This window comes from Dama dama, chromosome 13 (genome assembly GCF_033118175.1).
Source record: "Dama dama isolate Ldn47 chromosome 13, ASM3311817v1, whole genome shotgun sequence".
NCBI lineage: Eukaryota > Metazoa > Chordata > Mammalia > Artiodactyla > Cervidae > Dama > Dama dama.
In genome coordinates this window covers 76,866,669-76,938,757 of record NC_083693.1, presented here as the reverse complement: position 1 = coordinate 76,938,757, position 72,089 = coordinate 76,866,669, and the positions used below count along the sequence as shown (strand labels likewise).

The following is a 72,089-nucleotide window of genomic DNA, read 5'->3' as shown; positions in this document are numbered from 1 at the left end:
TTAACTCAAGTGTAATGTACCCAAGAATCTGTTCCTGGCACTTTGACAGCTGTGGGAGAAGAAAGAATAACCTAGTAAGTGCTTTCCCAGAGGGGCTCGAGGGATGGACCCCAGACCCCAATGATTTTATCAAGACCTCAGTTCCTGGCTCAAATAAGAAGCTTGCTTGACTCAGAGGCCTGGTCAGTAGTCATCTCCCAGAGTTCTGTTAATGCCTGTTGAAAATCTGAGAGCTGAGTTACATAATTAGTTAATTCCAAAGCTGCAGTGTCTATAACAATGTCTGTGCATAAGAAAGGCCTTCCATAAATACATTCAAAGGGGGACAGTCCCTCCTTTTTTGGGGCAGTTCGAGCCCGTTAAAGCTATGGATAGGACTTTTGTCCAACTGCCCTGTGTCTCTTGAGTTAATTTGCGCAGATGTCTTTTCATAATGTCATAGCCTTTTCCAACCTTTCCTGAGGATTGGGGGCTCCAGGAACAGTGTAAGTGATATTCTATTCCTAGAGCTTTAGATGCCCACTGAGTTACAGCAGCTTTAAAGGTGGAGCCATTGTCACTCTGAAGGCTCCGTGGCAGCCCAAACCTAGGGATAATTTCATGGATTAAAATCCTTACAACCTCTCTAGACTGTTCACTACGACAGGGAAAAGCCTCAATCCATCCACTAAAAGTAAACACCCAAGCTTGTAAGCAAGAATATCCATTAGCTTTTGGCATATAAGTAAAACCAAGTTCCCAGTCCTCTCCAGGATACTTTCCACTTTGTTGTAATCCAGATTTTGCTAGCTTTTCGGTCTTTGTGTTATTTTTCTGACAGGCCTCTCATCTTTTTATAATACTTTTTAAAGTTTTCTTTACATTTCTACCTTCAAACAAATGAGAAGCCATCTGGTAAGTACTCTCTGCACCTCAATGAAAACTCTGGTGTCAACCCTTAAGGATTCTCCATTGAGCATTCTCAGGAATTATTAAGCATCCATCCTCAGACTGTAACCATCCTTTATCAGTAACCTTTGCTCCTCTTTTCTCATAGCTTTCTCATTCTTTCTCAGTATATGATGATTTTTCCTGTTCCACAGGACCTGTGCAGATCAAAGGTGTCTGCAGTGAAGGGGTTTCATAAAGTGCCGCTTTTCTGGTTTGACAATCAGTCAACTGATTACCCTTGGCTACTTACTCTCATCCCTGCTGTGCCCTTTGCAACACATAACACCTACTTCTTTAGGACAATATATAGCAGTTAAAAGTCTCCTGATCTCTCTGAAATGCTTCATTGGTTCTCCTGCTGCTGTTTTAAACTCTATTTCTTTCCATATTGCAGCATGAGCACGTAAACTCAAACATGCATACCTAGAATCAGTGTAGATATTTACTCGCTGCCCTTTGCTTAACTCTACAGCTCAGATCAGAGCCACAAGCTCTGCTAACTGGGCACTGGTTCCCTGGGGGAGAGAGTTTGCTTCTGAAACCTGTTCAGCAGTCACCACGGTGTAACCTGCTTTATGCTTTCCATCCTGAACAAGAGAACTGCCATCAGTAAATATCTCCATGTCAGGATTGTCTAATGGGGTATCCCTCAGATCTTCCCGAGCTGCATAGTTTAAAGTTAGGGATTGGGAACAATCGTGATCAGGTGTTTCATTTTCCTTCTCAGGAAGGAAAGTGGCAGGATTTAAATTTCCACAAACTTTAAGCTTAGTTACTGCTCCTTTGAATAACAATGACTATTATTTATGAAGCCTACTCTCTGTCATCTAAATATCAACCTTAGAACTTAAGATCCCACTCAAATCATGAGAAGTCAGTATAGTAAGGTTTTGTTCATTACTTATTTTTAAAGCTTCAGGTGATAATAAAGCCACTGCCCCAATTACTCTTAGGCAGTGGGGCCACCCGCATGAAATCACATCTAATTCTTTGCATAGATCAGCAAAGGGTTGCTGGTGAAGCCCTCGGCACTGTGTCAAAACTCCCAAGGTCATGCCTTTTCTTTCAGTGACAAACAAATTAAATTCTGACCCTGTGGGCAAGCTCAGAGTGGGAGCTTGCAGGAGAGCAATCTGAAGAACCTTAAAAGCCTTTTGACCATCTGGAGACAAACTAGTTTGTCGGTTTGGGCCTGCTGAGTTTCAGCTCTAAATTTATATAAAGGCCGGGCAAGTTCCCCATAACAAAGAATCCAAATGCTACAGTAACCTGTGATTCCCAAAAGTCCTCTCAATCGTCTTAAAGTCAAAGATAGGGGATGATCTAGTACAAGTTTAATTCTCTCGGGGCCTAGGGCTCTATTCCCTTCTGATATGATTAGGCCAAGATATCTAACTGATTGTTGACAAAGCTGAGCCTCTTCTCTTGATGCCTTGTAACCACACCCTGCCAGAAAGTTTAAGAAGTCTTCTGAGGCTCATGAACAAGCTTCCTCTTTCTCAGCACTGAGCAAAACATTATCTGCATATGGAGATGCATATGCATCTCCACTGCTGTGGAGATATTAAAGTTTTGTAGGTCCTGTGACAAATTTTGTCCAAATCAGTGAGGACTGTCATGAAATCCCTGGGGCAAAACTGTCCAGGTTAACTGAGAAGCTGGCTGCATAGGGTCCTCAAAGGTGAATAGAAATTGACTTTCCTCCACCAAAGACACTGAATAGAAGGCATCTTTTAAATCAATGAATGAGAAATATCTGGCTCATTCAGGAATTTCAGAAAATGGAGTATAAGTATTAGGCACCATGGGTGTAAAGGAACTGCAGCCTCGTTTATTATTTGTAAATCTTGAACTAGTCTCCATTTACCATTTGATTTCTTTATACTCAAAATAGGAGTGCTGCATGGACTGTTACAGAAAATTAATAGTCCCTACTACTTTAAATTCTCAATGATGGGTTTTAACCCTTCCTTAACCTCAGGTTTCAGTGGATACTGCTTCTTATGTGGAAATAAGTGTGGGTCTTTGACCTTGACAACTATACGAATAGCATTTTGTGCTCGACCCACAGATTTTCCATCAGCTCATACTCTAGGATTTGCATTTTGTTCAATTAAAGGGAGAGAAAGGGAGGGTTCCATATTCATGAAAACAGAGGCATAGACCTTGCTCAGTATATCCCTCCCATAAAGGGGTGAGGGAGACACTGGCACAATCAGAAACTCCTGTGAAAATAGCTCAGAGTCCCAGTCACAACTTACAGAAAAACTGAAGTAATAACTTTTGGCTCGTCCAGACAGTCCCATTAAGGACGTGGATCAGGAAGAACGTGGTGAGGGGCTCAGTTCGCACAGAGTAAGTTGCCCTAGTGTCTAAATGGAAATCGACAGATTGGACCCCCACAGTTATTAATACCCTCAGGGGTTCCTCAGGTGTAATTAGGATGGGAGCTTGTGTGGGGACCCCTGTGCACCTTCAGTCCTGATTGTCTTGAGAGTCCTACTGCTGAGACCTACTCCTCTGCGTGCAGTCTCTCCTCCAGTGTGGTCCCTTGCAGACCAGACATGGAGCCGGGGTGGCCTAGATGCCTGAGGGCAATCCCGCTTGAGGCGGCCCTCCTTTCCACAGTAATAGCAAGCCCATCCCTTTCACCCGGGCCCCTCTGGGCAATTTTCTCAGGCTGTTTCAGAGCGGTTCTGACAGCCATTGCGAGGGCTTCCACCTGTTCCTTGGTCTTTTTCTGCCTTTCTTTCTTTCCCTCATGTTCCCTACCATAAGAGACTGTCTGAGCCAGCTGCAACAGATTATCTAAAGACTGATTTGGTCCATACATCTGACAAAATGACTCTGATTCCATGTTCCTCTGGCCGTGTTATGGTCCCAGTCTGGTTCTATAGTTGGCACCACCTGATTCCCAGTGGGGAGGGCATTTATCTCGTCCTCCCTCTTCCCTACTGATTCATTACCAAGCCATTTGTCTCCATAAGTAACTGCTTTTCCCAAAACTCGATTTTTTCAGTTGGGAGTCAGCGTTTGTCCCAAGATATACATCACATCCTTCCATGTAAGGTCATAAAGCAGAGTAACACCTTTAAAAGCTCTAATATATTTTTCTGCCTAAAATATTTAGACTATTTCTAAGTAGTCTCCCAGATCCTCCTTGATTCTTTGTATTTCTTGATAAGAAAAGGTCTTATTAACTCTCATAGACTGATTATGTCTCCCAGTGGGTGCTTCATGAAGAGGCAACAGCTTCTGTGGCTGTTCCTCAGTCTCTCTGGCTTCTCTGTGAATATGATCGTAGGTATAGATTGGAGAAACCTGCTTTTCTTTATCTCTTTGTCTCCTGTCCTCCATCTCATCTCTTACTTCGACGATCTGAGTTTCTATTGAAACAAGAGTAGTCTTAGGTCGTGTTGTTTGGACCTCTACTTGGGCAGTTTGAATCTCAGTTTGCATTTCTACTGAGACGAAGGCAACCCTCCTTGGGGGGGGGGGGGGGGCGGGGTGGGGTTGCTCTGACTTTCAGGTTGCTCAATTGGGAGCCCCGGGTATGGGGGCAAAGTAGGAGGACAGCAGGGAATTGAAGGCTTCACAACTAAATCTATAGCCTTAAGACAGAAGTATGGCATATTTAGCAGAGAGAAAAAGGGCAACACGTATGCTACTTCTACCCATTTCCCTTGTTTCCTACAGAACTGGTCTAATTGTAAAACAGTATTGTACTTAAGAGACCCTCCAACTGACCACCGTTTGCTATCCTCCAATGGATACTGTGGCCATTCATTATCACATAGAAAGACCAAGTGTGTCTTCTTTAAGCTCTGGGAATCAAATCTATCCCAGTTTTTCAGGATACAGTTCAAAGGAGTGAGGCTAGAATTGTTAGTTCCCATGTGTAAGAGAGAAAACAAGCTACCAGCGCCATCTTTCTACTGGAGGCGTCCCTCCCTGCTCCTGATGGGCGTGTAGACAGACTTTACACCAAAGCTTTCCTTCCCTGGTCAGACTTAGTCTGTCCCTTACCGAGGCAGATGCTGTACTCGTCCCTCCCGGTTCTACCGAGACGGGGTGGAGATGCTCCAGGGGCACACCTGATGGCATCCCAGACTGATGTCCAGCTCCTCACCATTAAAACCTTGCTTGCCTCTGATGCCACCCAGGGTGCAATCAGAGTAAACTTCCGGAATGCCTCCCAAGCTAAGACTGCTGGGGGAGACATTTGTCACCTGTGTCCCCGAGATAATTCCTGACCACAATAAGACTGGTACGAACATAAAGCTGAGAAGTTCCTTCCAAGCATCGCCACACCAGTATAAGCGATAGAAAAAGAGGAGGTGAAGGGCTGGCCAGTGAGGAAAAATTGATAGAGCCAGTATTTCCAGTTCATTCCCACAGATTCCACAGACAGACTATCTAAGGGGTTTGGACAAAAGCCACTGTAAAGTCTCCTCTGGTCCACTAAGAGCTAGCATTACCAAAGGAAGAAGACCATTGCACTTCCAATCTTAGTAACCTTTAACCTCAGAGATGCTCCTGGAGGTAGACCTCCATCTAGCTTCTGAATTTTCAACTCCCAGCGAGACTAGGCACTTCCTGATTACCAATCCAAGTTTGGGGCCTAAGTAACAGTACACAGTAACAGCATAGATCACAAGTCCCTTGAAAGTCTATGATCCGACAGATTAGGTTAGTAGTTCTAATTCCCAAAAGTTATGACATGGTCAAAGAGACCAGAAAGTTTGACCGAGAAAAGAGAGTTCGGTCCACACACTTTGTCCATTTCGGCTCAGTGCCTGAAGGGGACATTGGGTGTCACTTGCATTGGCAGGTTGGTATAAACCCCCGACAGGTTTCTGCCTTAAGCCCTATGAGGTCACCACGGAACCGCAGAGCAGGGCTCCTCACTTACTTCTGAAAAGGCGTGTCATTCATTCACACAAGCACACCATAGAGCTAGTATTGTACAGCAGAAAACGTGTTCGCTAGGAAAACAAAGAACTAGAGCTCCAAGCATCCTTACTTTGTCCTGAAGAATCCTGGACGAGCCCCCAAGATGAAAGGTTGTTGCTGAACCATGAAAAGATGCCAGGATTCTTGGCCTCTGGAGGAGAAGAATTCAATCCAGGGCCAGAGACAAGGCTTGATCGCTCAGAGCTTTTGTGTAATAAAGTTTTATTAAAGTATTAAAGAGATAGAGAAAGCTCCTGACATACATATCAGAAGGGGGCAGAGAGTACCCCCTTGCTAGTGTTAGCTATGGAGTTATATACCTTTTAATTAGTTATTACAGTGAATCAAAAGAATGTCTCATCTTTGTGAAAATTTTACCAGACCCACTCCCACCATTTACATTTTAGGATAGCAAGATTAGAATTTAACAGTAGAATGATCCTACGTGACCCACTCCCATAACGCATTCTGAGATAAGAGGATTAGTCAGAAGGTTTTCAGGAAGAAGAAACCATCCTCCAGCTAGATATATTGTTGCTGTAAAATCCCTAGTACAGAGTTTAAAGTGAATTGTGTAATTGACTAAGACTAAGGAATGTAAAGGGGAAAAAATGTTTATCCTTTTCTCCTTGAGAATTCCAGACCCCTATCTCCACTTCTTCCTGACCTGCATATAGGTTTCTCAAGAGGCAGGTCAGGTGGTCTGGTATTCCCATTTCTTTCAGAATTTTCCACAGTTTATTATGATCCACACAGTCGAAGGCCTTGGCGTAGTCAATAAAGCAGAAATAGATGTTTTTATGGAACTCTCTTGCTTTTTTGATGATCCAGTGGATATTGGCAATTTGATCTCTGGTTCCTCGGCCTTTTCTAAAACCAACTTGAACATCTGGGAGTTCACAGTTCACATATTGCTAAAGCCTGGCTTTGAGAAATTTGAGCATTACTAGCGTGTGAGATGAGTGCAATTGTGCAGTAGTTTGAGTATTCTTTGGGATTGCCTTCCTTAGGGATTGGAATGAAAACTGACCTTTTCCAGTCCTGTAGCCACTGCTGAGTTTTCCAAATTTGCTTGCATATTGAGTGCAGCACTTTCACACCATCATCTTTCAGGATTTGAAATAGCTCAACTGGAATTCCATCACCTCCACTAGCTTTGTTCATAGTGATGCTTTCTAAGGCCCACTTGACTTCACATTCCAGGATGTCTGGCTCTAGGTGAGTGATCACACCATTATGATTATCTGGGTCATGAAGATCTTTTTTGTACAGTTCTTCTGTGTATTCTTGCCACCTCTTCTTGATATCTTCTGCTTCTGTTAGGTCCATACCATTTCTATCCTTTATCGAACCCATCTTTGCGTGAAATGTTCCCTTGATATCTCTAATTTTCTTGAAGAGATCTCTAGTCTTTCCCATTCTGTTGTTTTCCTCTATTTCTTTGCACTGATCGCTGAGGAAGGCTTTCTTATCGCTCCTGACTATTCTTTGGAACTCTGCATTCAAATGGGAATATCTTTCCTTTTCTCCTTTGCTTTTAGCTTCTCTTCTTTTCACAGCTGTTTGAAAGGCCTTCTCAGACAACCATTTGGCCTTTTTGCATTTCTTTTCATGGAGATGGTCTTGATCCCTGTCTCCTGTACAATGTCATGAACCTCTGTCCATAGTTCATCAGGCTCTCTGTCTATCAGATCTAGTCCCTTAAATCTACTTCTCACTTCCACTGTATGGTCATAAGCGATTTGATTTAGGTCATACCTGAATGGTCTAGTGGTTTTCCCTACTTTCTTCAGTTTAAGTCTGAATTTGGCAATAAGGAGTTCATGATCTGAGCCACAGTCAGCTCCCCGTCTTGTTTTTGCTGACTGTATAGAGCTTCTCCATCTTTGGCTGCAAAGAATATAATCAATCTGATTTTGGTGTTGACCATCTGGTGATGTCCATGTGTAGAGTCTTCTCTTGTGTTGTTGGAAAAGTGTGTTTGCTATGACCCATGTGTTCTCTTGGCAAAACTCTGTTAGGCTTTGCTCTGCTTCATTCCATACTCCAAGGCCAAATTTGCCTGTTACTCCAGGTGTTTCTTGACTTCCTACCTTTGCATTCCAGTTCCCTGTAATGAAAAGGACATCTTATTTGGGTGTTAGTTCTAAAAGGTCTTATAGGTCTTCATAGAACCATTCAACTTCACCTTTTTTAGCGTTACTGGCTGGGACATAGGCTTGGATTACCATGATATTGAATGGTTTTCCTTGGAAACGAACAGAGATCATTCTGTCATTTTTGAGATTGCATCCAATACTGCATTTTGGACTCTCTTGTTGACCCTGATGGCTACTCCATTTCTTCTAAGGGATTCCTGCCCACAGTAGTAGATATAATGGTCATCTGAGTTAAATTCACCCATTCCAGTCCATTTTAGTTCGCTGATTCCTAGAATGTCAACATTCACTCTTGCCATCTCCTGTTTGACCACTTCCAATTTGCCTTGAGTCATGGACCTAACATTCCAGGTTCCTATGCAATATTGCTCTTTACAGCATCGGACCTTGCTTCTATCACCAGTCGCATCCACAACTGGGCATTGTTTTTGCTTTGGCTCCATCCCTTCATTCTTTCTGGAGTTATTTCTCCTCTGATCTCCAGTAGCATATTGGGCACCTACCGACCTGGGGAGTTCCTCTTTCAGTATCCTATCATTTTCCCTTCTCATACTGTTCATGGGATTGTCAAGGCAAGAATACTGAAATGGTTTGCCATTCTATTCTCCAGTGGACCACATTCAGTCAGACCTCTCCTCCATGACCCAACCGTCTTGGGTAGCCTCAACAGCATGGCTTAGTTTCATTGAGTTAAACACGACTGTGGTCCTGTGATCAGATTGGCTAGTTTTCTGTGATTATGGTTTTAGTGTGTCTGCCCTCTGATGCCCTCTTGCAACACCTACCATCTTACTTGGTTTTCTCTTACCTCGGACGTCGGGTATCTCTTCACGGCTGCTCCAGCATAGAGCAGCCGCTGCTCCTTACCTTGGATGAGGGGTATCTCTTCACGGCCGCCCCTCCTGACCTTGAATGTGGAGTAGCTCCTCTCAGCCCTTCTGCGCCCACGCAGCCACAGCTCCTTGGAGGTGAGGTAGCTTCTCTCGGCCACCGCCCCTGACCTCGGGCTTGTGGTAGCTCTTATTGGCCGCGGCTCCTGACCTTCAACGTGGGGTAGTTCCTCTCTGCTGTCACCCCTGACCTCGGACGTGGGGAAGCTCCTCTTGGCCACCGCTCCTGCACTGTCACAGCCTGGCGCTCTCGGTCGCTACCCCTGACCTTGGGCAAGGGGTAGCTCCTCACAGCCACGCTTCTGCGCGCGGACCTGCCTCTTGAGAAACCTGTATGCAGGTCAGGAAGCAACAGTTAGAACCAGACATGGAACAACAGACTGATTCCAAATAGGAAAAGTTGAACATCAAGGCTGTATATTGTCACCCTGCTTATTTAACTTATATGCAGAGTACATCATGAGAAACGCCGGGCTGGAAGAAGCACAAGCTGGAATCAAGATTGCTGGGAAAAATATCAGTAACTTCAGATATGCAGATGACACCACCCTTATGGCAGAAAGTGAAGAGGAACTAAAAAGCCTCTTGATGAAAGTGAAAGAGGAGAGTGAAAATGTTGGCTTAAAGCTTAACATTCAGAAAACTAAGATGATGGCATCTGGTCCATCACCTCATAGGAAATAGATGGGGAGACAGTGGAAACAGTGTCAGACTTTATTTTGGGGGGCTCCAAAATCACTGCAGATGGTGATTGCAGCCATGAAATTAAAAGACGCTTACTCCTTGGAAGGAAAGTTATGACCAACCTGTACAGCATATTCAAAGCAGAGACATTACTTTGCCAACAAAGGTCCATCTGGTCAAGGCTACGGTTCTTCCAGTGGTCAGGTATGGATGTGAGAGTTGGACTGTGAAGAAAGCTGAGCACTGAAAAATTCATACTTTTGAACTGTGGTGTTGGAGAAGACTCTTGAGAGTCCCTTGGACTGCAAGGAGATCCAACCAGTCCATCCTAAAGGAGATCAGTCCTGGGAGTTCATTGGAAGGACTGATGCTGAAGCTGAAACTCCAATACTTTGGCCACCTCATTCGAAGAGTTGACTCATTGGAAATGACCCTGATGCTGGGAAGGATTGAGGGCAGGAGGAGAAAGGGACGACAGAGGATGAGATGGCTGCATGGCATCACCAACTCGATGGGCATGAGTTTGAGTAAACTCTGGGAGTTAGTGATGGACAGGGAGGCCTAGTGTTCTGTGATTCATGGGGTCGCAAAGAGTCAGACAAGACTGAACGACTGAACTGGACTGAACTGATCTCCACTTCAAGAGTCCCAGGCCCCTTTCTCCTCCTTGGGGACCCTGGACTTCTTATCAATCTGCCTAGAAACTGACTCTCTCACAGGGAAGACACCAGGAATACTGAATTAGGGTCACCATGATCTCCTCACTTTAACTTAATTTTTGTCACCACCGAGACTCCATCTCTAAATGCAGCCATGTTCTGAGCAGCAGGGGTGAGCTTCAGCACATGAGCTTTGGGGAAACACATTCCATCCCATGACACATCCAAAGTGAGGTTTCATTTCTTTCACCCCCTCCAGGAAGGGAGGTTCCAGGACAACCTTCCTCCCATAATCAAGTGCAGACAGAGTTTCTCCAAATCTGGTGCAAGAAAACTGATGTGCAGAGCATATTCCAATGCAGATGTCTGGATCCTGAGAGCTAATTCTTAGGTAGGTTGATAAGGAGACCAGGGCCTTCAGAGAAGAAGGAAGCGACAACCTTTATTCAATATTCATTCGTCTCAGTCACATAAAATGTTTTTTCTTAAGCTCTTAGTTGTTATGGCAACAATCTACTTCTTCTAAGACTGCTGCTGCTGCTGCTGCTGCTAAGTTGCTTCAGTCATGTCTGACTCAGTGCGACCCCATAGATGGCAGACCACCAGGCTCCCCCGTCCCTGGGACTCTCCAGGCAAGAACACTGGAGTGGGTTGCCATTTCCTTCTCCAACACATGAAAGTGAAAAGTGAAAGTGAAGTCACTTAGTCGTGTCTGACTCTTAGCAACCCCATGTGACTGCAGCACACCAGGCTCATCTGTCCATGGGATTTTCCAGGCAAGAGTACTGGTCTTTGAAGGCTAACTTTCTTTAAGCCCAGAACTAATGATTACACAGCAAAACAGCTCATCTTGCTCAAGGTTATGTTTTTCCTTAGACTCTGAATAGTATGAAGAGGCAAAAAGATAGGACACTGAAAGATGAACTCCGCAGGTTGGTAGATGCCCAATATGCTGCTGGAGCTCAGTGGAGAAATAACTGCAAAAACAATGAAGAGAGGGAACCAAAGCGCAAACAACACCTAGCTGTGGATGTGACTGGTGATAGAAATAAAGTTCGATGTTCTCAAGAGCAATATTGCCCAGGAACCTGGAATGCTAGGTCCGTGAATCAAGGCAAATTGGAAGTGGTCAAACAGGAGATGGCAAGAGTGAACATCAACATTTTAGGAATCAGCAAACTAAAATGGACTGGAATGGGTGAATTTAATCCAGATGATCATTACATCTACTACTGTGGGCAAGAATCCCTTAGAAGAAATGCAGTAGCCATCATAGTCAACAAAATAGCCCAAAATACAGCACTTGGGTGAAATCTCAAAAATGACATAATAATCTCTGTTCCTTTCCAAGGCAAACCATTTGATATCAGAGTAATTCAAGTCTATGCCCTGACCAGTAATGCTGAAGAAGCTGAGGTTGAATGGTTCTATGGAGACCAACACGACCTTCTAGAATTAACACCCAATTAATGATATGCTTTTCATCATAGGAGACTGGAATGCCAAAGTAGGGAGTCAAGAGACACCTGGAAAAACAGGCAAATTTGGCCTTGGAGTACAAAATGAAGCAGGGCAGAGGCTAACAGAGCTTTGCCAAGAGAACGCACTGGTCATAGCAAACACACTCTTCCAACAACACAAGAGAAGACTCTGCACATGGACATTGTCAGATGGTCAATACCGAAATCAGACTGATTATATTCTTTGCAGCCAAAGATGGAGAATCTCTATACAGTCAGCAAAAACAAGACCAGGAGCTGACTGTGGCTCAGATCATGTATTCCTTATTGCTAAATTCAGACTTAAATTGAAGGAAGTAGGGAAAACCACTAGACCATTCAGGTATGACCTAAATCAAATCAAATCTCTTAGGATTATTCAGTGGAAGTGACAAACAGATTCAAGGGATCAGATCTGATAGACAGAGTGCCTGAAACTATAGACAGAGATTCAAGACATTGTACAGGAGGCAATGATCAAGACCATTCCCAAGAAAAAGAAGTGAAACAAGGCAAAATGGTTGTCTGAAGAGGCCTTACAAATAGCTGAGAAAAGAAGAGCCACTAAAGGCAAAGGAAAAAAAATGTAAAGATATACCCATTTGAATGCAGAGTTCCAAAGAATAGACAGGAGAAATAAGAAAGCCTTCCTTGGTGATCAATGCAAATAAATAGAGGAAAACAAAAGAATGGGTAAGACTAGATATCTCTTCAAGAAAATAAGAGATACCAAGGGAATATTTGATGCAAAGGTGGGCACAATAAAGGACAGAAATGGTATAGACCTAAGAGAAGCTGAAGATTTTAAGAAGAGGTAGCAACAATACACAGATGATCTATACAAAAAAGATCTTTATGACCCAGATAACAACCCAGATTATCACTCACTTAGAGCCAGACATCCTGGACTGCGAAGTCAGGTCAGCCTTAGGAAGCATCACTATGAACAAAGCTAGTGTAGGTGAAGGAATTCCAGTTCAGCTATTTCAAAGCCTAAAATATGATGCTGTGGAAGTGCTGCACTCAATGGGCCTGCAAATCTGGAGAAATCAGCAGGGGCCACAGGACTGAAAAAGGTCAGTTTTCATTCCAATCCCAAAGAAAGATGATGCAAAAGAATGGACAAACTTCTGCACAATTACACTCATCTCACATCCTAGCAAAGTAATGCTCAAAATTCTCCCAACCAGGCTTCAACAGTACATGAACCATGAACTTACAGATGGTCAAGCTGAATTTAGAAAAGGTAGAGGAACCAGAAATCAAATTGCCAACATTCATTGGATCATTGAAAAAGAAAGAGAGTTCCAGCAAAACATCTACTTCTGCTTCATTGACTACATTAAAAAGACTCTTACTGTGCAGATCACAAGGCACTCTGGAAATTCTCCAACAGATGGGAATACCAGACCACCTGAGCTGCCTCCTGAGAAATGTGTATGCAGGTCAGAAGCAACAGTTAGAACTGGACGTGGAAAAGCAGACAGATTCCACATTGGAAAAGGAGGTTATTAACACCCTGCTTATTTACCTTATATGCAGAGTACATCATGGGAAATGCTGGGCTGGATGAAGCACAAACTGGAATCAATATTGCCAGGAGAAATATCCATAACTGAGATGTGCAGATGACACCACCCTTATGACAGAAAGTGAAGATCTAAAGAGCCTCTTGATGAAAGTGAAAGTGAAAGAGGAGAGGGAAAATGTTGACTTAAAACTCAACATTCAGAAAACTACGATCATGGCATCCAGTCCCATCACTTCATGGCAAATAGATGGGGAAACAATGGAAACAGTGAGAGACTTTATTTTGGGGGTCTCCAAAATCGCTGCAATTGGGACTGCAGCTGTGAAATTTAAAGGCACTTGCTCCTTGGAAGGAAAGTTATAACCAACCTAGACAGCATACAAAAAGCAGAGACATGACTTAGCCAACAAATTTCCATCTAGTCAAAGCTATGGTTTTTCCAGTAGTCATGTATGGATGTGAGAGCTGGCATATAAAGAAAGCTGAGCACTATAGAATTGATGATTCTGGACTGTGTTATTGGAGAAAATTCTTGAGAGTCCCTTGGACTGCAGGAAGAATCAACCAGTCCATCCTAAAAGAAATCAGTCCTGACTATTCATCAGAAGGATTGATGTTGAAGCTGAAATTCCATAACTTTGTCCACCTGATATAAAGAACTGATTCCTTTGAAAAGACCCTGATGTTGGGAAATATTGAAAGCAGGAAGACAATGGGATGACAGAGGAAGAGATGGTTGGATGGCATTACTGACTCAATGTGCATGAGTTTAAGTAAGCTTTGGGAGTTGGTGATGCACAGGGAAGACTGGTGTGTTTCAGTCCATGGGGTCGCAAAGAGTCAGACATGACTGAGTGACTGAAGTGAACTGAATTCTATAGCAATGATTAAATAACAGCAGTGTGTCTTGCTCAAGGACATGTTTCTCCTTCTTTACAAGAACCTTCTTACTGATCCTGTTACCTTAAGATGCATGTTAAACAATTGAAAATTACATAAGGCCTTGATAAGTCTAGAGACTGGGGCCCTCTCTGCCCCCTTCTGATGTCTATGTCAGAAGCTTTCCCTACCCCTCTCCACTTGAGTAAAACTTTTGTCACATGAAGCTCTGAGTGACTGAAGCTGTGTCTTTGGTCCTGAAATGAGCTTCTCTCCTTCACAGATCATGAATCTAACACCATTCACCATAAGCTATCAGTACCCCACCCCCCAGAGATGCAGTCTCAGGGCAGCTGGGGGGGCCTGAGATTCTGCATGTGAACGAGGCTCCCAGGTGATGCCAGTGTGAGGACCACATGGCGAGAGACCCAGGACAGGGACCACAGTGCACACCAGCGAGGACACTTCTCACTCCAACGCTTCTGTGCAGCCGAGGGCCCTGGGGGCTCCCACCAGCTGTGGGCGTGCACTCTTGAAGGTCATCCTGATGCTCCAGGGAGATTCGGACAAGGACCTCTCCCTGCCCCGGGGGTTCCAGTTATGAATCCTTGGGAGTCTCCCTGGAGGGTAGGGTAGCAAATATGCAAACTTATGTGGAGAAACTGTCCTGATAAACCTGGGGCCCCCTCCATAGCAGAGTCTCCCTCACTGCCCAGCTGGGTCCTTGAGTGCTGACCTTCCTGTCCTCATCCAGGGTGGGCTCTCCCACTGTCTTCACCTCCTCCTGACTGTCCTCCCACATCAGTCAGGGGCCAGGTTTGGGGTCACAGAAGAGAGTGGGTAGGAGGCATGAGCCTCTGACCAGAGCCCTGCATCTCCCACAGAGGTGTCAGCACCCAGCTGCAGCTGCAGCAACCTTGGGCAGAGGTGAAGAGACCTGAGGAGACCCTAAAGATCTCCTGTAGTATTTCTGGATAGAGCTCTGCCAGCTACTGGGTCAGCTGGGTACCCCAGACCCCCGGGAAAGGCTAGGAGTGGATGAGGGCCATCAATCCAGGTGACTCAGACACTTGCTGCAGCCCATCCTTCCAAGGCCAGGCCAGCATCTCTGCACACAGCCCACCAGCACTGCCTGCCTGCAGTGGAACAGCCTGAAGGCCTCAGACATGGCCATGTATTACTGTGCAAGGGACACAGTGATGCAAAGCATGTCCTGAGAGTGACAGGATCCCTGCCCCAGCACACAGCTGCAGAAGAGACCCCGCCACCCTGCAAAGACACCCAAGGACTATTCAGATCCAGCACCGGAGGAAGTACCCTCTGCTGTGACCTCAGGAGAGAGAACAGGGAGAGAAAACAGTGGAAAGAGCCCATCCCTGAAGCGACAGGGTGGAGATCCACTCCAGGGGCCCTGATGTCTCCTGTGGGAACTTGATTTCTCTGGGAGACTCACACTGTGTCCTCCCCAAAGTCACCTCATAATCTCTGCTCCACAGTTACCACAAATGGGCTGACTGATCCAGCTTTTATGCAACAAACATCTCAATTAGTGCAAAGTCCTCACAGCACTCTGTCCCTGCCAGCCTCCCTCACTCCCTCCCTCCCTTCCTTCCTTCTTTCCTTATTTTCTCTCTTCTTCAACTCATTGGCACATAACTCCCCCTCTGGTTGTCCTGAACATGTATATATATATAGAGAGAGAGAGAGATAGATAGATAGATAGATTGATTCTTCTTTGTCAAGATGTGTACTTGTTTGCAGTGCTATAGTGGATTATTTTTAAATACTGTTCAGCATTCTCTTCCTTTGCTCTTCTATCTGTGTTTTAAAGTCTATCTCTGTGCTTGCAGCTCTAGGGGATTCATCCCATGAGGTCCCCTGGAAACGTGACACCAGGTGCTAATACCGTCCTGCTGTGCCTTGGGCTAGAGTTGGGGCAACTCACGGGATGTGTATACACAGCTGAAAGTGACCAGGCGCACGTGAGACAAGAGGATGCTCAGGCTCGAATCTGGAGTCCAGGTTCATCTCTTCTTCCATACATAGGAACACGTGTGTGAGTTTATCTGATGATCTTGCCATGACGGTGGGATGAAATACCTGGGGTGGACCTCCACAAGGATCAGGAATGTCGTGAGTGTCCTGCAATGCCATGTGGCCAGTGCCCTCATTTGAGGTTGTCATGACAACCAACTGTTCAAACCACACCTGTACTGTTGCACAGGACTCCCCACTCCTTCCCTGAGACAGCTCCCCTCACAGCCATCTGAGCAGCACTTCTGCCATGAACATGGTGCTGTGCTGTTTCCGTGCTGGTGCCCTTCTCCAGATGACGCAGGGCCGCCAGTGTAACAAGAAGCCTGAGTCACTTTTCTGCATCACAGAAATGAATACAACATTGTAAAGCAACTATACTCCAACTATATATATATGTACACACACACATATATGTACATATATTCTCAGGTTGTGTCTAGTCTTTTTACTCACTCAGCAGTGCCTTTGTAATAAAAAAGTATATAATTTGGATGATGTTGAATATAGCACATTATTTCATGGATCCTATATTTGATGTTTTGTCTAGGAATTATCGCTATATGCAAGGTCAAACTTGAAGTTCTCCCTTGTCCACAGTGAAGGCCACACTGCAGCTGAAATGTACACTTAGCATCCATGACAGTGAATAGATGTTTGTTCCGCTGAATTCTTACTGTGTATGTTCAAGTACAGTCATGGAGACCATTGAAAGAAGGGGTATCTACATAAGATTTTTAGAATTATTCTTTAAGTGAGACTTGCCACTTCATCTTACGTTATTGTTGTTGTTCATCCTCAAAGTCATGTCATACTTCCTGGTACACCATGGACTTTTTTATTCAAGCGTCAATTAACATCCGTATGGACTAAGTGTTTATTTATGTGGACCATCCCCTTGCGAGTGATGAGGACCACAGCATAGGAGAGATTATAGGAAGAGAAAGCAAGAAGGACGAGAGGACCGTGACCTCAGTCTGTCCCTACTTATAAGGACTGAGCTTGCCCACATGCAAATACTCATACCTTCTCTAGAGGAAAATCCACCCCTGGTCTGAGGGAGCCCACAGCTCTCTCCTCACACAGGCTGAGGTCGCAGGGAAGGCAGGGATGTGCGCTAGAAGAAGATGAGGCTGGAAGGTCTTCTCCTCTGCCTGCTGACAGCCCTACAAGGGGAGAGTCTCAGGTGTCAGACAGGGGTCTGTGGGGATGGCTGTGGCTGCAGGTGACTGACAGGGGCTGACTCTCCGTGTCCCCAGGGGTCCTGGCCCAGGTGCAGCTGCAGGAGGCGGGCCCAGAACTGCTGAAGCCTCGCAGACCCTCTCCCTCACGTGTGCTCTCTCTGGTTACTCCATCACCAGTGCTCACTCCTCCTGGGGCTGGATCCGCCAACGCTCAGGGAAGGGGCTGCAGTGGATGGGTTACATTAGCTACAGTGGAAGCACAAGCTACAGCCCAAGTCTCAAGAGCCGCACCTCCATCTCCAGAGACACATCCAAGAGCCAGTCCTCCCTGCAGCTGAGCGCTGTGACCACCGAGGACATGGCCATGTATTGTGCAAGAGACACAGTGACGGGAAGTCTGTGTGAGCCCAGACAAGAAGCTCCTGCAGGGAGACAGGAGGGCTACAGGGGAGCCCAGGTCCCACCAGGGGGCGCACAGTTCTCACAACTGTGTGATTCAGGATTCAGGAGGACATAAACACTCCTTGGAGGATACAGAACCCACAATTTGCCTTTTAGCAACAGGTCAGGTGCAGATGGAGGTTAAGCGGTTCATTTCCTGTCAGGGTTGGGCCTTCCTCTCCAAGTAACAGTTTTCTCTGGGAAACCTCTTTGGACACATGATTCTGAGCTTATACATTCAATCTCTGAATAAGAAGGTGTTCTGAAAATAGGAAGAAAAAGTGTCTCAAGTGTAAAAACTAGAGGCCCACTTACAGTTAGTCATACACATTTTCCCCTGCTTACATCTAGTCTAAACTGAACAGTTTGAAAAAGTTAACATTGGCCTTACCAAGATTTGAACATATTCTTCCATTCTCATTGTGAAATCTCAGCCCTGCTCTACTGGTAGACCAGCCGTCCCTCCCAGGATAGCGGCCCTTGGCTTGCCTGGTTGCCTCCTGCATGAGAAGCATAAATGAGCCAGGCAGCGCCACTGGATCCTCAGTGATTCCAGTTAGAGGGCGTGTAGATAGAGGTGTTGCTATATGTGCTCCTTGCTTCCAGGTCCAATAGGATCCCTACAGGCTTAGATCATACCCGCATCCTGTTCTACTGTGCAGTTTCCTTTATGTCCAATAACCATCACCAGAGCTATTACCAACAGACACACAGATAGGTGGGTGAGGAAAGATTATAGTCAGGTGGATGATAACATGAATTTTCAGAAACTGCTGAAAACAGATCTATACACTTTCTTCACCAGGGCTTCTTAAAATGCAGGGAAATAGCAAGTGTTCTCCTTCTAGGAAGAGTCCTGCAGCCTCATTGGGCATGTCCACCTCTGCCCAGGGTCCCCTTTGATGCGGCCGGGTCCAGCGTAAGAAGCCCACGCCTTGACAGGAGAGTTCACCGTCCCTGATGTGTGCTCTGCAGCACCTCAGCGACAAGTTCAGGCTCGTTTAGCTTCACATCTGTAACACGCAAGTAGACCAACCTGCTTCACACGCTTGCTGTGTATGTGTAGAAACAGACTAGTAAAGCAGGCAAGCAGCTGTGGGATCTAAACACCAGCCCAAGATTCTCTGTAGTGGAGCTAAGCCTCTGTGCACGCCCCTGAGCAGAGAAGAGAGAGAACATCTTAGAACTGTCCTGGATGAGCTTCCCTGCCCTCGATGTTTTGTTGCAAATGGCCAGTGGTCGTTCTGACCCAACACTTCTCATCAGTGTAGCCAACAGTGAACCAAAGAGGGAAAGCAAGGTCATGGAGCTCACACCTATGACACACAATCAATCTCACACCCAAATCCAGAGAGTCTCTTGTCTTCAGCAGGGCTGTCACCTGATTTCTCTCTCCACTTCAACACAGGATGGGGAGATCTAAATCCTTAGAGCAGTTGTGTGCCTGGAACCTGCAATGATGACTGAGTTGAGGATGATGATTTTGTGTGAAGCTCTCTATATAACCTTCAGAAATCCATGTCTCGCATTGTTATTGTTGTTCAGTCACTAAGTCATGTTGGACTCTTTGCAACCCCATGAACTGGAGCATACCGGTCTCCTTTGCCCTCCACTGTCCTCCAGAATTTGCTCAAATTCAACTCCATTGAGTCAGTGGTGCTGTCTAACCATCTCACTTCTGCTGCCCACTTCTTTTGCTTTCAACCTTTCCCAGCATCAGGGTGTTTTCCAGTGAGTCAGTTCTTCATATCAGGTGGCCAAAATGTTGGAGCTTCAGCTTCAGCATCAGTCCTTTCAATGAATATTTATGCTTGATTTCCTTTAAAATTAGAGGTGGACTTCCCTGGTAGCTCAGATGGTAAAGCGTCTGCCTAAAAGGCAGGAGACCCGGGTTTGATCCCTGGGTCAGGAAGATCCCCTGCAGAAGGAAATGGCAACCCTCTCCAGTATTCTTGCCTGGAAAATCCCATGGACTGAAGATCCTGGTAGGCTACAGTCCATGGGGTCGCAAAGAGTCAGACACGACTTAATGACTTCACTTCACTTCCTTTAAAATTGGCTGGATTGACCTCCTTTCGGTCCAAGGGATTCTCATGAGTCTTCTCCAGTATCACAAATCTAAAGATCAACCTTCTTTTTGATCCAGGTCTCACATTTGTATGTGAATCCTGGAAAAATCTTACTGTTGACTATATGGACTTCGGTTTCTGGTAACCACGGCTGGAGACGTGGCTCGGAGCACCTCACTGCTGGCCTCAGATCCGGTCTCTCTCCTGCCGGATCAATTGGCCAGAATTCCTCTCCTGCTGTTGTGTATCTGAGGTGCTCAGGAATGTTTATGAAGGTTCCATCAGAGACTCAGAACAGCGGGCAGAAGCGGGTTGGTCACAGGGTCCTGCTGGAGGAGCTGTATCTGTCTCAGCAGCAGGTCTGTCTCCCCAATGACGCCAGGTCCTGAGGTCCTCGGGCCGGTGGTCAGGAGGGACGGGGAGAAGCAGGATGGAGTCTGAGGATGGATGCACCCCGAGGCCGTCCTGGTGAAGAGATGTCCTGCCAGGGGACACGCACATGGCTGACCTAGCTTCTCTGCAGGGTGCTGTTGTGGCAACCCACTCCAGTGTTCCTGCCTGCACAATCCCATGGACAGAGGAGTCTGGTGGGCTACAGTCCGTAGGGCCTCAAAGGGTCAGACACGACTGAGGTGCCTGAGCATGCTCAACGCCCCCCGTCCCCCAAGTGAGCATTCCCTCAGGGAAGCATCTCCTGAGTCAGCTGACAAGGGTGCTGCCTCATCTTCTTCCGACTTCAGGTGTCTCCTCTCACGCAGGGGTGGGCACTAGAGACCCTCAGGCGTTTGTGCTGTGAGTTGTCAGAGGGCGACTGCACTGGTTTCTGACAAGGGGGCTAGTCTGGCACCTTCTTGTGGGGCCCCTGCAGGGTCCAGGTGCTGCAAGAACAGGGGAACCCAGGAGTGGAACGGTAGGTGGAGTGGGCATCGAGCCCCATGCTTCTGCATGCAGCTATCCTGTGACACAATGTTAGCCCACGGCGGGGTCCAGGAGGCAAAGGGACCCCAAGTCCTCGAGAGCCTCTAGACTCACTGTGAGTGTCAACTGCATCAGTGCAGCTGCAGACTCAGGGAGGTGACGTCCAGGTGTTCTCATAAATTTCTTCCTTGGGTCTCTCTCAAGAGAGTGTATGTTTATTGAAACTATCTCTAGAGACAACTTAAAAGCACATGCTGTGTCTAGAAGAATACTCTGAAGGTAGAACACAGCCATTTCATACCAGACTAGAAACACTGCTAGGATGCCCTGTGAGCCCAGGCAGGGGGTGCCCAGGACCCCACTGCAGGGCTGCTGCCCAGGAGCATGTGGGGAGGGGGCTGGGGAGACTCACAGAGGGAGTCTTCTCTTTTCACAGAAAACAATACCTAGCAGGACAAGGGCTGGTGAAGTTTAATATTGGGTCCTGTTGAGAATACACAAGTCAATGAGGCCATGAGAAGTACATGTGTATATGTCTGTGAGTGAGTGTATGAGTGTGTGAGTGTATGTAAGTGTGTATGTGAGTGTCTGAGTGTGTGGTGTGCATGTTTGTGTGTGAGTGTGTATGTGTGTGCATGTATGTGTATATGTGTGAGTGTGTGTGCATGTGTGAGTGAGTGTGTATGTGTGTGCCTGTGAGTGTGTGTGTGTGTGCATGTGAGTGTGTGTGTGTGCATGTGTGTGTGCATGTGTGCTTCTGTTTGCATATGTGTGTTTGTGTGTGTGAGTGTGCATGCCTGTGTGACAGGTGTGTGTGTGTGTGTGTGTGTGTGAATATCCAGTGGTGGCAGAGTTTGGGGAACACACTGATTAAGACGTGAAGATGTCTCTGTGACGTTAAAGGCTGGTTCACGGTGAGGACTGTGTCCTGTGGGGCTGGTCACTCACCGCAAGAGCTCTGAGTGCACAGAGGTCAGGGACATGGCAGGGACACACGTCCTCAAACAAAGATGAGGACACGGACACACAAATTCCCACTTAGCGTGGTCATGGGTCATAAGACTACTCCTTCGTAATATTGCCCGTGTAGTGACTGTGAAGTTTTCAGCCTCTAGAACATGCAGATGACCTGAGGTGTCCTAGGTTAAATTGGGATATTCTGAGCCCTGAGAACATCACCCACAACAACACCAGCTCTGCACAGCAGTCCTGGGAGCACAGCCCTCACCAGGGACGGGAGCTGGAGAGTCCTCCTCCTGGGGCCTTGGCTCCAGGTCAGGGTCATCCCGGTCTGGGGTGGAGGAAGGGACAGTTTCCAGTCAGGGGGGTTCATGCCCTTCTGTCTCCGGTCCACGGGTGTGCACACCCAGGTGCAGCTGGTGCAGTCGGGGCTGAGCTGAGGAAGCCTGGGGCATCAGTGAAGGTGTCCCACATGGCTTCTGGATACACCTTCAGCGACTATGACATGCACTGGGTGTGACCAGCCCCTCAACACGGGCTTGAGTGGATGGACGGATTGACAGCAAAGATGGTGGACAAAGTATGCACAGAAGCTCCAGGGCAGAGTCACGTTGGCCGCAGACACGTCCACCAGCACCGCCTACATGGAGTTGAGTAATCTGAGGTCTGAGGACACGGCTGTTTATTACTGTCCGAGACACACAGTGTGAACACCCACATCCTGAGGGTGTCAGAAACCCTGAGGGGCAGGGCGGCTGTGCTGGGAGTGGAGAGGAGAGAAATGATGGTTTTCCTGACTTCTCGTCACCAAGAGTCTGGAGTCTGAGAGATTAGATCATGTTCTCATGGGTCACTGGTGTTTTTGAGCAAGATCTCAAGATAACAAATATATGAAAGAAAGATGCGAGATAAAGATTTGCCTCCAAAGGTTTATGGATTTTTATTACTTTTTTATCGGGGGTATTGAGAGCCTCACTGTTCTTAGGAATGTTAGGTAAGGCATTATCTGGGATATTTGGTTAATATCAAGTTTGGGATTCTTGTTCTGTAGTGTCCTGGAAAGTCCTCTGGCTCATTCCTTCTCTTTAAAAGTGGTATCGTCCTTGGGGAACCCAAGGATGAATTGCTATTTCCCAGTCTCTGCCAAGCAGCCCACACGTGGCATCCAGTCAGATGCGACGAGCAAGGCTGCAGACTCAGGGCCGACATGTACACAGGTCCCGCTCAGTCTGTGGCAGCACATTGCTCCTTCCGGACCACGGCCTGCAGCGCCCTGTCCCCAGGGGCTGTGCTTGTGGTCCCCTCATAAGAGGGCGCCATGTGGGAGACACTGGGTAATGTGAGACTGACGTCCTGGCCTGTATTTCTCTGCTGACCATTGTGTCAGGTTCCCACACACATGCGGCTCAAATAAACACACACGTATTCCATTCCAGTCCACAGTCCAGAGTATGATAACGGTTTCACTGGATTGGAATCCAGGTGTGGCAGGACCGCAGTCCCAAGGCTCTCAGGGTCTGAATGCTTCTGTGCTCCCAGAATTCATGTTTGGAATTCCTAGGATAATGATGTTAGAATCGGGGTCCTAGGCGGGTGCTTAGGTCATGAGAGTGGAGTCCCTCATGAATGGGGTTGGAGTCTTTCTAAGAAGCCCCAGAGAACATGCCTGTCCCTGTCCACCAGGTGGGGACCCAGGAGGAAGGTGCCTGGTGTGAACCAGGAAGGGAGCCCTCACCAGAAGGCAGCCTCACTGGTGTCCTGACCTGGGGCTTCCAGCCTCCAGGAGTGTGGGAAATAAAGGCTTGTTTACAGACCACCCCACCTGAGCTCCTGTCATGCCCCCTGAATGGATAAAGTCAGGGACAATCTGCTTCATTGCTGTATCCTGTCTAGAGCTTCACTGCCTGCATCCCTGGCTCTCAGCCACTTCCTTCATCTGCATAGTCCAGCAAAGCACCCTCCATCAGTGGTCACCTCTCCCAGGGTCTGACGTCCTTGGCCTCCCTCTGAGGAACACAGTTGTGGTTTCAACTGGAGTCACATGATAATCCAGGAAAATCCAAAATTTCTAGACCTCTAAATTAGTCACATTTTCCAAAGCCCCATATGCCACATGAGATGACATTCATAGACTCAATGAATGATTCAGACAAACACAGTCCACCTTCAGCCCTGCAAATACATCCATCCCACAGGCCCATTACACTTAGCAAATCCCAGAAAGCCTCCAAAATGTCAACCTAAGAATTGACACTAAATTATAATGTCAATTATAATAAAGATTACAGAGCAATGGTGGTCTAAATACCATCAACCGGAAGTCCCAAATCTAGTCCTCTAACTCAGCTGTGCATGAGGATTTGTGTTCTAAAATACAACACTAAGACAGGCATATCTCAGCTACAAGGAGTTTCACTCCATAAAAAGGATGAATGTAAGTCAGAAGGGACCCCTGGTCCCAGTGTGCACGTGAGCTCAGTCCCTGCCGTTGTGTCTGACTCTTTGTGGCCCTATGGACTAGGCTGCCAGGCTGCTCTGTCCATGGGACTCTCCAGGCCAAGAATACTGGAGTGGGTTGGTATTTCCTCCTCCAGGGGATCTTCCCGACCCAGGGACTGAACCCAAGTCTCCTGCATTTCCTTCACGTCAAGCAGATTCTTCACTGCTGAACCACCAGGGAGGCCCCACTGACCCCGACAGTGTTTAAGTCCATCCATGCAAACCCTACCAAGTCCAAGGTCTGGGAATAATCTTCTTTGGCTCCTGTCCCAGCCTCTGGGCCTATTGATCTGGCCCCTTACTTTCCATTCCCTTTTTTGGAAGGTGGTGTATGTTTGAAGCTGAGCACTTTCACCAGCCTGTTTCCTGCTGCTGGAATCTTGAACCATTGCCATGACCCTCGAGTAAAAAATGATTGAGGATGGTGCATGATCCTTTCTGTTCAGTGTTGAATTTGATTTGTTAATAGTTACTGAGAAGTTTTGCATTAAATTCATCAAAGGTATGTTTTATAAAAGTCCCTAGAGAAGCTTTCTGTTCCTAGACTGTTGCTCCTTGGAAGATTTTTAAATTATTATTATAAAATTCAATTTAGACACAAATGATCAGTCTGTTCATGTTGTCTCCTTCATCTTGATTCAGTCCTGCAGGATTTATAGTTTAGGAATTTGTCCATTTCTTCTAGATTTCCAATTTGTTGGCATACAGCTGTTTGTAATAATAGCATATGATTTTTTGTATCTCTGTGGTATTAGCTTTATTTCTTTTCTATTTTTTATTTTTATTCCAGTAAATTTGTTTTCCTCCTCTGAAGACTGGCTAAAGATTTATGGTTTTGTTTGTCTTAGCAAAAATGACAACGACAACAACAAGAAGCCATCTGTTGATTTCACTGATCGTTTTCACTGTTTTGTCTGTGTGTATGTGTGTGTTCATCTCAGTATTATTAATTTCTGCACTTTTTTGTAATTTCCTTCCTTCCACTGCCTCTGGGCTCTTTTGCTGTTTGTTTTCTAGTTTCTGTAGGTAGTAAGTTTGACTGTTTAATTCCAGATTCTTGAAGAAGGCCGGTATCACTGTCAGCTTGCATTTCAGAAATGCTTGGCAGGCACAGAGTTTAGAGATAAGTGTGTGTTACTCGATCAGCTGTGTCTGACATTTTGTGACCCCATTGACTGTAGCCTGCCAGTCTTCTTTGTCCTTTCTAGGCAAGAATTCTGGTGTGGGTTGCCATTTCCTACTCCAGGGAATCGTTCACACCTGGGGATTGAACCCAGGTCTCCTACATTGCAAATAGATTCTTTACCACAAGAGGCAAATTTCTCATTATCTACAGAACACTGTAGATAGAAAACCCTGAAGACTCCGCACAAAACTACTAGACCACACTCATCCAGAGAGGACTGAACTCAACTGGTCAGAGTGGGTACCAGTGTCTGATTGCTCACGGCTTAGGAGTTGCTGGGGATTCTCTGGATCCCACTTCTGATGCCATAAACTAAACCCCATAATAGACCAAGGCAGTGGATTTGGGGATGAGGTCTGCAGTCCCCAGTACCTTGAGATGAGAAGCATATTTGGCTTTTACAGGTGGTCCAATGGGATCACAAGATCAGAGAAAGTGCAGGAAAGCAGAAAGCCTGTTAGGTGATGCACACAAGACCCCACTGGCTTTGATGATGGACGAAGGTGTTGAGCCGAGGGATGAGGACACATCTAGAAGCTCAGTGACCTGGATGCCAGAGGCCCACAGATCCAGGGTCACCCTCAGGGGTCCTGACACCATCTGGGACATTTGATCCCACAAACTGAGGCAGAGTGAGGAGGGACCTCTCCCCAGAGCACATTCAGGTGTCGGGAAACAGGATCTGGTACAGAAGGCATGCTGGTGAAGAAGTGTCATGGCCAAAGCCAGACCAGAAAGGGCTTTTCATAGACAGTAGGTTCTACCTCAGTCAGTGTTCAGGTGAGATCCCTGTGCCGAGGAAGAGCTGACCTGCGCCAGACGCGAAGGGGTGACGTCTCAGAGCAGGAGAGGGCCAGGGTCACATGGACAGGGTGTCAGTCAGAGATGGGGACTCACACCGGTCTCTTCTGGCTCCAGGAGAGATAACACCTCTGATGGCAGCACTCACCACCCCCGGAAAACCCACCTAAAGTCCAGACACGCGGTGACGGCCGTCATCCGCAGTCTACATGCTCACAGCCGGAATGCAGGTGCGAGGCCACAGCCTCAGGGCCACAGGGAGACGGGGGAGCTGAGCTCTGCTCTCCAGCACTGCTGACTCAGAGGACCTCAGGCTCAGTCCAGGACACCGAGACCCTGGGCTCGGGAAAGCTGCTCTCAGTGGGGTTTTCAAGGGAACCTGCTTCCTGAGGAGGGGCTTTCCTCTGACCATGCCGCCCTCACACTCTGCATGCCGTTCACTGTGAAGGTTTACCTCCAAGAACCATGCATGGCCTCTCACCACTGTGGTGGGGACTAAGTTCCCTGAGCTCCCATCTCACGGCAGGGACACAGAGAGGAAGAAATAAGCACTTGGAGGAGCAGGGAGTCTGTGCAGAGTGAGCAGGGCACCTGCCCAGCATGTTGGAGCACTGAGGAGCTCCCAGGCGCTGTCTGTCCTTAGTAATCGGTACCCTTGTGGTCCTTAGTGTCCACACTCAAGAAGCAGGTCCTGAGGTTCACAAGCTCCTGCAGACACTCAGTTGTGCACACGATCATGCAGGACAGCCCACTCGGCAAGCCAGCCATGCTGGGAAGATGAGCTTCTCAGCAGAAATGACTACTTTGTCCACAAAGTTAACTGCATGGTTAGTACTTATGAACACCCCACCTCCAGGGAAACTCTTGATTTCAAACTGCTTCAGATGAAGAAATGGTCTTGCCTGTTAAGGGAAATAAAAAATCCTTTGGAGTTATGATCAATTTAAATTGTACTGAGTTTTTTTTTTAACTGAATGCAATTATCACATAATCTCTCCCTCCTGTTTTAATATCCTGTTCATGAATATAAGCTAATGCAGAAAAGAACAGTGAATAAGAGTTTCTGACAAGTATGCAGACCTTGAATCTGAGCTGTTTAATTGACAAATGAAGAGATGACCCTCCATGGGATTACTCTCTTCCCAAAATCTGTGCTTGATATTTGACCACATCTTTTTTCCTGAGGAGCCCGTCCACATCCTTTCATTCCTGGACACAGAGGCCCGGGGGCATGGGGAGGGGGTCTTCGGCGGGGACTGAGTTCTCTGAGGGCACAGTCAGCACCTCCTCACAGGGGCAGCCTCATAGCCAGGACCTCCTTTCATTGTTTTCTGTTTTTATGCAGAGGCCCCTCCCACATGCAAAGATCCACTCAGGTCACAGGCTGGAAACAAAGCACCAGGTCACTTAAATTCAGGCTCCTCCTCAGGCTTGAAGAGATTTCAGGAGCGGTGACTCTCATCTGCTCGAAGATGAGCCCACTGTGGACCTTCCTCTTCGTGCTGTCAGCTCCCAGCGGTGAGTGTCTCTGGATCAGACATGGGCACGTGGGGAAGCGGCCTCTGAGCCCGTGAGTCACCGTGCTTCTCTCTGTCCACAGGGGTCCTGTCCCAGGTGCGGCTGCAGGAGTCGGGACCCAGCCTGGTGAAGCCCTCACAGACCCTCTCCCTCACCTGCGCTGTCTCTGGATTCTCATTAAGCAGCAATAGTATAGCCTGGATCCGTCAGGCTCCAGGGAAGGCGCTGGAGTGGGTTGGTGGAATAGGTTATAGTGGAAGCACAGGCTATAACCCAGCCCTGAAATCCCGGCTCAGCATCACCAGGGACACCTCCAAGAGCCAAGTCTCCCTCTCACTGAGCAGCGTGACACCAGAGGACACGGCCGTGTATTACTGTGCAAAGGACACAGTGAGGGGAAGTCAGAGAGAGCCCAGACAGAAACCTCCCTGCATGGGCGCCCAGGACCACCAGGGGGCGCTCAGGGCCACCACGTTCAGGACTGCTGGCAGGAGCAGGTGCCCCGGGGGCGCCGGGAGGGAACTCCTGTTTGAATCTGGTTTTCTCGTCCCGCCCAGCGATTCCCTGGAAACCTCTTCTGTGTCCTCACTGTTCCGTTATTGTGGCTTATACTGCTTTCATAAAACCATACATAGTCTTCATTTTTCGTTTAAGTATAGTTGTGCGTTTGTATGTATATGTCTGTGTGGAATATGTACCAACACTCCCGGGTAATCCAATAGTCAGAATTGTGTGTTTTCTCTGTTTTGTTTTTGTCTTGCCATAGACGCTGACTACAACTCTGAGGCTCACCATCATTTTCCATATGAGTCCAAAGTCATCAAATCTAGTGAATGGCCCAAGAAGTCCCAGGAAACCTTCAACTGTTACTTTTGCTGTTTCTGTACATGTTCAGTGAGAAGACACACCCTCCTGCTTTCAGTCTACCTTCACAAACACTTTGAAGTCTGCAAGTTGTAGTGTTACAGACTGTAATCCGATGTCCCATAGGGAGTTATCCTCATTATTCATGGATTCCGTTTTTGCAAATTCACCTACTTGCTAATTTACATCTGGACCCCAAATTTGACCCCAAAGTGGATGATGACCTTCACCTATATCCATATCCCCTCTCAGCAGGAGTGAAATAATCTTCATTTCCTCTAGTCTCTCACAGGCTGGTTGTGGCCACTTTCTCTCGTCTAAGCAAGGATGTTGCAGGAATGTCCACAAGTCCATCCAGGTGACCGACTTAGTATAGTATGGAACCAATAAAAAATGTACAGTATTGTGGAAAGTAAGCTTTTGGACATAAAACAGACTGCCACGCATTTCAGTAGCAAAAATGAATTTATTTAGGACCAACCGAGAATTACAAATTGGAGTCTGCAATTATAAAGAGTCATGTGCAATTCCCCAGTAGAAGTGGAGAGACTGTCTTTTGTATCAAAGTAAAAAGTGAGGTGGGAGGGCTCTTGTAACTAAAACTCTGTGGTTTTTCTTTACCTGAGTTTTTTGGCAGAAAAGAAGAGGTAACTTTGTTCAGGTTCGATTCAGAGATTGTCCAAGGGCATGAAAACTCCTCCTCCTGTCCACTGGGTTTTATTTCGTTGTACTTTCTCGTTCTTCTCCTCCTCATTCTTATTCTAATTCTTTTACACTTTCCACTTTTGGTCAAGGGCGTCCAAGGTGATATTACTGATAAGAAGGAAAAAAAAAAAAAAAAACCTGCTAGTAATAGAGTCTCCTGCCAGTGCAAGACAGTTAGGAGAGAAGGGTTCGATCCCTGGGTTGGGAAGGTCCCCTGGAGAAGGCCATGGTAATCCACTCCAGGATTCTTGCCTGGAGAATCCTATGGACAGAGGAGCCTGGTGGACTACAGCCCATAGGGTTGCACAGAGTCAGACACGACTTAAACAACTGAAAACACCCTCACTTTTGTCAAGATCCTTCTCAGAAAATGATCAATACTTGGGTTTTTTAAACTTTTGTCTCTCAGTGACAGGAGGAACTTTTCTGGGTGCAGTGTCATTCAGAGGGAAAGTGCGCAGACTGTAAGTCTGTTGCTGTCACATTTAGGTAAGAAGAGGACTGATAGGGAGAGCTCTCAGGCATTTTTTAACTAAAACCCCTGTGTTGTCAAGATCATAGTCATTGGGAAGCATGTGACATTTTACATTATCATCCAGGGTTTGGCAGAAAAATGCCCAATAGTTCTGGTCCAGATATTGTAGAAAGTTCTCATAACATATTACCTTAAACTCTGAAATATCATTAAATTCAGGTCAGCTTTGAGGTGCAAGTCCATTGAGGACTCAGCTGTTCTTACTGTGTGTCATGGGAATCCTAGTTCCTATCCTCTGGAGGGTTGGTTAGCAGTGCTTGGTAGGGTCCTTTCCAGTGAGGCTGAAGAGTTCTTCTGGGGCATTGGTCCAGTAGGTGAAGGTACCTGGTGGCAACATATGAGGCTTAGGTCTGTCTTCTGAGAATCACTTTGAGTAGATAACTCCAGAGGATCAGGTGTCAGGAGGTGTCCATGAGTGTGAAACAATCAAGATAGGCGTCACTGGTGTTGGGGGTGGAGGGTAGATGAGGAGTCGTGCAAGAAGCAGCAAATAAAAAGACCTCTTGGGGTGAGGCGGCTGACTGAGAATTGTTGAATGTGGTAAAGGGTCATAACCGGAAGCTCAGTGGCCATAATGACTGTAAGGCTCGGGGACTACCCACACACCACAGCATCTGTTGCCGCCCGATGTGTCTGTGGTGGTCCCTTCATTTTAGTGAGAACTCCAAGGGAACCCCTTCATTTTTCACACGACAGGAAACATGGAGATGGCCAGAGGCAGGTGGCCTCTAAAACTCTCCTTTAAAGACTTGAAAGCTCTGTCATCTGGTTTCCCCCATGAAATTGGGTTGGGATTGTAACTGTTGAGAGAATCACATCTAGATAATAAAGAACTATAAAATCCAATCTCAACAGTAGTCAACTTGCCCATGAAGAGCCTCACATCAGGCATTTACTTTTGGGATTTAGGAAAGTTTGGACACCATGAAGCCTATCTGATATAAGCACATCCCCTTTTGTGATATCAGATACACTAAATGTCACATATGAGTTTGGCACACTGCAATTTTTCTTTAGTGACCTCTTGCTCCTTTAAGGCTAAAATGTTAATACATGGATGCTGTTTCCAAGAAGAAAGTTTGAGAAGTAGAGAAAAGAAGAAAATTTCCACATGTTGCAACAAAATAGATCTCTTAGAACACTGTATTTCATCCAGATCAGTGTTCTGGAATATCCAGAAATAAACAGGTCTCTCAATAAAGAACTGAAACTTTCAGTTCAGTCACTCAGTCCTTTCCGACTCTCTGCGACCCCATGGATTGCAGCACGCCAGGCCTCCCTGCACATCACCAACTCCCAGAGATTGATCAAAATCATGTCCATCAATTTGGTGAAGGGTTCCATCCGTCTCATCCTCTGTTGTGCCCTTCTTCTCCTTCCTTCAATTTTTCCAGCATCAGGGTCTTTTCCAATGAGTCCATTCTTGCAACAGGTGGCCAAACTACTGGAGTTTCAGCTTCTTGTCAGTCCTTCCAATGAACCTTCGGGACTGACTTCCTTTAGGATTGACTGGTTTGATCTCCTTGCAGTCCAAGGCATTCTCAAGAGTCTTCTTCAACACCACAGTTCAAAGCATCAATTCTTCGGTGCTCAGCTTTCATTATAGTCCAGCACTGATATCCATACATGAGTACTGGAAAAACCATAGCTTTGACTAGACAGATCTTTGTTGGAAAAGTAATGTCTCTGATTTTTAATATGCTGTCTAGGTTAGTCATAACTTTTCTTCCAAGAAGCAAGCATCTTTTAATTTCGTGGCTGCAGTCACAACCTTCACTGAGATTGGAGCCCAGAAAAGTAAGGTCAGTCACTGTTTCCACTGTCTCCCCATCTATTTGCTGTGAAGTGATGGGACCAGATGCCATGATCTTAGTTTTCTGAATGTTGAGTTTTAAGCCAATTCTTTCACTCTCCTCTTTCATTTCATCAAGAGGCTCTTTAATTCTTCTTCACTTTCTGCCTTGAAGGTGGAGTCATATGAATATCTGAGGTTATTGATATTTCTTTTGGCAATCTTGATTCCAGTTTGGGCTTCATCCAGCCCAGCACTTCTCATGATGTACTCTTCACACTCTCTATTCATGATACAGGTCTATTTATCAACTCTGATGTTTGTAAGTTTATTCTCTAAGTCTATGCTTTGATTCCTATGTCAGTGTTATTGTTACCACTGTTGTTGTCAGGACAGAGTTTTTAACAAATACAAAATGTTAGAAATGATTTATGAATCATGTCTGTGAGTTGATATCTAAAAATACATTCTGAAGCTCAGGGCACCAAAAACTTCACTCTGCTGACACAGTCATCTTGCAAAGGAAGTCAGGGCCCAAGAAATGTCCACACAAAGAGGACATGAGGCCCAGCACTGTGCTCTGACTGAGCCCCAGGCTACAGACCCTCCCAAAGCACAGAGTGTGAACAAAATAAAGGGTGACTGTCACTTTAAACTGCCTAATGTTGTGATTGCTTCCTTCACATCAGAAAACACATGAAAATTTTACACATTTCCACATGGGACCCATTTCCCCATTTCATAAATGGTAAGTGTACGGCACAGTTGGACGGGGTGACTGGAGAAAGGTCACACTGCCATTTGAGGTGCTCTGAGACAGTCCCAGGTCAGAATCCAGAGCCAAAGTCCTCCTAGCAAGATACAGGGAGGACCTAAGTTCCCGGGCAGGAATCCTGGGCTCCCAGGGAGGAAGACAAACCTGTGTGCATGGAGAACAACACCAACTGGTTACACTTTAGCAGGTCCACACTGGCACTGGTGGGGACAGTACTTAGGAGACCGTGACCACCACCACACCTTTTCCTCACTCGACCTCAGGGAATGCATTTCAGGTTAATTTGCTGGTGGTTTCATTCTATTCAGTGGCCTCTGTCCTAGTTAAGTTAATATTCTTCTCTTTTACTCTCTGGGCATTTCCGTCTCTCCAGGATTTAAATCCAATGCTTGTCTTATTACTGTTACTATCTGATAAATTGATGAGAAAAACATCTAATTCTGCTTCACTGACTGCACTAAAGCCTTTGCCTGTGGGTCACAACAAACTATGGAAAATTCTCAAATAAACAGGAATACCGGGCCACCTTACCCACCTCCTGAGAAATCTGTATGGAGGTCAAGAAGCCATAGTTAGAACTGGACATGGAACAATGGACTGATTCAAAATTGGGAAAGGAGTACGTCAAGACTGTGTATTGACACTCTGCTTATTTAACTTACATTTACAGGACATCATGCGAAATGCTGGGCTGGATAAAGCACAAACTTGAATCAAGGTGCCAGGAGAAATATTAATAACCTCCAATATGCAGGTGACACCACCCTTATGACAGAAAGTGAAGAGGAACCTAGAGAGCCTGTTGATAAATGTGAAAGTGGAGAGTGAAAAAGCTTGCTGAAAAGTCAACATTCAAGAAACTGAGGTCATGGCATCTGTGAACTATGATCATAATCACTTCATAGATAATGGAGGGGGAAACAGTGGGAACAATGACAGGCTTTATTTGCTTGAGCTCCACAGTTTCTGCAGATGGTGACTGCAGCCATGACATTAAAAGAAAAAAGTTTGGAAGGAAACCTATGACCAAGCTAGATAGCATACTAAAGAGCAGGTACAATACTTTGCCAACAGAGGTCCCTTTATGCAAAGCTATGGTCTTTCCATAGGTCATGTTCGGGTGTGAGAGTTGGACCATAAAGAAAGCTGAGCACTGAAGAATTAATGGTTTGGAACTGCGGTGTTGGATAAGAGTCTTGAGGGTCCCTTGGACTGCAAGAAGATCAAATCAGTCACTCCGAAAGGAAATCAATCCTAATATTCATTGGGAGTACTGATGCTGAAGCTGAAACTCCAGGATTTTGGCCACCGGAACGGAAGAGCCAACTCATTGGAAAAGACCCTGATGCTGGGAAACATTGAAGTCAGGAGGACAGGGGGGCGAGAGAGGACGAGATGGTTGGCTGGCTTCACCGACTCAATGATGTGAGTTTGAGAACCCTCTGGGAGATGGTTGTGCTGGTGTAGAAAAAAAATAGTAATAAAACAGGCACTGAGTGTCAGGGCCCAGGGAAAGTCACTCCCAAACGGGCCTCCATGGCATATTGATTGCTATGAACTGAAGTGAGTTAAGAAAGGACCATTGAGCTGCTGTGGGCACTGCTCTCAATTCCAAGGTATCTCTGAGTATGCTGGCAATTATGGCTTGTCGGTGGCTCAGTGGTGGAGAATCTGCCTGCCCAGAAGGAGACCCGGGTTCAACTCCTGGGCCCAAAAGAAGGAAACAGAAACCTACTGCAGTATTCTTGCCTGGGAAATCCCATTGACAGAGGAGCCTGATGTGCAACAGTCCATGGTGTCAAAAAAGAATCAGACACAACTTAGTGAGTGAACAAAACCAACATGCAAGCAGTTGGCCCTGGTGGCTCTTATGCATGGTTTTCACCAGATCACCAGCACAGATCCTCAGAGCTCAGCCACCTGGACTGCACCTGGACCTGCTATGGGAGCTATGGAGGCAACATGGACACTCCTCTGACCCAGCCTCCTCGGGTACAGATCCACAGAGCCCACGGTGCTAAAACTAGAACCATCCAAGCTCAAGAGCCCTTGTTGTCTTTTGGGGTTTTCACAGGTGCTGAATTTAGCAAGCCATCCCTAGATGTGTCCCTGCTCAGTTCACACAGCGCACGGAGAGATTTCCCTCCTGTTCCTTAGCCGCACATCCCTGCGAGCTCAGCTAAAAATGAATAACCTGGGAATCATGGACAAATTTTTAGAAAGATATACCCTTCAAAGAATCAATGAGGTCTTTATCTTTCTGGCTTACTTCACTCTATATAATGGGCTCCAGTTTCATCCATCTCATTAGAACTGATTCAAATGAATTCTTTTTAATGGCTGGGTAATAATCCATGATGCATATGTACCACAGTTTCCTTATCCATTCGTCTGCTGATGGACATCTAGGTTGCTTCCATGTCCTGGCTATTATAAACAGTGCTGTGATGAACACTGGGGTGCATGTATATAGTATACTAACACATATATATGGAATTTAGAAAGATGGTAACTATAACACTATATGCAAAACAGAAAAAGAGACACAGATGTACAGAACAGACTTTTGGACCCTGTGGGAGAAGGCGAGGGTGGGATGTTTGGAGAGAACAGCATCGAAACATGTATATTATCAAGGGTGAAACAGATCACCAGCCAGCCTGGATGCATGAGACAAGTGCTCGGGGCTGGTACACTGGGAAGACCCAGGGGGATGGGGTGGGGAGGGAGGTGGGAGGGGGGATTGGGATGGGGAATACATGTAAATCCATGGCTGATTCATGTCAATGTACGGCAAAAACCACTACAACATTGCAAATTAATTAGCCTCCAACTAATAAAAAAAAATGGAAAAAATAAAAAAAAGAATCAACGAGGAAGAAATAGAAAATAGGAACAGACCAATTACAAGTAATGGAATTGAAGATGTGATTAACAACGCTCCAGCAACCAAAAGTCCACAACCAGATGGCTTCAGGGTAGGAATCTATCAGACATTTAGAGAAGAGCTAACACCTATCCTCAAATGGTTTTTTCTTTTATAATTCAGAGAGAAACACTCCCAAGCTCTTTCCACAAGGCCATCATCACCCTGATACTACAGGAAGACAAAGATGTCACAAAAGAGAAAATTATGGCCAAAATTACTGACATGCAAGATGCAAATATCTCTCAACAATATACTAGTAAACAGAGTCCAACAACACATTAACAGAAAACAACACCGTGATGAAGATGGATTATCCAGGGATGCAGGATTCTTCAATATGTGCAAATTAATCAACATGACACACCATATTAAGAGATTAAGAAATAAAACCTATATGATCATCATAATTGATAAAACATTTTTTCGTTCTATCTGAATTTCAGAAATTATTTGGAGAGAACTCTAATTGATGAAAACAGCTACTTGGAAGATCCAAGAAATTAAAATTATAGAAACCTATTCATCTTGTGTAGAAACCTACTCATCCTGTGTTGGAGGAGGAAATGGCAACCCACTCCAGTACTCTCGCCTGGAAAATCCCATGGAGGGGGGAGCATGGTAGGCTACAGTCCACGGGATCACAAAGAGTCGGACCCGACTTAGCAGCTTCACTTTCACACATCCTGTGTAGTTTTATTCTAGTGATCAGAAAACTGGTACAATGCCATGACCTTTTCGCAACGTCCCACACAGGCCAAGTGTTCCAGATCCAAAGGCCAGGGTGAGAGAACTCAAATGTCCCAGTTGGATGAGTGGAGCCTAAAGCTGCCTTACCCAACTTATAAGTACAAGTTTCCCCCACGTGCAATGTTCCCCCATTCCCTAGAGTACAATCTACCCCTGGCCTGTGGGAGCTCACAGAACTGCCCTCACACAGGACTGAGGTCTAGGGAAGGCAGAGCTGTGGTCTAAAAGTTAAGGCTTCTCCTGTGCCTGACGGCTGTGGCTGCAGGTGACTGACAGCGACTGACTCCCCTTGTCCCCACGTGTCCTGTCCCAGGTGCAGCTGCAGGTTCCGGCCCAGGACGGGTGAAGCCGTCCCACACACTATCCCTCACGTGTGCGTCTCTGGTTCCTCCATACCAGTGGTCACTGGGGAGTTGGATCCACCAGCCCCAGGGCAGGGGTAGAGTGGATGTGAGCCGTCATTTCTGGTGGCAACCCTTACTGCAACCCACCCCTCAAGAGCCGCACCTCCATCTGCAGAGACACATCCAAGAACCAGCTCTCCCTGCAGCTGATGTCTGTAACCAGCGAGGACCCAGCCGTGTATTACTGTGCAAGAGACATCGTGGGGGGAGGTCAGTGTGAGCCCAGAACCAAGCCAGCCTGCAGGAGACAGGCTGGGGGATGCAGGGGTGGTGCTCGGGACTCACTCTTGTTCCCTCCCCAGGAGCAGGTGCAGATGGAGGTTAAGGGCCGGTTTCCTGTCAGGATCTGTGATTTCCTCTACAGTCAATACTTCCCCTTGGGGAACATCTCTGGCCTCAGTATTCTTTTTTATCTCTTATTCTCTGATTTATAAAGATTTGTTGGAATAAGAGAAACTCATTTTCTCCTGCAGAAAAGCAGAGTCCCTTACCGACACTTTCTTCTGTCGCCAAGTGCCAAGTAATTTCCAAATCTATGGAGGTAAGTCAGCTACATACATGCAAGGCACTCTACGGGGCTCAACGGGGCAGCTCAGCACAGGGCAGTGAGCAAGCCTGCCAGGAGGTAGCAGCACGATGCACATGGTGGACATCAGGCAGAGAGACAGACCCCTGCTGCTGGTGGTGTTGTCTGCACACTTGCTCACAGCATCAAGCTCAGTGGGCACTATGAAAAGGCAAGGATCCACACCAAACCTTGGTTCAAACTTGCAGTATGTGCACGTGCACACATAGACACACACACAGATACACCAAGGGGATTTACTAATAAACCCTTCATCACGTCCATTATCCAGGTGTCATTTGAGAGGAGGAAAATCCTCTCAGCAATCAGGAATGAAGCCTGAGTCTGGAGTGGAGCCCTGACCAGGACATCTACTTCTACTGGGGTTCAGAGGTGTTAAAGCAATGAAGGTCCTGCTCACAGTCGACGCTCCTGTGAGTTCAGTCTCACACCTGCATCAAAAGACAGAAAACAAGTTTCTTATTGAATCTCCAGTGTGTGGGCAGAGGAGAAAAGCAGGATTAAGCCTTAAGGGGTCAGTAGTCATCAAAACACAGTCTGACATTTTCTTCTTCTTAGCCACTATAAGAAAGGATGAAAGAAAGAGGTAATGATCACTAAAGGTGGCATAACCCAAGTCCTTAGAAAACAAGAGGACTGCTGACCTGTAAGCAAGCAATGATAACATTAAATTCATGATGGGTTTAGAGGAAGGTTTAGCCCAGAAACTTGGGTGCAAGGTGTCCACTGTGTAAGGTCATGGCTTGTTTTGAAGGTCTTGGGTCTGTTGTGTGTTCCTACAATGAAGAGAGTCCACCATATCTAGGAGAATCTTCATTTTACAGGGCTCTATTGAAGTACAGAGCTGAAAAATTGATGTAAATGAAATGTGCTGCTGGAGAAGGGTCTTCAGTTTCCCTTGGACTGCAAGGAGAGCAGCCCACTCAATTCAAAAGAAAATCAACCCTAAATATTTTTGGAAGGACTGATGCTGATGCTTAAGCTCCCATACATTGGCCACCTCATGCAAAGAGCTGAGCCATTGAAAAAGACTCTAATGCTGGGAAAGATTTCAGGCACGAGGAGAAGGGGAAGATAGAGGATGTTGTGGTTAGATAGCATCACTGGAGATACTGGTGCATGGAGGAGCTTGGCGTGATGCAGCCCAGGGGTTTCAAAGAGTCAGACATGACTGAGCACATTTATCAATGTCTTATCACTTCTTGTATGAGCTCTTGTGCAAAAGTGTGCAACATTTTGACATACTTAATTTTAATTATAAATATTTTCCACAGACTTCCTTGTAATTCAATGAAATGACATTTCAAATTAAAAATACTGTGGTGTGAGGCCACATCTTCACACATTGAACTCACAGACTGAACTCACACACTGAACTCACAGATCCTAGTTCAGACACAACACATCTGTGCACAGAAGAGGTCCATGAACCTGGGACCTGTTATATTTCCTTCTGTGGGAACATGAAATTATATGTGTCTCCTAACTCCACCAGCTCATGGTGTCCAGGTCAGATGCGGGGCATCTCTGCAAATGCAGGCCCTGATGCCCCTTGGTGAGTAGCAACAGTCTCACTTGCTCCAGGTGTCGGATGCCACACCTTCCCTCCCCTGCCCCACAGCATCAGCTCACTTCTCAGGTCCAGACCAGAGAGTCTAGATGTGTCCTGTGATTCTTGCTCTTCCTGCTTTGGTTGAAGGTCTTATTACCTACACACAGGCAGGGCAGGGTCTTTCTGATTTAATTTACTCACTCATATGATTGAAAAGATAGAAGATGTCTGAGGAGGCCTTACAAATAGCTGAGAAAAGAAGACAAGTGAAAGGCCAAGGAGAAAAGGAATGATATACCCATCTGATAGTAGAGTTTCAAAGAAGAGGAAGGAGAGATAAGAAAGACTTCTTAAGTGAACAATGCAAAGGAATAGAGAAAAACAACAGAATGGGAAAGACTAGAGATCTCTTCAAGGAAATTAGAGATACCAAGGGAACAGTTCATGCAAAGATGGGAACAATAAAGCACAGAAATGGTAGAGACCTAACAGAAGCAGAAAATATTAAGAAGAGGTAGCAAGAATACACAGAAGAGCTGTACAAAAATGATCTTCATGACCCAGAGAATCACGATGGTGTGATCATTCAGCTAGAGCCAGATATCCTGAAATGTGAAGTCAAGTGGGCCTTAGGAAGCATCACTACAAACAAAGCTAGTGGGAGTGATGGAATTCCAATTGAGCTATTTCAAATCTTAAAAGATGATGCTGTGAAAGTGATGCACTCTATATGCCAGCAAATTTGGAAAACTCAGCAGTGGCCACAGCACTGGAAAAGGTCAGTTTTCATTCCAACCCCGAAGAAGGGCAACACCAAAGAATGGTCAAACTACTGCACAATTGCACTCACATCACATGCTAGCAAGGCCATGCTCAAAATCCTCCAAGCGAGGCTTCAACAGCACATGAACTGAGAACTTCCAGATGTACAAGCTGGATTAGAAAAGGTAATGGAACCAGAGATTAGATTGCCAACAACATTTGGATCATAAAAGAGCAAACAAATAAAAAAAAAATCTACTAATGGTCATGACTATGCTAAAGCCTTTGACTGTGTGGATCACAACAAAGCATGGAAAATTATTAAAGAGATGGCAATACCAGACCACATTACCTGCCTCCTGAAAAATGTGTATACAGGTCAAGAAGCAATAGCTAGAACAGATCATGCAAGAAGAGACTGGATCAAGAATAGGAAAGGAATGAATCAAGGCTCTCTATTGTCACTGTGTTTATTTAACTTACATGCCTTATACATCACACAAATGCCGAGCTGTAGGAATCACAAGCTGAAATCAAGATTTCCAGTAGAAATATCAATAACCTCATATATGCAGATGACACCACTCTTATGGCAGAAGCTGAACAGGAACTAAAGAGCCTCTTGATAAAGGTGAAAGAGGAGAGTGAAAAGGCTGGCTTAAAGTTCAACATTCAAATTACTAAGATCATGGCATGAGGACCCATGACTCATGAAATGTATAGGGAAACAATGGAATCAGTGAAAGTATTTTCTTGGGGTCCAGAATCACTGTGGATGATGACTGAAGCCATGAGACTAAAAGACACTTACTGCTGGGAGAAAAGCTCTAACAATCCTAGACAGTGTCTTAAAAAGCAGAGACATGACTTTGTCAGCAACAGTCCATATAGTCAAAGCCTTGGTTTGTCTGTTAGTCATGTAAGGATGTGAGAGTTGGACCATAAAGAAGGCTGGGAGCTGAAGAACTGATGCTTTTGAACTGTGGGACTCTTGAGAATCTCTGAGACTGCAAGGAGATCAAACCAGTCCATCCTAAAGGAGATCAGTCTGAATATTCATTGGAAGGACTGATGCTGAAGCTGAAGTTCCAATACTGTGACCACTTGCCGGGAAGAGCCAATTCATGGGAAAAGACGCTGATGCTGGGACAGATAGAAGGCAGGAGGAGAAGGAGATGACAGAATCAGATGGTTGGATGGCATCAGTTTGAACAAGCTCTGGGAGATGGTGAAGGGCAGGGAACTACAGTCCATGGGGTCACAAAGAGTCAGACATGACTGAGCGACTGAACAGCAAAAACAACCAATATTATGGAAAAGACAGTAGCAATATGGTCCATTTAGGACTCTCCTCCTGAAACGGGATGGAGGATAGGGCTTTTCATAGACAGCAGTTTCCACTTCTGCCGATACACAGCTGAGACCCCTGGGCTGAGGGAGAGCTGACCTGCCCCAAAGCGGCAGTGTTGACATCTCAGGAAGGAGTGGACCAGGGTCACATGGACAGGGTGTCAGTCAGAGATGGGGACTCACACCGATATTTTCTGGCTCCAGGAGAGATAGCACCACTGATGGCATCACTCACCACCCCCAGAAAACCCACCTAAAGTCCAGACACGCGGTGACGGCCGTCATCCCCAGTCTGCATGCTCACAGCCGGGATGCAGGTGCGAGGCCACAGCCTCAGGGCCACAGGGAGACGGGGGAGCTGAGCTCTGCTCTCCAGCACTGCTGACTCAGAGGACCTCAGGCTCAGTCCAGGACACGGGGACCCTGGGCTCGAGAAAGCTGCTCTCAGTGGGGTTTTCAAGGGAACCTGCTTCCTGAGGAGGAGCTTTCCTCTGACCGTGCTGCCCTCACACTCTGCATGGTGTTCACTGTGAAGATTTACCTCCACGAGCCATGCATGTCCTCTCACCACTGTGGTGAGGACTATGTTCCCTGAGCTCCCATCTCACGGCAGGGACACAGAGAGGAAGGAATAAGCACTTGGAGGAGTAGGGAGTCTGTGCAGAGTGAGCAGGGCACCTGCCCAGCATGTTGGAGCACTGAGGAGCTCCCGGGAGCTGTCTGTCCTCAGTCTGCAGTAGCCTTGGGGTCCGCAGTGTCCACACGCAGGGTGGGGGTCCTGAGGTTCACAAGCTCCTGCAGACACTGAGTTGTGCACAGGACAGTGTGGGACAGCCCACTGGGCAAGTCAGCCATGCTGGGAAGACGGGCTTCTCAGCAGAAACGTCTACTTTGTCCACAAAATTAACTGCAGGGTTAGTACATATTAACAACACCACCTCCAGAGCAACTCTTGATTTTAAACTGTTCAGATGAAGAAATGGTCTCACCAGCTAAGGGAAATAATAAACCATTTTTGAGTTTTGATAAAATTTAAATTGTACTGAGTTTTCTTTAATGAAATGCAATTATCACATACATTTTCACTCCAATGTTTTAATATCCTGTTCATGAACATAAGCCAGTGCAGAAAAGAACGATAAATGAGAGTTCTGACAATTATGTAGACCTTGAATCTGTAGTGTGTATTTGACAAAAGATGAACCTCCCTGCAATTACTCTCTTCCCAAAACCTATGCTTGATATTTGACCACATCTTTTTTCCTGACCAGCCCTTCCATATCCTTTCACTCCTGGACACAGAAGACCCCAGATAAGGGGAGGGGGACCCCAGGGGTGGCTGAGTTCTCTGAGAGAGAACTGAGGGGTCAGCACCCCCTTTCACAGGGGGAGCCCTAGAGACAGGGACCTCCATTCACTACTTTCTGCTTTTTACGCAGAGGCCCCTCCCACATGCAAAGATCCACTCAGGTCACAGGCTGGAAACAAAGCACCAGGTCACTTAAATTCAGGCTCCTCCTCAGGCTTGAAGAGATTTCAGGAGCGGTGACTCTCATCTGCTCGAAGATGAGCCCACTGTGGACCTTCCTCTTCGTGCTGTCAGCTCCCAGCGGTGAGTGTCTCTGGATCAGACATGGGCACGTGGGGAAGCGGCCTCTGAGCCCGTGAGTCACCGTGCTTCTCTCTGTCCACAGGGGTCCTGTCCCAGGTGCGGCTGCAGGAGTCGGGACCCAGCCTGGTGAAGCCCTCACAGACCCTCTCCCTCACCTGCGCTGGCTCTGGATTCTCACTAAGCAGCTATGCTGTAGGCTGGGTCCGCCAGGCTCCAGGGAAGGCGCTGGAGTGGGTTGGTGTTATATGCAGCGGTGGAAGCACAGGCTATAACCCAGCCCTGAAATCCCGGCTCAGCATCACCAGGGACACCTCCAAGAGCCAAGTCTCTCTCTCACTGAGCAGCGTGACACCTGAGGACCCGGCCGTGTATTACTGTGCAAAGGACACAGTGAGGGGAAGTCAGAGAGAGCCCAGACAGAAACCTCCCTGCATGGGCGCCCAGGACCACCAGGGGGCGCTCAGGGCCACCACGTTCAGGACTGCTGGCAGGAGCAGGTGCAGAAGAGGCTTTGGGGGCTGGAGGGCCTGGAGGGGATTCTCTTCAGAACCTGTTCTTTACTGCTCCTGCCCAGGAGCTAAGCCACAGACCCTCTTATGTGTCCTGATATTTTTGCTATGGTTTATGTCACTCTCAGACAACTGTATGTGTATATATATTTTAATTTTTCCTTGAAGTAAGGATATCTTTATGCAAACACACACACACACAAACATAAAAACATAATAGTCAACAGCTAAAATTTTTTCTCCTTCATTTTTCTTCTTTCTAAAGAATTCAGTAAAACACTTGACTCTGACGTTCATTTCAAAACTGTTAACTACCTGAAGTCCACACCCCATTCTGAGCTTCTGTCTGGATCATTCAAAAGGGGAAATACAGAGGTCCTCAGGAGGATTTGTCCGTGGGGTCAGCATGGAGCCCACCTCCCTCTGTGCTCACTCCCATCACAGTGGCCGTCACTGGTGCAGAGTAAGGAAGCAGGAGCTGTGCTGGGCTCAGCCCTGAGGAAGACCCGCGGACTGAGGACGAGGAGCTGAGCTGAGACGGGGGAGGGGCAGGGGGCCGTCAGGACGGAGACCCTGGGCTCAGAAAGGGGGACCTGCCCTTGGATCTGGTTCCAAGCCATCTGTTAGACCCAGTGCTTTCCCACCCTTGCTTTCCAACCATGTAAATTCAGAGGGTGCCCATGGGGATCCTGGGATGACCAGGGTGAGTGTGACCACAGCCTCTCTGGACTCACAGGGATAGAGCTCCTCAATGCAAATTCCTCTTCAATCTCCAGGGTAAAATCCACCCCTGGGTGGTGGGAGCTCAACCCTCTCTGCTCAGACTGGGCTGAGGTCTCATGGAAGGCAGAGCTGTGGTGCAGAAGATGAGGCTGTGGGGTCTCCTCTGCCTGGTGATAGCTCCCCAAGGTGAGGGTCTCAGGTTCAGGCACAGGTCTGTAGGGATGGTTGTGACTGCAGGCCACTGACAGGGACTGACTCTCCTTGTCCCCAGGTGACCTGTCCCAGTGCAGCTGCAGGAGTCGGGCCCAGAACTGCTGAAGCCCTCACTGACCCTCTCCCTCACCTGCTCCGCCTCTTGTTACTCCATCACCAGTGGTTATGGTGGGAACTGGATCTGCCAGCCCCCAGGGAAGGGTTAGAGTGGACAGGGTGCATATATTATAATGGTGACACTCACTACAGCCCCTCCATCAAGAACCACACCTCCATCTGCAGGGACACGTCCAAGAACCAGTTCTCCCTGCAGCTGAGCCCTGTGACCACTGAGGACACGGCCATGTCTCACTCTGCAAGAGACACAGTGAGGGGAAGTCAGTGTCAGCCCAGACCCAAGTCACCCTCCGGGGGCTCCATGACCACGAGCGGGTGCTGGAGACACACAGTGGTGTTGTGCAGGTGCAGGTGCAGATGGTGACTGACAGCTGGTCTCCTGTCAGGACCTGGGGCTTCCTCTCCTTGTAGCAGTTTCCCTGGGGAACTTCTCTGCATTCATGACTCTGTAGGTGCCTACTCAGCCTCTGGGGCAGAATGGTGTGTTGGGAAGGGGACCATATCCCCACTGCACGAAAGGCGCAGTCTCTTGGGGTCGCTTCCTCTTGTCACTTATGTCCGTTCTCTGGACACTTGGTGTAAGCCGGCTGAGTCCACAGGAGAGGCTCTGCGTGACTCAGCAATGCGGCTCAGCACAGGGCCAGTGAACGAGCTAGCCAGTGGTCAGCAGTGTAAGTGCATGCTGGACTCAGACAACAAGGTGTGTAAACCCAGAGCCAGGGAAGAACCCCCCTAGGTGGTGCGAACTGAACTGACACTTCACTCACAGCATCAGCCATAGTTCTCTCCATGGAGACGCAGCGGGACCTCCACGCCAGCCTGGGATAGAAGGTGAGTCTGCTGACACCGTGCAGAGATGCAGGAAGGTGAAAAGTTTGTGTCACCTGTGTTCCTGCATCTATGTCTGTGGTGTCATCAAACTCACCTTCTATATCAACCTGGGGTGCGGGGTCCCACTGAATTTCCATGGAGAAACTATGAATAGTGCTATTAGTGAGGTGTCATCTCTTTGAGCACCAACGGGGCATTCTTCCCTTCACTAATTGATAGGCTCTAGTAGGTGCAGTAGATTCTGTCATTTGGGCAGTTCTATGTTAGATAGAGGCCACATACTAAAGGAAAGCTTTTACTAGTAAAAACAACCCCTACTTGATATCCTCAGTTTTATTTTTAAGGTATGATCCACCAGAAGTTTATACGCGGACTCATCTTTCAATGAGAGAGCACAATACATCTAAGGAATATACAGAATATTCCCTGATGAATAAAGAAGCCACTGTGAGCACCCTCTTGGTGTTCAGCCATGTCTCCTGACTGTCTCATGGAACATACGCTACCTTTTAGCTCATGGAACTTACTGATTTTAAATCACTTTTGTCCTAATTCATGCATGCTAGTCACTTCTGTCATGTCCGACTCTTTCCCACCCAATGGACTGTAACCCATTAGGCTCCTCTGTCCATGAGAATTTCCAGGCAAAAGTGGGTTTGCATGCCCTCCTCCAGGACATCTTCCCGACCAAGGGATCAACCCCATCTCTCTCACATCTGCTGTATTTTCAGGTGGGTTCTTTACCACTAGAGCAACATTTTGATAATTGTGTGAGGCTCATTAAGCAGCAATCAAAGACAAATTGAGTAAACAATGTGAACATGAAAGTCACTCAGTCACGTTCGGCTCTTTGTGACCCCGTGGAAAACACAGTCCATTAAATTCTCCGCAGCAGAATACTGGAGGGGTTAGCATTTCCCTTCACCAGGGGATCCTCTGTCATCACCTTCTCCTCCTGCCCTCAATCTTTCCCAGCATAAGCGTCCTTTCCAACGAGTCAGTTGTTCACATCAGACGACCAAGCTATTGGAGCTTCAGCTTCTTTTCAGTCCTTCCAATGAATATTCAGGACTGATTTCCTTTAGGATTTACTGGTTGGATCTCCTTACAGTCCAAGGGACTTTCAAGGGTCTTCTCCAACAGCACAGTTCAAAAGCATCAATACTTTGGCACTCAGATTTCTTTATGGTCCAACTCTGACATCCATACATGACTACTGGAAAAACCATATGGATCTTTGTTAGGAAAATAAAGACTCTGCTTTTGAATATGCTGTCTAGTTGGCCATAGCTTTTCTTCCAAGGAGCATGCTATCAGGGAAGATTAAACTGATCTATTGGGGAAGCCCAAACAATGAAAAAGATCACAAGCTAATGAAACAAGGAGCCCAGATGTGGGTGTTCCAGGCTTGGTGAAGTCAGCAGTTCATGTACCTGGAGAGAGTGAACCACTATCCACAAGCATACCCACCTGTCAGCCCCTCCCCCAGGTGATTCACATGTACGGAGGTGATGACTGCATTCCCCAGTCACATGCAGACGTGGAAAGGAGTGGGGAGGAGGGGAATGGCTCCTCTGAAATTACCTCAGGAACCAGGAATCCCCATAAGATGTTTTGTCCTGCCTTCTGCCTAGCACTGGGTCACCATGGCCGTAACAATCTCCTCACCGTGAATTCCAGCCTCTGGCAGAGCTTTGGAATCTGAGCCTAAGTGTAAGTGCCCTGCTGTGTCCTTCACCCCTGTCTTTCATGTTAGTCAAGTCTGTCCAGGCTCCTCTCACTCTTAGTGACATTCGATTTCTTCTTCTACTCACAATTCAAGGACACCCTCAGCTGGTACCTGCTGTTTTCTGCATCAAGAGGTAGTGTGTATGAAATTGTCATTTCCATCCTTAAAGCAAGGAAATTCTCAACACCAAAACTTTCCCTGGACTGAACAGAGTCCTGACGTTTCAAGGGAATCTCCCAGCACAAAACCAGAGAGGTGGGCAATCCACAGTCCAGGTGAGACCTGCCCATGGATGTGAAGATGCAGGAGGCGCACCTTCAGGGTAATTCCTACCAGTTCCTGCAGGACCAGCAATACCCGCTGGGAGGATGAGCGATGCAGGGGGCCACACTCCATGGTTTGTGGGATGTAACTCCAGAAATATCCAGGCCCTCACGGTGAGTGTTCATATTTATCCCTAAGGACACCTGACGGACCGGACGAGGGGAAGGCCAACACTGGGAAATGCTAACACCTACCCAGAAGGTTTGTCAGGCAGACCCTCCGTGGAAGAGCTCTTCCCCCAGCTTCTCCCAGGAGGTGAACACAAGTTCTTGTCTACTGCAGACCTACAGAGGGGGCAGATGTCACAGCTAAGAGAAGGGACTGGACCGGTGCACTGCAGGCCGGGAGGAGGTAAGCGGGGATGGGCCAATACTGGAGACCCTGGAGATGCTCACAGCCCATACCCAGCTCCCCTGTCGTGGGTGTTCAGTCTCAACAATGCAGGAAGCCCCTACCCACACCTGACCCCCAGGAACCTGGCAGAGCTACGATGTGCAGCCTCTTTGAGGAGGGGAGCTAGTGTGCAGAGACCACAGCCAAACGACATCCACGAGGCAGCGTGCTGAGGCTCTGGTACCCGCGGCTGGAGACCAGGCTCGGAACACCTGACTGCTGGCCTCAGACGCTCTCTCTCTCCTGCCTGATCGAATTGGCCAGAATCCCTCTCCTGCTGTTGTGTATCTGAGGTGCTCAGGAATGTTTATGAAGGTTCCATCAGAGACTCAGAACAGCGGGCAGAAGCGGGTTGGTCACAGGGTCCTGCCGGAGGAGCTGTACCTGACTCAGCAGCGGGTCTGTCTCCCCACTGACGCCAGGTCCTGAGGTCCTCGGGCAGGTGGTCAGGAGGGACGGGGAGAAGCAGGATGGAGTCTGAGGATGGATGCACCCCGAGGCCGTCCTGGTGAAGAGATGTCCTGCCAGGGGACACGCACATGGCTGACCTAGCTTCTCTGCAGGGTGCTGTTGTGGCAACCCACTCCAGTGTTCCTGCCTGCACAATCCCATGGACAGAGGAGTCTGGTGGGCTACAGTCCGTGGGGCCTCAAAGGGTCAGACACTACTGAGGTGCCTGAGCATGCTCAACGCCCCCCGTCCCCCGGGTGAGCATTCCCTCAGGGCAGCATCTGCTGAGTCAGCTGACAAGGGTGCTGCCTCATCCTCCTCCGACTTCAGGTGTCTCCTCTCACGCAGGGGTGGGCACTAGAGACCCTCAGGCATTTGTGCTGTGAGTTGTCAGAGGGCGACTGCACTGGTTTCTGACAAGGGGGCTAGTCTGGCACCTTCCTGTGGGGCCCCTGCAGGGTCCAGGTGCTGCAAGAACAGGGGAACCCAGGTGTGGAACAGTAGGTGGAGTGGGCATCGAGCCCCATGCTTCTGGATGCAGCTATCCTGTGACACAATGTTAGCCCACGGGGGGCTCCAGGAGGCAAAGGGACCCCAAGTCCTCGAGAGCCTCTGGACTCACTGTGAGTGTCAGCTGCATCAGTGCAGCTGCAGCCCCAGGGAGGCGACGTCCAGGTGTTCTCATAAATTTCTTCCTTGGGTCTCTCTCCAGGGTGTGTGCATTGATTGAGGCTATTTCTAGAGATGATTAAAAGACCATGCTGTCTCCAGAAGAATACTCTGACGGTAGAACACAGCCATTTCATACCAGACTAGAAACACTGTTAGGATGCCCTGTGAGCCCTGACAGGGGGTGCCCAGGACCCCAGTGCAGGGCTGCTGCCCAGGAGCACGTGGGGAGGGGGCTGGGGAGACTCAGAGACGGAGTCTTCTCTTTTCACGGAAAACAATACCTAGCAGGACAAGGACTGGTGATGTTTAATATTGGGTCCTGATGAGAATACACAGCTCAATGAGGCCACAAGAAGTATGTGTGTATATGTGTGTGTGTGTGTGAGTGTGTGTTTGAGTGTGCGAATGTGTGTGCTTATGTGTGTGTATGTGAGCATGTGAGTGTGTATGTCAAAGGTGTGCATGTGCACGTTTGTGTGTGTATGAGTGTGTATATGAGTGTGTGAATGTGTTTGAGTGCATGTGTGAGTGTGGATGTGTGTGCATGTTTGTGTATTTATATGAGTATGTGTATGCATGTGAGTGTGTGTATGTATGCATCTGAGTGTGTGAATGTGTGTGATTAGGTTTGTGTGTGTATGTGTGAGTGTGAAAGTGTCTGTGTGTGTGTCTGTATGTCTGTGTGACAGGTGAGTGTGTGAATACCCAGTGGTGGCAGAGTTTGGGGAGCACACTGATTAAGACGTGAAGATGTCTCTGTGACGTTAAAGGCTGGTTCACGGTGAGGACTGTGTCCTGTGGGGCTGGTCCCTCACTGCAAGAGCTCTGAGTGCACAGCGGTCAGGGACATGGCAGGGACACACGTCCTCAAACAAGGATGAGGACACGGACACACAAATTCCCACTGAGCGTGGTCATTGGTCATAAGACTACTCCTTCCTATATTGCCCGTGTAGTGAGTGTGAAGTTTTCAGCCTCTAGAACGTGCAGATGACCTGAGGTGTCCTAGGTTAAATTGGGATATTCTGAGCCCTGAGAACATCACCCACAACAACACCGGCTCTGCGCAGCAGTCCTGGGAGCACAGCCCTCACCAGGGACGGGAGCTGGAGAGTCCTCCTCCTGGGGCCTTGGCTTCAGGTCAGGGTCATCCCGGTCTGGGGTGGAGGAAGGGACAGGGTCCAGTCAGGGGGGTTCATGCCCTTCTGTCCCCAGTCCACGGGTGTGCACACCCAGGTGCAGCTGGTGCAGTCGGGGCTGAGCTGAGGAAGCCTGGGGCATCAGTGAAGTTGTCCCGCAAGGCTTCTGGATACACCTTCAGCGACTACGACATGCACTGGGTGTGACCAGCCCCTCAACACGGGCTTGAGTGGATGGACGGATTGACAGCAAAGATGGTGGACAAAGTATGCACAGAAGCTCCAGGGCAGAGTCACATTAGCCGCAGACACGTCCACCAGCACCGCCTACATGGAGCTGAGTAATCTGAGGTCTGAGGACACGGCTGTTTATTACTGTCTGAGACACACAGTGTGAACACCCACATCCTGAGGGTGTCAGAAACCCTGAGGGGCAGGGCGGCTGTGCTGGGGCTGATGATGACAGGGCCGATTGGGTCGGGGTCCTGAGAAAGGTGGGTACAAACATGTGCTCACTGTTACAAGAGAGTGTTCACTGTCAGAGGACTGTGCTCACTCTCAGGGACGTGTGTCCACTGTCATAGGAGTGTGTTCACTGTCAGAAGATTGTGTTCACTGTCAAAGAAACAGTGTGTTCACTCTCTGAGGACTGTGTTCCATCAGAGGAGTGTATTCACTCATGCAGGAGTGTGTTCCCTATCAGAAGAGTGTGTTCCCTGACAGAAGAGTGTGTTCACTGTCAGAAGAGTGTGTTCCCTGACAGAAGAGTGTGTTCCCTATCAGAGGAGTGTGTTCCCTGTACAGGAGTGTGTTCACTGTCAGAAGAGTGTGTTCCCTGACAGAAGAGTGTGTTCCCTATCAGAGGAGTGTTTCGCTGTTACAGGATTGTGTTCACCGTCAGAAGAGTGTGTTCCCTATCAGAGGAGTGTTTCGCTGTTACAGGATTGTGTTCCCTGTCAGAAGAGTGTGTTCGCTGTTACAGGAGTGTGTTCACTATTAAGACGTCTGCAGGTAGCTGAGCCTTTTGCCGCCCTGCTCAGGAGTGAACACCCCTTTTGCTCTATGTCATTGCCAGGACCTGGTATGCTGTGTTCTGGGTTCCAGCTCTTCTAACTGTGCAGTGGTACCTCACAGTCCCTTAAGCATGCAGTTCCTGATGGCTTGGGATGTGGAAGGTCTTTCCAAACGCTCATGTGTCAGCTGTCCATCTTTGTGGGGAAGTTCAGATTTCACCCATTTTTCACTGGGTTGCTTACCTTCTGTTGTTCAGTTATGGTAACATTGGTATGGTAACGTGCATTCATAGCACAAAGTTCTTCCCAAATATGCTATTTATAAACATATCTTTCCAGCCTGTGGCTAGCCATTAGATTCCCTTAACAGTGAGTTCAGAAAACAGGTGTTTTTCATTGTGATCCTCTCCAATTTATACATTTTCCCCCCTGGATCATGCTTTTGGTCTAAAACTTGTTGGTCTAAAAACTTGTTGGCAAATTTAAGGGCACCCAGAAGTTTTCCAAGTGCAGCCCGACCCCACCCTCAACAGATGGGGCTGAAGAGGTGGGAAAATCAGGAACATGGAAGGAACATGCAATTCTTCTCAATGGGATTTCAGTCTCTTCTCCCCCACAAGCTTTATTCTCTTTAATCATGTATTGAAACCTGTACTTATGGATGGTTATTCTGTACTTGGAATTAAAATAAACATAATGTTTTAATTTTGTTCAAATTGTTCCACTTTTAGCCTGGCATTGGCTAAACTTTGGGGTTGGTGCCTGTAGCCCTTTGAAATTCCTGTGTGGTTTTGTGCCTTGGAAGCCTCCATGGGCTGCGGGACTACTCATAGGCGGCCCCAGCGTTGTCTTGCACACTCCTATCCCAGCCCTGGAATTAGCCATTTCTCTAAGCAATTCTGCTTTCCTCGGTTGTGAGAAGTTATCAGAAACCAAGAGTTTAGGGATAGTTGTTCCCATGCAGCTGTGCTGACGATGGCTGCTTGGCTAGCAGAGCTAGGGAATCTGTAACAGTGTCCCGCACCAGGTACACGCTGGTGTCTAGCAGTATTCCTGAATCTAGTCTTCTCTGCCGGTACTAGACTGAACTTTCAAACACAGTGGTGCATCCACCCCTAGCCCAAAGCTTCACGGACCTCTCTAGCCTTCCTCCCTGGCATCTGGAACTGCCCACGCAACAGCGAGAAGCCTGGTTCCCATCACGTGCCATCTGGTACCTAGTGCTCGGGTCCCAGTATGCACACGCAGTGTTCTGAGTGGTCAGCACTGTCCGCATAGACACACGGGGTCATTGTCGAGGCTCAGCCTGGTGAGCACTCCTCCACCCTCAGCCTGACAGACCCCACATGTTGGGAAAGTTCCCACAGATCCCACCACCTTCAGCATGCTGTTGTAAGCTGTGTAATGTCAGTAGACATTGTTTACAGTCTATATTTCATCCTGAGAATCAGGACCTCCTAAATGATGTTGTACATGTGCATGTTAGGTTCATCCTTCATGCCAACAAGCTCCACGATTTTTGACAAGGGCATGATATCGTGGGTCCACCGTCCCAGGTCATACAGCATAGCTTCACCACCCCTAACAATCACCTACGCTTCACCCATCCAGTGCCCTCCCTTCAATTCCTGGATCCGCTGACAGGTTTATCCTATGTGTGTGTGTGTATGGGTGCTCCTTTGGGTCTGACTCGTTCAGACCCGCTGGACTGTAGCCCACCAGGCTTCTCTGTCCATGGGATTTTCCAGGCAAGAATATTGGAGTGGGTTGCCATTTCCTCCCTCAGAGGATCCTTTCCACCCAGGGACTGAACCCGTGTTTCCCACGTCTCTTGTGTCTCCTACCTTAGCAAGCAGATTCTTTACCACTGCACCACCTGGGAAGCCCTGTCCTGACTATAGTTTTCCCCTTTCCAGAACGGCCTATAAATGAACTCATACCATATGTAGGCCTTTAAGACTGCTTTCTCTCACTTCGCCAAATGCATGTAAGGTTCTTTCACACCAGCCATGGACATTCCAGAAAGGAAATTAAGAAACTGTTCCATTAAAATTGCATTGAAAAGAATTAAATGCCTGGCAATAAATTTAACCAAGGCAAGGAGAGACATGTGCCCTGAAAACTACAAAACATAAGACAAAACATGAACCACAGGAAGAAATGAGACTCCATGCGTGTTCAGTTGTACCTGACTCTCTGAGACCCCCAGGGCTGTAGCCCACCAGGCTTCTCTGTCCATGGGGTTTTTCAGGCAAGAACACTGGAGAGGGTTGCCATTTCCTTGGGCAGGGCATCTTCCCGACCCAGGGATCTTACTTCTCCCAACAACCTTGATTCAGCCTGTGCTTCACGGAGCCCTCCCCTCCTCCGTCTCCTGCACTGACAGGCGGGTTCCTTGCCGTGCGCACCACCTAGTGCACAGACACCTGAGTTCACAGATGGAGCAGCTTTCTCACATTGAAGGAGAGCAAGGCTTCTCCGAGTGAGTGACATGACCAGTGAGGAGCAGGCAGCCACTGAGAGGGCTGATGGGAGCCTTCAGGGCCCGGAGAGAGGAGGTGACTGCTCACCTGTTTGGTGTCAAATGGTTAGTTTCATGACACATGAAGTTTCCATCCACTGAGAAGAACAGGTTCCTAGATGACCCTTCAGGGTTCGATCGCTCTTTCTTCTACTCTTCCCCTGCGTGTGTGGCCCACAGGCGGCCCGCTCTTTCTCTGGGAAAGGACGCCGTGCGTGCCTCCAGTCTCAGCAGTCACGGGTGAAGCTACTCCAGCCGTTCGTGTGCACTGTGTGGACGCGCCTCAGGTCACTCAGGAAGACACCGAGAAGCATGCTTGCTGATCTCAGGATAAAGCTGCAGATATTGCTCATTCGCTAAGTCAGCTCCGTGAACTGCAGCACGCCAGGCCACTTGTCCTCCACTACCTCTTGGAGTTTGCTCAAACTCATGTCCGCTGAGTTGGTGATGCTATCTAACCACCTCATTCTCTGCCGCCCCTTTCTCCTTGTGGCCTCAATCTTTCTCAGGATCTGGGTCTTTTCCAATGAGTCAGCTCTTCACATCAGGAGGCTAAAGTAGCGGAGCTTCAGCATCATTCCTTCCAATGACTATCCAGGGTTGATCTCCTTTAGGATTGACTGGTTTGATCTCCCTGCTGTTCAAGGGACTCTCAAGAGTCTTCTCCAGCAGCACAGTTCAAAAGCATCAACTCTTTGCTGCTCAGCCTTCTTTATGGAAAATGGCAACCCATTCCAGGGTCCTTGCCACGAGAACCTCACAAATAGCATGAAAAGGGTAAAACCATGCTACCTTTCTTCGAAACTACCACACCGCCTGCCAAGCTGACTGACGGGTCAACCTTCTTTCCACAACAGTGACGAGCTTTTCCATTGTCGTCCTCACTGGTCAGCAGTGGGCATCGCAAGACTGGTGAGTTTTAGCCATTCTAACAGTATGGCTAAACAGTGGCCCTGGGGGTGAGAACAGCTCTTAGGGAGGGTCTGGATTTTCTCCGGTCCTGAAGCTCTCAGACATGTCCCCTCCATACCTGTGGGGACAGACCCTCACTCTCCTGAAAGTCCACTGCACTGTGACCTTCACAGAAGGGGAGTGGTCCCACAGAGAGCACAGGTCTTGCTACAAGCACGGGGTTCCAGACCCCCGCCCCACCCCAGAAGCTCTGTCTGACGCACACCAGAGTGGGCCGAGAGGCCCTCCCCACCCCAAGGGCTCCTCCACACTGCTCCCAGGTCATTCTGTCTCCTCAATAGCAGCCTGGATGGTGGGACAATGGAGGGATGACGAAGCCCACCCTGCCTCCTGAAATGCAGTCTGGGGCAACATGCAAGTGTCTCTGTTCCCATGCGTGCTGTCCTGTGGTAGCCGGAGGGGCCAGCTCCCGGTGGGTGTGTGAGACACGCCCCGATGGACCCCCATCCTCCTCCGCTCCAGCTCTGGCCATGTCCAGGGAAAGGGGGGAGGTGGAAAGGTCAGTGGGTGGTGGAACCCCATGGCCAACCCTGGCCGGTAGAAGCGGTGGCCACAGCAGTCCTGGAACAATGTCCGCCTCTTGGAAAAGTCGCATTACACAATCCCCTAGTCCATCAGGCAGCGGGCTGGCTGCTTTGCAGGTGCCCCACGGCCCTGCCTCGATGGGCCAGGCCAGGACCCCCACAAGGCTACCCACACTGCATCTGCTCCTGACGATGCCTCCCTCACAGCGTCTCTGCTCAGGGGGCAGCCAACCGGGGGCAAGCCCTCTGGGCCAGCACTTCGATCCTTGGAGGTCACGAGCACCCTCTCGATCACCCCCTCTGGGGAGGGGGACCAGCTGCCTTTTATAGGATCCCTGCAGCCAAAGAAAGGTTCTACAGGACTAGTCCCCCCAACCCAACCTCACTCCAGCAACCCCAACTTCTGCATAATGACACCTTCTGTAACCACATGTGCAAGGAAGGCAGTAGCTGGTTATGCCCCAGGTAGCCACATGCGTGTGCTCCACATGCTCTCCACACCAAGCCCTGAGGTCCCCACCCTTACTGTGGGGCCCACACTGGCAGCGGGAAGGGGACCCTGTGTATGGTAACTGCATGTCTAGCCTAGGAGCTGCCATGCCGTGAGCCCCTTCAGAAATCCCAGGGGTCCCTGGCCTCTGCTGGCTCTCCTGCCACCTGTGGGTGTGTGATGTTTGCCTCCTTCTAAGGTTATGCCTGTCTCATCCGCAGCCCACACTCGGGAGGCTGACACGACCTCTGGAGACCCATGGAGCCAATTGGGCTGCTAAATACAGCCAGAATGGATACTGATCCTTTTCACACCCAATGTGAAAGCTGCCTGTATCCCTGGTGGAGGGTATTGGTCAGCAGGTGTCCTCTCATGCTCTGAAAAAGACAGCGTGTAGGTACAGAAGGGTGGAAACAGTGACCAGGTACATCACATCTAAGCTGAGTGAAGGTTCTGAGACTCCTGTCTTCTGATGTTGTCTCTGGGGCTGATCCTCAGCACAGAGGATCCTCCAGATGGGCAAGATTAAGAAACTGGACAGTAGGATCTGGGTCTTATCCTGAATGTGGCGGACCATCCAGATTTGGGAAGATGGAAAAACTGTGGCCAGCAGGAGCCAGGCTCCACGGCATCGGCAGCCTCCTGCCTGTTGCCAATTCGTCTCCAATTGCACGTCTCAGGGACTCGGATACCGCAGGGCTGCCAAAGCACCTGCCCAGTTATCATCACAGAACTTCCCAGGAGCACACAGGCTGCCAGCCCTCGCACAACCCACATCCGGTGTTCCTGCAACCGAAAACACCAGGCCCGGAAATCAGAGACGGGCCTTCCCGTGGGCAGGGAGAGCTGACAGCCTCCCTGGCACGCGCCTCCGCTGCAACAGCCGCTGCTGCACAGGCCTGAAGGCAGACGCAGCGCGCCGTCCTCTACAGGATCCAGCAGGTGAAAGCAAACACCTTTCCCGCCTGCAGGAAGTACTCCCTTTGACCGTTTCTGCAAACGGTGAGGAGGACGTGAAGGAGTCTGTAACTCCCCCAGGATGAGAGCAGGCACGGACACTGAATTCAGAGCCAAGAGGCAAGGGGCAGGGCTGAGGAGCAGCAGGGCCCAGAGACATCCCGGAGCCCAAGCTCCTTCCACTCGGCTGGCCTCACGGCAGGCCGATCCGCCCAGGGCCGGGAGTCGGGTCACGAGTCGCAGCCTCACTGGCAGAGCCAGCGGACAGAGCAGAGGGCCAACAAGGGTCCTCCTGAGTCGTCTCACCTGGGGTTTCACTCTAGTTCCTTGTACAGTGCAGGGACCGGGAGGTGAGGAGGTAGAGTGCTACAGGCCACAGGCTGCTGCAGACACTCCCTGCTTCCCGCCGGATTCTGCATGGAGGGCGCCGGTTCTCATCCCCTGCAGCCATGCCCAGCGGGGCTTGGCCAAGGGTTTCCTGTGAGCTGATACTGGGGCAAGGGGGCAGGGTTCAGGAGACAGCACTCCGTACACCATGGGCCACCTCCCTGTAGCGAGCAGCTTGCAGTCAAGGCAACAGAACACAGACATGAAAGGGAAGGAACCAGATCCGACCTGAATCAGACTTCTTCTCTCCCAAGACAAGAAGCCAAAAAGCGTAATGGCCCCATGAGCAAAATGCAGCAGGGGGCACCCTCTGTTGATAAAGAGTTCTCATATTATGGACAAAAGGGAAATCTTGCTTTTGATTCTGCCCTGTGAGTGAGTTTCTGTCCTCTGTGGACGGCTACAAAGTTGTGTAAAAATGCCTGAAATATTTCCTCGCTCCCCTTGGGTACCAGCAGGCCCCCTGGGTCCACAGAGGCACAGGCGAAAACCATCCCCTGCCGGGAAAGAGCCGCGCAGAAGGACAAGAAATGAAGCCGGGGGCTCGCAGTCAGGCCTGGCTTCTGGTCTCACCAGCCAGGGTCAGCAAGAATCACAGAGAGCATTCCAGAGGAGAGTGGGGAGCCTGCTCTTCAGGGGGCCTAAATGAAGCTTCCAAGCGAAAACCACGAGGAACACACGGTTTGCAAGTGACCTACCTGCTAACCAGAATGAGACACATGCAATTATGAACTTTTAAGACATTTTCAGCACCTATGAATGTGACGTGAGCAGTGTCTGGTTCCAATCACCAAAGTAGAAGGAAGTGGTGCTCACCAGGAGGAAGAGAGGACTGCACAGGAGGGGGCCTGGCAGCCCCCGCGGGCAGAGCGGGGTCGTGAGCCGCGGTGCAGGTGTACCTCGGGCGTGCAGACCGCTGGAAGAAGGGCTGGACGTGTGGAGTGGAGACAGGCCTCCGCTCCCCTGCCCTGCCCCTCCCATGTCACCCTCGTGGACGCGGCCCTCCGCCCGCCCCTGCTCAGCCCCTGCTGGTCTGATGACCAGGCTCACCCAGGGCCTCGCCCGGTGACTATGACGCAGTCTCTGCAGATGACCCGCCAGGGCTGGGCGCTGGCAGCCCAGGCACCCTTTGTTCTCCCTCAGTGTCTCCTCGGGTGGCAGTGGCCTCAGCACGCGGCTCAGACCTGGCTCCTCTGCGGGGCCTCCCCTTCTCTGTCCTCACTGGCCGACATTCCTGAGCAGCGCCCCCATGCTGGCCGAGGGCCGGGTCACCCTGAGGGCAGCCCTCTGGCTGCTTGGGCTCTGGGCAGTGCTGGCCGCTGTCCAGTGCTCTCCGGACCGCCCCTCATGGCGCTACATCTCCACGGAGGTGGTGATTCCCAGGAAGGAGCCGCACCAAGGCAAGGGGGCCCAGGTGCTGGGCTGGCTCTCCTACAGCCTGCGTTTTGGGGGACAGAGGCACGTTATCCGCATGCGGCGCAAGAGGCTCTTTTGGCCTGGGTACCTGATGATGACTCAGGATGACCAAGGAGTCCTGCAGACGGACCACCCCTTCGTCCCTGAAGACTGTTACTACTTTGGCTACCTGGAGGAGACCCCTTTCTCCATGGTCACCATGAACACGTGCTACGGGGGTCTCCAGGGTTATATGAAGTTGGATGACCTTACCTACGAAATCAGCCCCCTCAAGCATTCTCAAAAGTTTGAGCACGCTGTTTCTCAGATGGTGGTAGACACCAATGTAATGGGACCCATGCACAGACCGGGGTATGAGGAGGAAAGGGACCCTCTGCTCTCTCCAGCAAACATCACTGCAGTCCCCCGATTGTCTAGTAAGCTGTTTTTCTTCCATGTAGCACATATTAAAGGAGTAGTTCAGTCTACTAATGCATTTTACCGAACCGTAAACAATGTGTCAACAGCTGCTCAGTACATGGTAGAGGTGGGCAATATCATTGATGCCGTTTATCGTGGTCTTGAGATAAGGTTTTATATTAGCGTCCTACACGTTTTTGATGTTATGGACCCAGTCAGCACTGAGTCTCTCAGACCAAACAGTCCATACTTCAACTTCTATGAAAGAACCCTAAGTCGTTTTTATAGATCACATACTGGCATAGTCTTTAATACAGCTGAACCACCAGATGGTGCCGCTATTCCAAACATTTATAGTTTCTGCCACGGAAATAATTTGATTGCAATGGCTACATCGGGGAAATCTATCCTACGTGTGGCTCTCTATGTGTGCTTCCTGCTCGGCAGAAGTATTGGTCTGTATTATGACGGCGATAACTGTGTTTGCCAGAGAAGGACCACCTGCATTATGAATGTCTACCAGTCACTGACAGATGCTTTCAGTAACTGCTCCTACATGCATTTAACACGTGTATTATCGAGTGATACAAGCGATTGTATGTTTGACCCGAGGCTGGTATATTACAATAAATCAATGACACATGAACGTTGTGGAAATGGAGAAGTGGAAAGTGGGGAGCGATGTGACTGTGGCTCCTTCAAGGAGTGCTATAACAACCCATGCTGTGACAGCCTCTGTTCCTGGACTGCTAGAAGTAACTGTGATGCAGAAGCATGCTGCACAAACTGCACATTCTCCAAGCCCGGGATGCTCTGCAGACCCATCCAGAGTATATGTGACCTTCCTGAGTACTGCCGTGGGGTAAGCAAGACCTGCCCTAAAGATGTTTTTATGCAAGATGGAACCCCATGCGGTGAAGAGGGCTACTGCTTTAATGGAAGTTGCACTGACCGCAATGTGCATTGCAAAGAAATCTTTGGTAGAGGGGCTTTCAATGCTCCGAATTCATGCTATATTCTAAACAGAAGCTCCAACCGATTTGGACACTGTAGAAGAAATCCTACCTCTCGCGGCTATATACCTTGTAGGAAGGAGGATCAGCTTTGTGGAAGGCTGCAGTGCACCAACGTCACTTCTCTCCCTCGGCTGCAGGAACACGTTGCATTTCATCAAACTCATATATCAGGGTTCTTGTGTTTTGGTCTGGACCTACACCGTGGGACAGGAACCGTTGATGTTGGCCGAGTGAGAGAGGGTACCCTCTGTGGTGATGGAATGTACTGTTTAAACACGTTCTGCAACAGTTCTGTGAGTAAAATAGAGTATACGTGTCTCCCTCAGAAATGCAGCTTCAGAGGAGTTTGCAACAGTGAAGACCACTGCCATTGCCACGTGGGCTGGGCACCTCCGCTTTGCAAAACCATGGGTAAGGGAGGGAGTGCAGACAGCGGACCCCCTCCAAATCTATTTCGGTCAGTACCATATGACGAAACAATTTTCGTCTATCTGAGACTGGTGTTCGCTCGCCTGTATGCCTTGACAGCTGCACTGCTCTTTGGTGTGGCCACAAATGTAAAAACTATCCAGACCAGCAAAATTAAGGAAGAAACTGTAAAACCTGTGTAAACCAGCCTCCTGACCCCTGCACAACTGCAGGGGAGGTAGGAGGAACACCTGAGAAGGAATCAGTGATAGACAGCAAAGCTGAAGTCTGCGGCAGACAGGGGTGGGGGCAGGTATCAGGAGGGTCAGCCTTCTCACACCAGGTCTCTTCGATAGGCCGCTGACCAGCACTCTGAAATAAATCTTGAAAACCATACATAGATGTCCTGTAATATTTTGTATTCCTAAGAGCCCAAACTGAGACTGAGACTGGTCAGGAGAGGCCTGAGACAGCTACTGGGTCTTGACCCAAAGTTGCTGGTCCCAGTGTTAACAATCCCTTTAGGGGCAACTTTATTTGGGTTTTCTCCAAATCAGTGCTCTTGAACACTGAGATTTTCCTCATCTCTTAGCTACCTTCTCTTTTGCCAAACCCAAACTGGATTGAGGGTGGTCGAGGACTACTCCTAGTCGAGGACTATTCACGTGGAGTGGGGGGTGAATGGGGTGGTCTGCCACACTTGGCAGCCCCACTGTCCTCTGGCAGCTGGGCAGGGTGGGTGCCTTCCACGTCCAGCCTCAGGACAGAGCAGAGACCCAGACAGACACTTCTCACCCTTGGGTGACCTCTGGCTGTTTCTGAGGTGAACATCATGCACGTGCATGCAAGAGTGAGTGTGCTCAAGTGCTGGGTGTGTCTGGCTTCCATGAGGACACACCCCCAGGAGGCGAGCCTGGAGCCCAAGGCCTCCAGGCTCTGCAGACCCAGCACTAGAATCTAGATTGGCTCTCCTCTTTTTCCACAATTCTTGGGTAAAGGCTTTAAAATCCTCAAACTCAAACTGGGTTCTAAAACTCAGCGATGGAAGGTTCTGGAAACACTCTCCTGGCCCCACAATGGCTCCAGGAAGTGGGAGCCCAGGGACCACTGGGTCTGCTTGGGAGATTCAATGCCAGCATTCATGGGTGAAGACCCTCCTAACTTCCCCAGGGTCCTCCCACCTCCCACCGACCCCTGCCTGCAGAGCCCAGTGCAGGTGGAAGAGGTGCCCTACCCTGTCCAGGGGCAGGACTGTTCCCCCCCTCTCCTGATCAGGGCTGGCAGATGCCTGGGTTTACGTGCTTGGAACACAGGGGTACCTCCTCAGAACCTTGACAAAGCCTCCTTTGGCCCACCTGCTCCCTCCCGTACCTGAGGTAGCAAGTGGACCAGAGACAGCACCCCATGGTGAAAGGCCACCCTTCCACCAAAGCTCTTGAGAGAAAAGGTTCTTCTCCGCCCAGCTGGCTCATCCCCCAACTGGGAGAAGAAGCTGGAGAAAGTGGGCTGCTGTGGATTAGCCATTGCAAAGTCCCGCTGAGCAAAGTCAGAGGCTTCGGGTTCATCCAGGGCTTTGGGAGGAGGGAGGGGATGCAGAGGCAGTATTGTCATGGTTCTTGACCTGAAGCAGCCCAATGGAAAACACTTATTTGGTATTAGTCGATTCTGAAATTAAAAGCAGAAATAGCGTCTAAAATAGAGGATATCTTCCCCTGTCTCTGGGGAAGAACCAAAGAAACCTAGATCAAGCAGCAAGTATCAAGAGTGGGACTGATGACAGTGACTGGTGAGTGAGCCCCAGGAACCCTGGACCGGCTGGGAGGGGCTCGTCGGGGGAAGGTGGGCCCCAACAGAGAGGAGATGCTCCCTAGGCCTCCCACCACCCACGAGAGCCACGCCTTCCTGACCGGCCCCGCCTCAGTACCTCCATGTTGGAGAAGACTCTGGAGAGTCTCTTGGACTGCAAGGAGATCCAACCAGTCCATCCTAAAAGAAATCAGTCCTGAATATTCATTGGAGGACTGATGCTGAAGCGGAAGACCCAATATTTTGACAAACTGATGTGAAGAACTGACTCCTTGGAAAAGACCCTGATCCTGGGAAAGATTGAAGGCGGGAGGAGAAAAGGACGACAGAGGATGAGATGGTTGGAGGGCGTCACCGACTCGATGGACATGAGTTTGAGCAAGCTCAGAGAGATGGTGATGGACAGGGAGGCCCGGTGTGCTGCAGTCCATGGGGTCGCAGAGCGGGACATGACTGAGAGACTGAACTGACTGAACTGAGGCCTCCCGCCACTCCCCAGAGCCACGCCTTCCTGCCTCCTGCTTTCAGCTGTCCTTGCTCATAGACGCCAGCTGGCACCCCTACAGGGGGCAGCACTGCAGTCCCTGTGGCCCGGGGGCTGCTAGCAGCCGCAGGAGGAAAACCCACCTGCATGGAGCCCCCAGGACAGGCCGCCTCACCCAGCCCAGGCTGAGCGGGTAGGCATGGACACTGCTGAGGGCCTCAGCAAGCAGCCACAGCTGCCCAGACAGCTGCAGCCCCACGAGGGCACATGCCGGGGGCGCTTGGCTCCAGGGGCCCTGCTGGCCACCTGGGGCTCCAGAGGTGACCTGCAGGGGACGAGGGGAGACTGCCCTCTGCCTGGGGCCCCATGTGGTGCCCAGAGGAACCCCGGGGCAGTGGCCAGGCTCCTCTTGTCCTCAAAGGTGCACTATCAGCCTTAGAACACAGGGCTGGCGAGTCCTCCGTCCAGACTCAGCAGAGTGCGCGTCGCCCACTCTGCCTGAGCTCACCGCGGACCTGCCCTGGACTCCCTACCTCTGCACCATCCTCCCCAGACCCAGAGCCCTCCCCCAGCCCAGAACCAGCCCTGCCCACCCACCCCAGTGCTGTCTTCTCATCACAGCCTCCATCCTCGCGTGGAGATCTGGCGCCACCAGCAGCTGGCAGGCAACGGTGTGCTGGATCCTTTGCTGCCCGTGGCCAGCCTGTGGAGTAATTAGTCATCACGGTCGTCACAGGTCCCCTGGGGATTCATGGTGAGGACCCAGAAAGTGGCACGTGGGCGCTGCGCATGGTGCCCAGACCACAGCAAGCACTCAGTCCGCCAGGCTCTGCAATAGCTACTGCCACTCCGTGCCTGCAACCCGAGCCGCCTCCCTCCCTCTGCGGCAGCTGACACACCTGCCCCCACCCACAGCTCCGGAACGCGTGCGCCCACCCCCAGGGGGGCCGTGTCTGTGGAGCCAAAGCCTAGCCGTGGCATGCGCTCCAGCGGCTCTGCCCCTCGGGCAGGGCACGACACACCCTCCAGCTGGAGGCCGCCTCCCCAGCGGGCTGTGCTCGCAGGCAGCCCGGCCATCCAGCGTGTTTGCAGCATTGCTCCCTGTCTCTGCCCCAGGCCAGGGGCGCTCCCTGCCCCGCACCACCCGCTCCCCCCGCAGGCTCTGCTCCTCTGCCCTGGACACAGTGCGGGCTGGGAGGCCCGAGCAGGTCAGAGCACAGGGGTCGCAGAGTTGGCCGACAAAGTCAGCGCCATGACCCAGAATGCTGCTTTTCCAGCAACAAAACTGACTGAGGAAGAGGGAGGAATCTAATTAGAAGGCTAATCCTCAAGAAAGCGCCGAGGTTACCGAGCTTGCAATCACCTGCACAGGCGAATCTGGGCCCCGGTGGATTTGGGACAGGTTTCAGGTGTCTGCAAAACTGGTCATGCCCACGTGTAGGAATCCTGCCCTGATGCCCCATGACCGTGTGTGGGTTCCTGCCCTGATGCCCCCAAAAGGAGAAGCTCAGGCTGGATGACATGTCAGCAAACAGCCAGACATCATCACTGAAACTCTTATTCTTGTTTGTTGTGGTTTAGACGCTAAGTTCTGTCCAACTTTTCACAACCTCATGGAATGTATAGCCCATCAGGTTCCTCTGGCCATGGGGTTTCCCAGGCAAGAATAATGGAGTCTGTTGCCATTTCCTTCTCTAGGGGAGCTTCCTGACCCGAGAACAAACCAACATTTCCTGCATTGGCAGGAGACTTCTTTACCAGTGAGCCACCAGGGAAGTCCAGATGAAAGTCTAGGAAGTTAAATTCTGTCCAGTTCACTGCACAGACTCAGACCAGACACTCAGAACTCTGTACAGCTCACCCAGTGATCTCGCCCATGGGAAGCAAAGACTCACTCTGTTAAGCCACTGCAAGCCCATGTGGACACCAAGGGGGCACCCTCTTCTTTCCACACCTGAAGTGACCCTGAAAACTGATGAGATGGCTTTTATATTTAAGACAGGACAGCCTCTGCAGAAAGTGCCTGTGGGAGCCATTACACCTAAGTCTCCCTCCCAGCCCTGCAACTTAGCCGCCCGCCACCCCATAGGTCAGTCTGGGGAGCTCAAGATAGACTGGCGTCCCTACCTGCCAGGTTCCTGTGAGGACGCTGTCCACGGCCGCCCTGCTCTGGCCTCTGCTCAGCTTCTGAGGTTCCCTGACCCGCCACCACCGCCCTGAAGGGGCTCGGAATGCGGCTCAGCAGGACATCAAACCTGGGCTCAGAGAGCCACTCAGTCCAGGATGAACACAGCCTTGCACGTGGACGAGGGTCCTCCATGGCTGCATGGTGGGCTGGGCAAGGAGGCATCACAGGCCACCCTGCCGTTGGGCCCGTCCAGACCTGGACCAGCTGATAGCTCCCGAGGGCTCCACGCCCACCAGACAAGACCACAGGGGCGCTGAAGGCCAGCAGCGGGGTTTCTGATGCCGGCTGTGTCATGGTGGTGTTATGACAGTTACGGTTGGCCCACAGTGACACTCTCCGGGACAGAAACCTCCGAATGCGAGGGCCCACTACCAGAGATGCTGTAAGCTGTGTTTTGGGTATGGCCCTGCCCTCCTGACATCGGACTGCACCCTGCACACCCTCAGCCTGCTTTCTCAGGGCAGCAACAGCCTGACGAAGGGTCCTGGGCCATTAGCTGGGCTGCTGAGACCCAGACAATGAGACCCCCAGCAGCTTCTCGCCCCCTCGACCCGGAGGAACTTGTGCAGGCCTGAGGCAGGCTGGGCCTCTGCTGGGACACACATGGTCTCAGCCACTCATAGCACCAGCCGCAGGCGGGCAGTGGGCCAGGCTCAGACTCAAAGGCCCACACTCCCGGGTCCTGTCCTGACTGGCTGCCCAACCTCATGACAGCAGCCCTGGGCCGGGGAGGGTAACGGGGATTCTGGGCAGTTCTGGGTCACTGCGGAGCTGAGGGGAGCGACACTGAAAGAGGAGATGTAGCCATACTGGCCACCTAGGTACCCGAGCCCAGGTCAGAGGTCAGAGAGCAGAGTGCAGCCTGACCCGCACCGCCCTAGACCTGGGGTGGGCCAGCAACGTCTCCAGGCTTGGAGCTGGGCAAATCATGGGTTCCGACTGTGTCCCCATCCTCCTCCGTGTCTCCAGAGTAACCGGCCAGAGTTACCCCCAGTGGCCCGAGCTGCCCAGGGACATGTCCAGCCCCTGCGGACCCCGCATTGACACCCAGGAGGCTCAGAGCCGCACTGTCTGCATGTATCCACCAAGACCACAGACCCCACGCCCTGCCTGCTGCCTGGGGCTGGCCGCAGTGCTGGCTCATAGGGAGCAGATCTGGAGGACTCCACGGGAGGCAGGATCGAGGCAGCACTCAGGCCCCTTTTCAGGAGGTGGCCCCGGGAAGACTGTGAGGCTGCGCCATGACAGGCAGCCTAGATTAGGAGTTGGCCTGGTTTTCCAGGGTAACATGATTATCAGGCCACCTGGAGCCAGCCAATCAACATGCGCCTTGCAAGAAAAAGGGAACCCATCACGGAAAGCTGAAAAAGCCCACGGACACCCAAGTTTGAAAAAAAGCCTGTGAAGGTTTGGGCCAATAAGATTACTTTGCAAACAGGTAGCCAATCCGCTTAAGCCAGCCACCAACTGCTTATGTGCACCCTATAAATTTGGGTAACCGTTTGGGCCCAGGGCTCTTGGACCCTGCACCACTGCGTTGGTTGCAGCAAGAGCCCTGACTCGAGTCAGGAATAAACTTCCCTTTCTTTGCGTGTTGCATTGTCTTGGAAGCCTTCTCTCTTCCCGCTCCGGGATTCAGACATCGGGCATAACAAAGACCACCACAAAAGAGGCCCCCGGGCCCTCCTCCCAGCCACGGGGGAGCCCCAGGGCCATCTCTTCCTGGAGGAGAGTCATTCACACAGGTCTTCCTCGGGAGCCCCACAGCATGGCCCCTCCGGGTGCTCATGCCTCGGCCCCAGCTCTGATGTCTCGGCCACCCCAGGCAGCCGTGGTGGCCCGGCCCACAGCAGACCCCCAGAAGCCCGATACCCCCGTGGGCTCTATGTTCAGGTGTGTCCACAGTCTCCACTTGCCTGCCCATCACCCCGAGCCTGTCTGCAAGAGGGTCTGGAACCCGCTCGGGGCAGAGGTTCAAGGCGGCACTCACCGCGCTTCTTTCCTGGGTGCGGGCCACGCGCCAGACCTCAGAGCCAGCTCTGGTCTCCGTGGGGCAGCGGCTTGACACACCCGGGGCCCGGCAGCCTCTTCTCTGTGCGGCAACTCCCCCGCCCCCGCCTCCCCCAGGCAGGAAAGCCCTGAAGCCCCAGGCCAGCTCCGGTGACAGCTGCTCACTGAGTCTGACTGCAAGGCCCCTTCCTGCCTGGCTTCCTGCCCTGCCCCACCCCCCACACAGGCCTGGAGGTCTGCAGAGACTTCTAGCAGAGAGCCGGACTGCCCAGCCCAGAGGCAGGGTGCCTGCCAATCCTTCCCTCGCTCACCATCCCGGGTCCCTGCACGGGGCCTGGGCGGGGGCCACAGTCAGTCGCAGGCCTCGCTGCAGTTCATGAGCAAAGATGCAGAGCATGACAGGGGGGCCAGGTCTCCCTGCTCAGTCTGGTCTGGAGTCGGTCGGGGTGACTTCCTGGAGGAGGCAGCACTTTCAGCTACAGTGGGCGGGAAGGAGCGTCTAGGGCTTGGTGACAGGACACAGGTGTGCAGAAGGACACCCCAGGGCTCTGCCTGCAGCAGCCTGGGGAGGATGGGGAACCAGCTCAAGGACTGGAGGCTCAGGGCTCTGAGACCCTGTGCTCAGCCAGGAAGGGCTCCGCAGGCCGGGGCTCCTTGGCCCCAAGGCTCTCAGTGCTCCTGCCCCTGCTCAGTGGGGAGGGCCTGAGGGTCACATAAAGGCCCCCCACACCCGCCCCAGGTCCCTGAGATCCACACACAAAGCTCTAGTCCACAGGGTCCCCCAGAGTCGCACTGAAATGCAGAAAGCAGTGCAGCAGTCGGGGCTGGGGGCACACAGGAGACACTGAGCTGCTGGACCACAATGCTGGGGACCCCAGAGTGTAGGGATGGTGAGTGCCCTGGGAAGGAGGGGGCAGTAGGCACCACCCCCACCCTGCCCCCACCCACCAGGAGGCTCCCCCGCCCCCAGAAGACCTCAGTCCCCACAGGAGAGCCCTGACAGCTCCCTCGCTGGTCACACTGCCATCTGCCTGGAGACCAACATGGACCACCGGGAATGCCCTCCCTGGACCCTGAGAGCCGCTGCTCCCCTCACTGTCAGTCACCAGCATGCACACCCTCAGTCCTGGCTGGTCACAGGCCCCAGCCTCCTCTCCCTCCAGCCTGGCCCAGGCCAAGGGCTGAAAGCCGCCACACCCATGGCCCCGCCTCCAGGATGGCCCTCTGCAGCATGGACCCTCATCTGCACATTCCCCTCTCCAGGTCCGTCCCTACACCCCCCCTCACCCCCAACCCCGCACCTTTACCCTCCCCACCCCACCCCCTCACTTTTCCCTCCCTGAACCCCCTGCACTGCTGCCCCCTCTCTGCCTTGGCCCTGGGTTCTCCTCACCCAAATAGGTCAACCCAACAGTCCACACCCAAGCCCCGAGCCCCCTTCTGCCCAGCATGGCCCACGCAGAACCCCTCCACCCACAGCTCCTGTCCTTCCTCTCTAGGGCTGACCGTCCTCACGCCCACGCGACACCCATCCTCCCTTCGTCCTTCCCAGTGCAGCCCAGACCCCTCTGCCCCCAGGGGCATCCACGTGACCCTGGTCTTCACCATGAGATGCCCTGGGGTCCAAGGGCAGGGCTTCCGGAGTGCAGCTCACTCTCTGCCCATCCTGGGACACAGATGCAGTGTCTGGGATGAGCAGCCTCTTTGCCCACCAGCTAAGGACAGCAGAGAGGAATTCAGACACATCCTTGGCCGTGGTTAAGAATTGATGCTTTTCAACTGTGGTGTTGAGAAGACTCTTGGAATCCTTCAGACTGTAAGGAGATCCAACCAGCACATCCTAAAGGAAATCTGTCCTGAGTATTCATTGGAAGGACTGATGCTGAAGCTGAAGCTCCAATACTTTGTCCTCTTGATGCAAAGAACTGACTCATTGGAAAAGACCCTGATGCTGGGAAAGATTGAAGGCAGGAGAAGGGATGACAGAGGATGAGATATTTGAATGGGATCGTAGACTCAATGGACATGAGTTTCAGCAACCTACAGGAGACAGTGATGGCCAGGGATGCCTGGTGTGCTGTAGTCCATGGGGTCACAGAGTCAGACATGACTGAAGTAACTTAGCAGAAGCATATATATATATATATATATATATATATATATATATATATATATAGAGAGAGAGAGAGAGAGAGTGTTATAAGAAAATATAATATTATCTTCAATAGTCTATATTATTCCTATTGAATATATATATGCATATGTGCATATATACACATATATTTCATATTCAATATGTATAATATTGTTCAGTTGCTAACTTTTGTCCAGCTCTTTGTGAACCTGTGGACTGTAGCCCACCAAGCTCCCCTGTCCTTCACTATCTCCCAAACCCAACTCAAATTCATGTCATTGAGTCAGTGATGCTCTCTAACCACCTCATCCTCTTATGCCCCTTTTGCTTTTTGCCTTCTGTCTTTCCCAGCATCTGAGTCTTTTTGAATACGCCAACTCTTGGCATTAGGGTTACAAAGTAGTGGAGCTTCAGCACCAGTCCTTCCAATGAATAATCTGGGTTGATTTCCTTTATGAAGACTAGTTTGATTTCCTTGCAGTCCAAGGGACTCTCATGGGTCTTGTCCAGCTCCATAGTTCAAAAGCATCAGTTCTTCAACACTCAGCCTTTTTTGTAGTCCAACTCTCACATCTGTACATGACTACAGGAAAAGTCATAGCTTTGACTACATGGAACTTTTGGCAAAGTGGTGTCTGCTTTTTAATATGCTAAGTTTGTCATAGCTGTCCTTTCAAGGAGCAAGTATCTTTTAATTTCATGGCTGCAGCCACTGTCTGCAGTGATTTTGGATCCCAGCAAAATAAAATCTGTCACTGTTTCCACTTTTTCCCTTCTATTTGCCATGAGCTGATCCTACCAAATGCCATGATCTTAGTTTTTTGAATGTTGGATTTCAAGCAGTTTTTTCATCCTTCTTTTTCACCATCATGAAGAGACTCTAGTTCTGCCTCACTTTCTGCCATTAAAGTGGTATCATCTGCGTATCTGAGGTTGATATTTGGCCAGAAATCTTGACTCTGAAAGGTTGTTGCTGAACCAAGAAAAGACCAGGATTCTTGGACTCCGGAGAAGAAGAATTCAATCCAGGGCCAGGGACAAGGCTTGATCGCTCAGAGCTTTGATGTAATAAAGTTTTATTAAAGTATAAAGGAGATAGAGAAAGCTTCTGACATAGACATCAGAAGGGGTCAGAAAGAATACCCGCCTGCTAGTTTTTAGCTCATCTTATATGGTTACTAGCAGTCTGTTAATGAAAGAAAGGAATGTCTTCAAACTCAGAGAATAGCACCAGGCCCCTCATCATTAAATGTATTTGGGGATAATCTTGGCACCAGACGAGTCATCCCGGCCCATAGAACGATTGATTTGAATCTTATACAGAGGCAGATTACCATACAAAGTAGTTTCATTTACATAGATTAGGGGAATAATATCTGAGTATAACATACTGGTTGGTCAAGTTGGCTCTGAGCCTTTAGGCGGAACTGCCTTGAAGACAGAGATTGGGGTAAATGCCTAGTACATTAACATAGGTTAGGGCAAATATTTCCATAAGAAAAGTGCATTAGTTAATCAAGACTTGAGAAAAGTTAAGTTCAGGTGGAACCAGGTGTCATTATGGCAACATAGTATTCTAAGAGAAGCCTCTTTTCAAATTTGTATAGAGAAGGGGAAAAAATAAATATACCACTAGTTTCTTTCCTCCTGCCACTTAGAGATTAAAAAATGTCTGACACTTGCAGCCTATTTTCTCCGTTTGGAGACCCCTGGCCTTCCTGCCTGTTACCATCTCATTCCCCTCTTTTGTTTTAGGAGATTGTGTTTCCTAGGGAAAGGGGCATTGTTTTAGTTTCCTAACTGCTTCTGAGCTGACAAGGGGCACTGTCCCTAAATTGGTGAGGCAACATATTCTCCTAACCCTGCTACCTAGAGTTTCTGATCCAGGGGCCCCCGAGGTAGTTGGAGGTAGCTGCTGCAGTAGCAGGAGATTGAGCAACCATTTTAGGGTTGTTAGATGTCATCAGATGAAGAAGAGGCATCACATATGATTGTTGTCAAAGGTACTCGCAGACTTGAAGTGGAGATGTCCACCACGGGAAGACTTCCACTGATGAAGAGGGGAGCGCTCCTCAGACCCAGCAGTTAGACTGATTGTGGAATGCAGCATAGGAGTGAGCCCAGGACAGGAAGGCATTGTCTTGATGATCAAATGGCAAACTCAGGGTCTTCCGTGTCAGCAGAAGTTGGCTCACATAGATTGTCAGGCCCATCTGAAAAGTACAAAGTCAGAGCATAGAAAGGAAAGACATAAAATGATGTCACTTAGTTCTGGTCCGGGTGCCACCTCTTAACTCGAGTGTGATGTACCCACAAATCAATTCCTGGCACTTTGACAGCTGTGGGAGAAGAAAGAATAACCTGGTAAGGGCCTTCCCAGAGGGGCTTGAGGGATGGGCCCCCAGACTCTAATGTTATTATCAAGACCTTGGTTCCTGGCTCAAAAAGAGGCTTGCTTGACTCAGAGGCAGGATCAGGAGCCATCTCCCAGAGTTCTGTTAATGCCTGTTGAAAAGTTGAGAGCTAAGTTACATAACTATTTAGCTCCAAAGCTTCAGGGTCTATAACAATGTCTGTGCATAAGAAAGGCCTTCCATAAATACATTCAAAGGGGTACAGTCCCTCCTTTTTGGGGGCAGTTCGAGCCCTCAATAAATCTATGGGTAGGACTTTAATCCAACTGTCCTGCATCTCTTGAGTTAATTTGCACAGATGTCTTTTCATAATATCATTAGCTTTTTCAACCTTTCCTGAGGATTGGGGTCTCCAGGAACAGTGTAAGTGATATTCTATTCCTAGAGCTTTAGACACCCCCTGAGTTACAGCAGCTTTAAAGGCGGAGCCATTATCACTCTGAAGGCTCCGTGGCAGCCCAAACCTGGGGATAATTTCATGAATTAAAATCCTTATATCCTCTCGAGCCTGTTCACAATGACAGGGAAAAGCCTCAATCCAACCCCTAAAAGTAAACACCCAAGCTTGTAAGCAAGAACATCCGTTAGCTTTTGGCATATGAGTAAAATCAAGTTCCCAGTCCTCTCCAGGATACTTTCACTTTGTCGTAATGCAGATTTTGCTAGCATTTCAGTCTTTGGGTTATTTTTCTGATAGACCTCGCATCATTTCATAATACTCTTTAAAGTTTTCATTACATTTCTACTGTCAAACAAATGAGAAGCCATCTGGTAAGTACTCTCTGCACCTCAATGAAAACTCTGGTGTCAACCCTTAAGGATTTTCGATTGAGCATTCTCAGGCATTATTAATCGTCTATCCTCAGACTGTAACCATCCTTTATCAGTAATCTTTGCTCCTCTTTTCTCATAGCTTTCTCATTCTTTCTCAGTATATGATGATTTTTCCTGTTCCACAGGACCTGTGCAGATCAAAGGTGTCTGCAGTGAAGGGGATTCATAAAGTGCCATTTTTCTGGCTTGGCAATCAGTCAACTGATTACCCTGGGCTACTTTACTCCCATCCCTGCTGTGCCCTTTGCAATGCATAATAGGTACTTCTTTAGGACAATATATAGCAGTTAAAAGTCTCCTGATCTCTCTGAAATGCTTCATTGGTTCTCCTGCTGCTGTTTTAAACTCTATTTCTTTCCATATTGCAGCATGAGCACGTAAAGTCAAACACACATACCTAGAATCAGTGTAGATATTTACTCGCTGCCCTTTGCTTAACTCTACAACTCGGATCAGAGCCACAAGCTCCGCTAACTGGGCACTGGTTCCCTGGGGGAGAGAGTTTGCTTCTGAAACCTGTTCAGCAGTCACCACGGCGTAACCTGCTTTACGCTTTTCATCCCGAACAAGAGAACTGCCATCAGTAAATATCTCCATGTCAGGATTGTC

The 72,089-nt window shown here is 49.3% G+C and overlaps 2 gene segments (V, D, J or C); both read left to right on the top strand.

Moving 5' to 3' along the window:
• Window positions 1-27,678: 27,678 nt before the first annotated feature.
• On the top strand, window positions 27,679-36,870 carry LOC133068079 (immunoglobulin heavy variable 4-59-like). The segment is given in 4 exon segments: window positions 27,679-27,794; window positions 27,877-28,291; window positions 36,661-36,755; window positions 36,848-36,870. Coding segments are annotated over 4 exon segments (579 nt in total).
• A 5,426-nt stretch (window positions 36,871-42,296) lies between these two features.
• On the top strand, window positions 42,297-43,206 carry LOC133068320 (immunoglobulin heavy variable 4-59-like). The segment is given in 2 exon segments: window positions 42,297-42,407; window positions 42,490-43,206. Coding segments are annotated over 2 exon segments (639 nt in total).
• Window positions 43,207-72,089: the final 28,883 nt, after the last annotated feature.